Source organism: Callithrix jacchus, chromosome 13 (assembly GCF_049354715.1).
Source record: "Callithrix jacchus isolate 240 chromosome 13, calJac240_pri, whole genome shotgun sequence".
NCBI lineage: Eukaryota > Metazoa > Chordata > Mammalia > Primates > Cebidae > Callithrix > Callithrix jacchus.
In genome coordinates this window covers 48,441,316-48,513,404 of record NC_133514.1, presented here as the reverse complement: position 1 = coordinate 48,513,404, position 72,089 = coordinate 48,441,316, and the positions used below count along the sequence as shown (strand labels likewise).

Genomic DNA, 72,089 nt, shown 5'->3' with positions numbered 1-72,089 from the left:
ACCTAAAATGCAATAAAAAAAAAAAAACAACTAGCAACATGGTAGATTCTAATTCAACCATATTAACATTTACTTATTTTTTAAATATTTAAATGTAAATAATCTAAATAATCCAATGTCAAATTAGATAGAGAAGCTAGACTCAAATATATGATGTAAGTATCAAGACAAAGATACTCGATGAAACACTACTCAGAAATTGGAGTGGCTTTATTCATGTTAGAATGTAGACATCAAGGCCAGGCTCAGTGGCTCACTCCTGTAATCCCAGGACTTTGGGAGGCTGAGGCAGGCAGATCACCTGAGGTCAAGAGAGGCAGGTGGATCACCTGAGGTTGAGAGCTTGAGACCAGTCTAACCAAGATGGAGAAACCTTGTATCTACTAAAAATACAAAATTGGCTGGGCATGGTGGCACATGCCTGTAATCCCAGCTACTCAGGAGGCTGAGGCAGGAGGATTGCTTGAACCGGGAGGTGGAGGTTGCAGTGAGCCAAGATCACACTATTGCACACCAGCCTGGGCAATAAGAGTAAAACTTCATCTAAAAAAAAAAAAGGACATCAAAACAAGGAATATTACTAAGGATAAAGAGAAATATTACACAATGATGAAAGGGTCACAGTTATTTCTAAGTCTTTACCCACCTAATAACAGACTTTTAGTTTTTTTTAGATGGAGTCTTGCTCTGTAACCCAGGCTGGAAGGCTGAAATGTAGTGGTGAGATCTCGGCTCACTGCAACCTCTGCCTCCTGGGTCCAGGTTCAAGCAATTCTCCTGCCTCAGCCTTCGGAGTAGCTGGGATTACAGGCATGAGCCACCATGGCCAGCTAATTTTTGTGTTTTTAGTAGAGATGGGGTTTCACTATGTTGGCCAGGCTGTCTTGAACTCCTGACCTTGTGATCCACCTGCCTTGGCCTCCCAGCGTGCTGAGATTACAGGCATGAGCCAATGCTCCCAGCCCAGACTTTCAAAATCCAGAAGCAAAAGCTGACAGAACTGGAAGGATAAATAGAAAAATGCAAAATTAATTGTTGGTGGGAATGTAAATTGATACAGATGCTATAAAAAACAGTATGGAGTTTCCTCAAAAAAACCCTAAAAATAGTGCTACAATATGATCCAGCAATCCCACTGCTGGTATAGATCCAAAAGAAAGGAAATAAGCATATCCAAGAGATATCTGCAGTCTCATGTTTACTGCAGCACTCTTCACAACAGCAAAGATATGGGATCAATCTAAGTGTCCATCGGTAGATGAATGGATGAATAAAATGTGGCACATATGCACAATGGAATATTATTCAGCCATAAAAAAGAATGCTGTCCTTTGTAGCAACATAGGTGGAATGGCCACAGAAAGACAGGCACAGAAAGACAAATATTGCATGTTGTCATTCATATGTGGGAGCTTAAAAAAACTGAACTCATGGAGCTAGAGAGAAGGATGATGGTTATCAGAGGCTGAGAAGGGTAGTGGAAGGCATAACGTGGAGATGGCTAATGGGTACAAAAATGCAACGAGAAAAAACAAGATCAAGTGTTCAGTAGCATTGTAGGGCAACTATAGTTAATGATTTATTGTATATTAAAAAATAACTAAAAGAGTGGAATTGAAATGTTCCTAACACAAAGAAATGATCAATGCTTGAGGTGATGGATGTCCTAATTATCCTGATTTGATCATTACACATTAGATGTCTACATCAAAATATCACATGTACCCTATGGATATATACAAGTATTATATACCCATAAGCATTAAAAATGAGAAAAACTTAAAGAAAGAAAACGAACATGCAGAATTATACTTGGAGACATCATCATTCTTCTGAGTAATTGATACAATTAAAGCTGAGGGCTTCTGTAAAATCTCAGACTTTGGTTAAAAAAATCTGCATTTCAGTAATAGATTTGGGTGGAATACTTATTCACCAGTACTTCTGAGAGTCATCTAATCTCTGCGGTGTTGATAGTTTTCAGTAGAGGTGAAACCAGTGAGACATCCTTGGCTGCAACTCCTGAGCATTGGGGATTAGGCTTCTTTTATGCCATTATAGTGGTGATTTTTCTCAGTATTATTGTTGAAATATTAGCTAACTTCAAAGCAAAATCAAGAAAAATACGCCTTTTGCTATATGCTAGTATAATAAAAAATGTGACACAGAGAGCTTTTCAAAAATCTTTTTTTTTTTAATTTTTGTATTGCATTTTAGGTTTTGGGGTACATGTGAAGAACATGCAAGATTGTTGCATAGGTACACACGTGGCAGTGTGATTTGCTGCTTTCCTACCCTTCACCTATATCTGGCATTTCTCCCCATGGCTTTTCAAAAATCTTAATCCAATCGCAAAGAATACAATGATAGATAGTTAAAGACAAAAGAGATATTGAGAGACTCTGATCATACGTGGTTGCCTTTATAATATTTCATCTTTTAAAAAGTTATAGGGAAGAAGAAAACAATTCAGATAAACATTTCTGAGGCTTTATTTGAATAGACGGAAAACACATTTTTCTGTTTTCTCTTCTACCTACAGATACCCCAGTCCTAGCAGCTGAGCCCTCCCAAGGAGCTCTACCTGGACAGGTTAAAGCAAAACTGTTTTCAAAGCTTTTGCTGGTTCTTTGTGTAGGAAGTATTTTTTCCATCCAGGATAGAGAGCGACTTTATTTAGAAGATCATTATATTGTTCATATTATTCTTTTTGGTTTTGATTTCATTTAAAATAAAACAGAACTAGGGCTAGTCAAAAAAAATAGAGATTGAGCCAAAGAGAGCTGATATGATCTACACAAAAAATTCACAACCGTTTTGACTCTTCGCATGGCAGCTTGGGGCAGGGGTGGGTGGAGGCGTACAGGTGTTAGACCAGGGCAAAGGCAGTTAAGGGAAAGGTTCAGGCTTGGGAGGGTGAGAGTGGAATTTAGAAAATTGTAGCAAACTGTCTTCATAGAATAAAGTGGATCAGTGAGAAATATCCTTTAATGACAAAGGTAGCCAAGGAACTTTAAAAATAGAGATCCCAAATACTCAATTTTAAGTAGTTTCCTGTTCTAGACTGTGGTGTCAAACTTCTCAGTTGGCCCAAGTAATCTGGAACAGCCTTGAACACAGCTTTGGTGAATGAAATAAGAGGCAGTGACCACAGGCACAAAAGCAGGGCCGGGAAGAATACCGGGGAGGCAGGTGAGGCATACAGGAAAGCTAGGGTTCAGGGCAGCAGCTGCCATGAGAATGTCAATTCTCTGAAAACACTTAGAAAGTTTGCAATATGTTGGATTTTCCATAAGATGTGGGGTGGGAGATTAGTGCTGTCTTATTAAATACCCAAAGAAAGATGATCCCCCAAAGCTGGAGATATTAAGACTAGATTTGGCTGGGTAAGGTGGCTCACGCCTGTAATCTCAGCACTTTGGGAGGCTGAGGCGGGCAGATCACGAGGTCAAGAGATCGAGACCATTCTGGCCAACATGGTGAAACCCCATCTCTACTAAAAATACAAAAAATTAGCTGGGCATGGCTGTGCACGCTGTCGTCCCAGCTATTCAGGAGGCTGAGGCAGAAGAATCACTTGAACTAGAAGGCGGAGGTTGCAGTGAGCCGAGACTGTGCCACTGCACTCCAGTCTGGTGTCAGAGAGAGACTCCGTCTCAAAAAAAAAAAAGAAATTAAGACCAGATTTATAAGAACACGAATCTTCCTGGGAAATAATTTTCTGAAGAGTTCATTGAAACTTAATGTAATATTGTAATGGCAAAACCAAAATATTTATTTAGCTTCTTGGCTTTAAAAATATAAATACCATTTTTATGCATAGGCTCCTCCCAATTTTCCATGTGTGATATAGCTGGCCTAGAATTAGAATCAGTACAATGCCATTTTAAAATGGGAAAACTGTTTCCATTCTCCTCACAATGACTGCTAGCCATGGCTTCTGTAAACTACTAAGATTACCTTGCAAAATGCAAAGAGAGGACAAGCTGCATACTTTCTCTTATCTGTAACTGCCAGAATTGCTGGCCTTTGTTTACCAAAGTAAGCACCCCCAGATAATTCCATCCTGGCGCCAAGTAACCTAAAATTATGTGGACCCCACACCTGTCCAAATAATGTATAAACTTGACCTCTGTAAACCACTTAGGTGGCAATCGGAATGACAAAAGTCCCCTGGCCCTTGGAATGTCTGGAGCCCCCTCACACTCATCTCAGCCTAGGAGGTGATTGACAGCTTTCATTCCCATCTCCGCTCCTCACCCTCACTCCCAAGGTGGTTTTGTGGGTATAAAAAGGTCTTGTCACTCTTCTTTCTCGGCCATGGGTTGGAGAGACGTGAGTCCTCCGTGGTCGCCGGCAATAAACCCTGTAATTTGGCATTCTTTTGTTCTGGTGTTGACTTTCTGTGCTGAGTGCGATATAACACATGTAATCTGTGTGAAAAAATACTGTAAAAGCAAAAGTTTCTTTCTTTCTTTTTTTTTTTTTTGAGATGGAGTTTCACTCTTGTTACCCAGGCTGGAGTGCAATGGCGCGATCTCGGCTCACGGCAACCTCCGCCTCCTGGGTTCAGGCAATTCTCCTGCCTCAGCCTCCTGAGTAGCTGGGATTACAGGCACGCACCACCGTGCCCAGCTAATTTTTTGTATTTTTAGTAGAGACGGGGTTTCACCATGTTGACCAGGATGGTCTTGATCTCTTGACCTCGTGATTCACCCGCCTCGGCCTCCCAAAGTGCTGGGATTACAGGCTTGAGCCACTGCGCCTGGCCACAAAAGTTTATTTCTACTGAATTTTTATAATCAAAATAACACTTGCTCTCTCAACTCTGACCACTGGAATCCGGATGGCTATTGCTCAGAATATCCCAGTGGTTCTCAAACCAGTCACCAATCCCAACTTCTAACCCAGCTATATCCCTACAGATCATATTTACTTCTTGGCATGACTTAAGAAAGAATTAAATGTCTTGGAAAAATTTAACCATAGTTGCTAACTTTTTTTTTTTTTGAGATGGAGTCTTGCTCTGTAGCCCAAGCTGGAGTGCAGTGGCATGATCTTGGCTCACTGCAACCTCCGCCACCGAGATCCCAGTTCAAGCAATTCACCTATCTCAGCCTCCCAAGTAGCTGAGATTACAGGCATGAGCCACCAGACCCAGCTAATGTTTTGTATATTTTGTAGAGATGGGGTTTCACTATGTTGGCCCATCTGGTCTTGAACTCCTGACCTCGTGATCCACCCGCCTTGGCCTCCCAAAATGCTGGGATTACAGATGTGAGCCATTGCGCCAGGCCACTAACTTTTTAAAAAAGGCTAAATTCCTCATGGTAAAATGAAAGTAAGAATATATTATAAAAGCATTCTCAGTTAAGAATTTTCTGAAGAAGTATTCATGCTCTGTGGTGGGAATGATGCATCTGAGATCAAGCCTGGAACCCCAGGGAACACAGTCACCTATTTCCTAGGGAGGTCAACACTTCTAAAAGAGCCTTGGACTCTTAGGTAGATGTGCCAACTTTATACAAATACAGCATTATTTCCAAGATCTCTCATAAGAATGATGGTGTTCGTTGGCAAAAACACACTGTACCTTTTACTGTGTGGGCACTGGGTGCTAAGAAAGCACACTTTCTCTACAGATGACACAGTAGCCCATAAATGTAGTCAACCTCAACACACCTGACCTTCTGCTTCTTGGCTTTACTGCAAAAGCCTCGCCAGTCTGTGTTCCCTCTTTTCTGCCTTTCCATTTTACTTTCTGACTTCAAGCTTTCATGCTGTTCACACACCTGCCTCCAGTTTATTGAGCCTCCGGGAGATCAAGTGCGCAGGGTCATCAAGATGAATTTTCCATCCCAGTCCTTTTGGCAGTCATGGCAGCATTCGATTCTTGGAAAAGGCTGGAAACTTGCTCTTGCTCAACTTTGGTGTAAATTTGATTTATTTTCATCACCAGACTCACTTTCATTCAGCAGAGGAAAACAACCTAAAGGCTCAGAGATGTGGTAATTTTCCTTAAGTGGAGCTCCAGTCACTTATTATCAACAAATCTGAATAAATCTTAAAAATGCCTTTTGAGAATTCATTTCCTGTGGCAGGGGGTGGGGGTGGGGGTCAAAGGACAATCAGTTTTCTTTCTTTTTCTCTTTTTCGAGATGGAGTTTTTGTTCTAGTTGCACAGGCTGGAGTGCAATGGTTCGATCTCGGCTCACCGCAACCTCCGCATGCCCACATTCAAGCGATTCTCCTGCCTCAGCCTTCCAAGTAGCTGGGTGAATTACAAGCTTGCGCCACCACACCCGGTTAATTTTTTTTGTATTTTTAGTAGAGACGGGGTTTCTCCATGTTGGTCAGGCAGGTGATCCACCAGCCTCGGCCTCCCAAAGGGCTGGGATTACAGTGTGAGCCACCGCGCCCAGCCTGGAAAATCAATTTTCTAACAAATATCTAGTTTATAAGCGGAAATAAACTTATCTTGAAAACTGATGATAAAAGAATATTTTCTGAAGTTGCCTTATAGAAAGTTATAAGTTGCAGAATTTACAATTCTGTGTTCAACCTAGACATATTTATGTAGATATTCAAGGAAGAACTAGCTGAGTGGTGGATTCATATGTTATATTCTTAAGGGATACTAAAAATCATACACCATTTAGTCAATAATTGTGTATAAAGAAATTAGCAAAATTCTCTTTAATTTGGAGAAAGAGATTAAAACATTTGCACCTAATGTTTTTGTATCTGGGCTTGTGTCTAGTCCAACCTCTGGAATATGGCAGAAGCACTGCTGTGGCCATCTGAGGCTAAGTTCTCAGCCTGTCTTTCCACACTATACTGCTGTCAGCTTACATGATCTCATCAGGTCTTTGATTTCATTTCTGCCTATATCTGGAGACACCACACTACATATCTCCAACCCAAGCTTTTCCACCGGATTCATTCTTGAATATATAAGCATGGAATGGGCATTCTCCCTGAAGTCCCATAGACATAGTCAGCCTCAATGAATCCATAGACTTCCCAGGCTTTCTTTTCCTCTTCTGTTCTTTCTCTGTCCGTGAAAACATCCCTCCCTCACCATCTTTCTAATTATCCAGAACGCCTCTCTCTTCCTCACCACCCTCCCCACCTCCCTACATAACCCAGCAGGCACCAACTGCTATTGACTCTGCCCTCTCTCTCAAACCTGTCCACTTCTCTGTGTTCCACCACCACCATCTGATCCAAGACGTCACTAACTCTCAGCTAGAACACACCAAGAGCCCTCCACTTGGCATCCTCGGCTTTCCTTGAGTTTCTTCCTTCCTGAATTATCGAGAGACATCCTCAGTAAATACACATTTAATCATATCATTTTTATATTTTAAACCCTTCAAAATTCCCCATGCTTATAGACTTAACATACAGGATCCTTAACATGGCACATGGCTGGGGAGACCAGCCTCCTCTCCAGCTTCAGCTCTTGGCACTCCTGCCTTGCAGCCTACATCCTTATCACTGGACTGCTTATCCTCAGTGTGGCATGTGTCTGTGTGTTTGCTCCTGTATCACTTCTGCCTGAAAGGCACTTCCCTTCACTCTCTGTCACCTACCTTTTTTGGAAGATTTAGTTCAGGCACCTTCCTATCCAGGAAGGTTTTCCTAATCCTCAGTCCCCTCCAGTCAGGGTTATGATCCATCTCTTTAGTGCCCCCATCATCCCTATAAATAGCTCTGTCCCCCTCATTAGACTTGGAGTTCCTCAAGGACAAGTACTTATCTCTTTTGTTGGTGCTTGATAAGTGGCAGATGGTAGGTGAATGTTTGATGGCCAAATAAATGATAAGAAAAGCATATCTGGGGGAATAATGAAATATCATGTAATCTATAAGAAGATTCAAATGACAGTTTTCTGCCATTAGCACTTAATATAGATATTTTATGGTCTATAAAACTCTCAGTAGTCACAATTAATAGTGAGTCATAGTATTTCTAAATGTAACTCATACAATGATTTGCTAATGTGAATAGCCAAAATCATTTCATTTTACTTACTTGTTATTGGAAATCATTTTTGTAGTATATACCAGAGTGCTATAAACAAAAAATATAGCATGAATATTATTGATCTCTAAGCAATACTTTTTATGTTTACTTGAAGGTATCACAAATAATGATGGTGTATTGATTGGGACCATGTGCTGAGTGTTGTGCTAAGTGCTTATGCCACTATTCTGTTTAAATGTAGCACATTTGACATATTAACTCATTAGAGAAAATGAATTTGAGGCTAACAGAATGGGAATGCAAATCTATCTGACTGCTTGTCTTTAAGCTACTGAAATCTCTGAATCTTCCTGAAATTATCCTAACCTCAAATATAATGTAACTAATAAGTAATTTTAAAAACTCCAAACAGTTCTATCTAGAATAATACATGGTATATTTAAAATTCATCTTCAAAATCCTTTTTTACATGACTATAATAAAATTTAAAAATGTTGAAAAATACCAAAGCCAAAAATGAAAAGAATGAAATTATTAAACACTGTTAAGAAGGCATAATCATGAAGCTCATTGACAGCCATATGTTGCTTCTTATCTGCCTCAATTCTGAGAAATTCTGAGAAATCCCAGCACCTTCTCAAAGGACAAATATGGCAGCTCCTACACTCACATCCTAATGGTCTCCATATAGGCTTGGTGTTTTCTTTCTTTTTCTTTTTTTAAGATATATATATATATATATATATATATATATATATATATATATATATATAATATTTTAAGTTCCGGGGTACATGTGCAGATCTTGCAGGATTGTTGCATAGGTACACACATGCCATGGTGGTTTGCTGCCTCCATCCCCCTGTCAACTACATTAGGTATTTCTCCCAATGTTATCCATCCCCAATCTCCCCACCCCCTGCTATCCCTCCCCTAGCCCCCCACTCTCCAACAGACCCCAGTGTGTGATGTTCCCCTCCCTGTGTCCATGTGTTCTCATTGTTCAACACCTGCCTATGAGTGAGAACATGCAGTGTTTCATTTTCTGTTCTTGTGTCAGTTTGCTGAGAATGATGGTTTCCAGATTGGTCCATGTCCCTGCAAAGGACATGAATTCATCCTTTTTTATGGCTGCATAGTATTCCATGTGTATATATGCCACATTTTCTTTATCCAGTCTATCATTGATGAACATTTGGATTGGTTCCAGGTCTTTGCTATTGTAAACAGTGCTGCTGTGAACAGATGTTTGCATGTGTCTTTATAATAGAATGATTTATAATCCTTTGGATATATACCCAGTAATGGGATTGCTGGGTCAAATGGTATTTCTATTTCTAGATCCTTGAGGTATCACCACACTGTCTTCCACAATGGTTGAACTAATTTACACTCCCACCAACAGTGTAAAAGTGTTTCTATTTCTCCACATCCTCTCCAGCATCTGTTGTCACCAGATTTTTTAATGATTGTCATTCTAACTGGCATGAGATGGTATCTCAATGTGGTTTTGATTTGCCTTTCTCTAATGACCAGTGATGATGAGCATTTTTTCATATGTTTGTTGGCTGCATAAATGTCTCCTTTTGAAAAGTGTCAATTCATATCCTTCACCCACTTTTTGATGAAATTTTTGTTTTTTTTCTTGTAAATCTGTTTGATTTCTTTGTAGATTCTGAGTATTACCCCTTTATCAGATGGGCAGCTTGGAAAAATTTTTTCCCATTCTGTTGGTTGCTAATTCACTCTAATGATTATTTCTTTTGCTGTGCAGAAGCTCTTAAGTTTAATTAGATCCCACTTGTCTATTTATACTTTTGTTGCCATTGCTTTTGGTATTTTAGTCATGAAGTCCTTGCCTATGCCTATGTCCTGAATGGTTTTGCCTAGGTTTTCTTCTAGGATTTTTATGGTGTTAGGTCTTATGTTTAAATTGTTAATCCTCTGGAGTTAATTTTTGTATAAGATGTAAGGAAGGGGTCCAGGTCCAGCTTTTTGCATATGGCTAGCCAGTTTTTCCAACACCATTTATTAAACAGAAAATCCTTTCCCCATTGCTTGTTTTCATCAGGTTTGTCAAAGATCAGATGGTTGTAGATGTGTGGCATTACTTCTGAGGCCTCTGTTCTGTTCCATTGGTCTATATTTCAGTTTTGGTACCAGTACCATGCTGTTTTGATTATTGTAGCCTTGTAGTATAGTTTGAAGTCTGGTAGCATGATGTGTTCAGCTTTGTTCTTTTTGCTTAGGATTATCTTGGCTATGCAGTCTCTTTTTTGGTTCCATATGAAGTTGAAGGTGGTTTTTTACAGTTCTGTGAAGAAGGTCAATGGTAGCTTGATGGGAATAGCATTGAATCTATAAATTACCTTAGGTGGTATGGCCATTTTCACGATGTTGATTCTTCCTAACCATGAGCATGGAATATTTCTCCACCTGTTTATGTCCTCTCTTATTTCCTTGAGCAGTAGTTTTTAGTTCTCCTTGAAGAGGTCCTTTACATCCTTTGTTAGTTGTATTCCTAGGTATTTGATTCCCTTTGTGGGAATTGTGAATGTGAATTTACTCATGATTTGGTTCTCTGTTTTTCTGTTATTGGTGTATAGGTTGCTATATTGGTGTATTGGTATGATTTCTGCACATTGATTTTGTATCCTGAGACTTTGCCTCCTGCCTTCGGTTAGCTCTGTTGCACCCTGGGTATGAAGTTCCACTCTGGTTCCCTAGCATTGGCAGCTGAGAAGGAAACAGAGATTTTGAGAACTAAGTGTGTAGGTATTCTGACCACCTTTCCCTGGCCGTACAGGACACATGGCTGCATCCAAACACAAGGGTGCCTGGAAAATACAGTGTGCCCAGGAAGGAAAGGGAGCTGGTTAGGCAAGCACCTTGGTGGTTTCTGTGATATAAACAGATATAGACATAGATCTGAAGGTGAGTATGGGGAGAGGTGTGGGCACGAATGTGGGTACCAGTGTGGTCATGGATGCTTACAGTTTGAGGACAGGTGAAGTTTTTCATAAAAATGTATTTATATTATTTATTCTTCTTTCACTTAGGAAATTATGAATATTTTTCTGTCATTAAACGTTTAAGAAAGCAGACATTTAATAAGTGACTGTGTACAGCACATCTCTCTTATGTAGGAAAGACCCTGTTCATGCTGTCTTCAAGGCTTGGACTTACCTTGTCTGCCAATCTAGATATCGTGATGGTGTTAAAAGATAAACTTAGGCATATTTGATTTTAAAGAGATTATCTGAGCAGACAGTAATTCATGAATCACACAACACTGGGCGGCAGTAAGTGGGTTATCACTCAACTGTGGGGTGGAGAGTGAGACGTGTTTGTGGAAGCAATACAAGGATCACAGCTTTGACTAGGTAGTGACGGCCCCTAGTTAGAGGTCAGTTGGTGGTTTCCGATTGCTAAAGTCTCCAGTTTCATTTTACTTTTTATATTGGGCTTTGGTTGTTTACAGAAGAACCTAAAACCCTGGGACTGCCTTAGTCTAATGGCCGTCCAACAAATTTTTTTTTGCAAGTGTGACTGCAAATGTTTGTTGGGTCCACCTGGACCAGAGAATTAATGGATTTTTGTGATTTAGGATTATATAAAATCAAGAAGATCAGATTAAAAGAATCCATCAAAATAGAATGGATTCAGTAGAGTCCGTTAGTAGTTTTGACATATAGAGATGACTGATATACATAGTAATTAAGAAGATGGACTCTGGTCCAGTATATTAGCTCAGACCCATAATCCCAGCACTTTGGGAGACCGAGGTTGGAGGATCCCTGGAGGCCAGGAGTTCAAGACCAGCCTTTGCAACATAGTGAGACCCTGTCTCTACAAAAGGTTTTAAAAACACAAATTAAAAAAACAACATAGACTCTGCAGCTAGACTACCTAGCTCCAAATCCTTGGTCTGCCACTTGGCAGTTAAGTGACTTAGACAAGATACTTAACTTCTCCCTGCCTTCATATCCTCATCTCTAAATGGAGGCAGTGCCATGTCTAGGGTTGTTAGAATGATCAAATCAGTTTCTATATGACAGAAGCTTAGAATAGTGCCTACCATGTGGGAAGCACCCTATTAGGTCTTCCTTTACAGAATATGGCAAGAGGCAGGAGTAATTAATTGTAAATGCAGAATAAATGTTTGCACATATATAGAATAGAATCAATGCATAGATATAACTATGCTGGAATTTTGGTGTTACCCACCCAGTTCACCTCCCTGGGGTTAAATATCTCATGGCACATTTCCACAAGAGGCTAATATGCTACTGTACAAAAGAATGAGAGAGCTTTCTATTTACTAATTCAGAAAGATCTCCAAGATATAATGAGAAGTGAAAAAAACAAGGTGAAAAAATGTCATTTGTGTAAAAAGGGGTAAAAACGAATATATATATATATATCTGCCTTTTCTTATATATATGCATGCACAGAGTCTGGGAGGACATACAAGCAACATATAAATCTCATTCCCCATGGGAGGTAGGAAGGTTGGGAAGTTGGTGATAGGAATAGCAGTGAGACTTTCCACAGTGTTTTAAAAAAATGATGTAATATATTACCTATTAAAAATAAAATCAAAACAAACTTCATATAACATTTGTCTTGAAAGTAGTCTGAATACCGAGATTCCCTCTTAAACTCTGGGGCAAAAGCAACATAGCCTGGACCCCTGGCCATATTCCTCCTTGCAGGAGGAGAGTCTATAGGTGGTGAGCGGGTAGTGATACTTGGGACTTAGAGATGGAGACGAAGCTTTGAGATTGTTTGTCAACAGGATGAAAAATGTTTTCACCCATAGAGTGAAAGTTCAATTTCAGTACTTACTTGAGGATGTCAACACTTACTGAGTGTTCAATGTTTGCCAAGGGCTCTAAAAGGATTAATCCTCAGAGGATTAATCAAAACAAAACAAAAGAGGAAGGTTCTGTGGTTATCTCCATTTCATGTATCAGGAAACCAAGGGACTGAGCCTTTGCCCAGAGGTCTCAAAGCTATTAAATAGGCAGCTGGCAGCTGAACCCAGACAGCCTACTCTACTTCTTTCATCTTCTGCGAAGCAGTGCAGTGCAAGGGGTACTGGGCCTGTCTCCAAATAAGAAGAGACACATTTCTCATGCACAACTCCCTCTTCCCTTCTTAGAAGTTCAGGTGGCCACCAAGACGGGGTCCAGGAGAAAAGACTCCACTCTGACTGCTCAGCAGGGCCCAGAGCCTTAATGAAAGGGACCTTCCCGGGCCACATGTGGTCCAGGCAGACCCCCAGGGTGGGGCTGCGGAAACTGACGTCAGTGCCCTGCACTAATAAGCTGTCAACACTCAGACACCTGTCCACATTGTGCTCTCCAGCTGCCTTTTAACCTGCACTGAGAGTGACTGGTCAGCAATTTGAGAGGAAGGCCCAGGCCACATCCATGTCTTCTAAGAGAGATGGTTAACTTGAATCTTGAAGAAAGAATATTTGATCGCAGGGGTACTGTGTGATGGGAGACAGATCTAGCCATTTCTTCACTGCTCATGGTAACCCTGTGAGGCTTGGTGCTTCAGCCCAGGAGCCAGTAGACACCAGTGCTGGGCTTAGAATACTTCACCTGCTCACAAGGACTCCTCTGTGCCAGGGAACTTCCATTGCTACATAGATTTTTCTGCTTGCAGTCCTGTAACTATATAGAGCATTGTGAGGACAAGCCCTTCTCCCAGCAGAATGCTGGCCATGTGTGGCAGACCATCTTTGTCAGGCCTGAGCTGTCGGACAGTGAGGGTTTGGAGAGCTGTTACAGGTTCTCTGCTTGGAAGATCCCCCCAGTAACCCCATTTTGCATACTGATCCTGTGACCCTAATGGTACTTGACCAGGACTCTTGCATGATAATTGTGAAAAGTGCACTTCCTGACCAGGTGTGGTGGCTCACTCCTGTAATCCCAGCACTTTGGGAGCCCAGATGGGAGGATCACCTGAGGTTAGGAGCTCAAGACCAGCCTGACCAACATGGTGAAATGCCATATCTACTAAAAATACAAAATTAGCCAGGCATGTTGTCACATGCCTATAATCTCAGCTACTCTGAGGCAAGAGAATCTCTTGGGAGGTGGAGGTTGGAGTGAGCCATGATCGTACCATTGCACTCCATCCTGGGCAACAAGAACAAACCTCTGTCTCAAAAAAGAAAAGTGCACTTCATTTATTAAAATTTTCTTGCTGTTTCTGTATCCTAGAGAGAGAATGATTTGATGACATTTTTCCATGTTTTAGTATTTAGAAGGCAAGATGCTCATCAGAGAACTCATGCTTAGTGGAGCTGATACCATTGGAAATTGGGCCTCATAGAAAAACCTATGCCAGCTTAGTTTGGGAGAAGAGTCTTAACGCTGGAGCAAACTTTCTTCCACCACTTAAAATCACACAGACTGTACGCTGGCCTGTTGAAAGAAAAAGATCACAAATTGAGTGTAAGTAGTCTCTTCATAAGGTCTTTAAAAAACAGCTTTTTTTTAAATTCAGACACCATAGAATTCACCCATTTAAGGTATACATTCAACGGTTTTTAGTATATTTACAGAGATGCGCATCCATTGCCTCAGTGAATTTTAGAACATTTTTACCTCCTGAAAAAGAAATTCTCTGACCTTTAGCTATCCTTGCCTATTTCTCAATTCCCCAAACCCTAATCCTATGCAGCTACTAATCTACTTTCTGTCTCTATAGATTTGGTTATTCTAGATATTTCAAGTAAATGGAATTGTATAATACCTGGTCTTTTGTGCCTGGCTTCTTTCACTTAGCAAGATGTTTTCAAGGTTCATCCACGTTGCAGTTGCAGTGTGTGTCAGTACTTCTTTCGCTAGCCAAGTTTTTGCATAAGCTGCCAATTTACTTTTAGCCTTTTTGCTTCAGCTTTTAACTGACTGCGGGCAAATCCTTCATTTACACAGGGTGTAACCAATTGGAGACCTCTAAAGGATACTTAAAGGTGTTACCATAAACTCTTTTAGCTTAATACTAAACCCTAAGGAACATTGCAATCCGGGCTCTGGAGCCTCCTGCTCCAGCCACTCCCTCCCTGTGGAGTATACTTTCGCTTCAGTAAACCTGGGCTTTTGTTACTTCATTCTTTCATTGATTTCTTTGTGCCTTTTATTCAATTATTTGTTCAACATGACAAGAACCTGGACAACTCACCCTTAAGACTATCTACCAGGTAACATTTGGATTGTTGCCACCTTTTCTCCATTGTAGATAATGTTGCTGTAAACATTTCTGTACAAAGTTTTGTGTAGATGTATGTTTCAATTCTGAAGAGGCATTGCTGGGTCACGCAGTAGCTCTATAACCATCTCAGGGACCACCAGACAGTTTCCCAAAGAGGCTGCAACCTTTTGCATTCCCACCAGCTGTGTATGAGGGTTCTGATTTCTCCACATTTTCCCCAGCATTTGCTTGCTGTCTTCTGATGTTCTGATTCTGGCCATCCCCTTGGGGTGAAGTGGATTCTCATTGTGGTTTTGGTTGCATTTCTCTGAGTCTGATGATGTTGAGCATCTTTTCCTGTGCTCATTTGTATATCTTTCTTGGAGCATGTCATTTCAGATGCTTGATCCATTTTTTAGCGTGGTTATTTGTCTTTTTCATGCCATCATTTCTGTGTTATTGCTCCTGCACTCTCTTTCAGTTGTCCAGTTACTGTACTTTAATTTCTGGAGTTTACACTTAATTCTTTTTTCTTTCTTCTTTTGCTGCTGCATTAGAGCATTTTAGGGGATGAAATACGCTAAGTTCTATTCTACATTTCTATTTCATTCTTGATATTCTCTATTTGATGGGATCTTGTTATCATACTGGACTTCTTTACAATAGCTGTTTTAACATCTTTGTCTGTTAAATTGGACATCTGGTTGCTCTCCCAGGCAGTCTCTGTTGCAGCTCTGGCTCCCTGATCCCCATGCTGTGGGTCATTCCTGTTTTGTTTTTTTTTAAAGCATGTCTTATAGTGTTTTGCTGGAAACTAGATGTTTTAGATAATAAATGTTTTTGAACTAGATACTTTAGATAATAAATTGTAGCACCTTTGAGTACTGGCACCATGCCTCTCCCTTTCAGGGGCTTGTTATTGCTCTTTGCTTATTTGTTTAGTGTCTGTTGGAGATAGGGTCTCTGTTACCCAGGCTGGAGCCTAGTGGCCTAGAGGCCCCTGCATTTCCTAGAAGCCCCTGCAGTTCCTAGAGGCCCCTCTGCAGTTCCTAGAGGCCCCTCTGCAGTTCCTAGAGGTCTCTGCAGTTCTTAGAGGCCCTTGCAGTTCCTAGAGGACGCTCTGCAGTTCCTAGAGGTCTCAGCAGTTCCTAAAGGTCTCTGCAGTTCCTAGAGGTCACTGCAGTTCCTAGAGGCCCCTGCAGTTCCCAGAGGCCCCTACAGTTCCTAGAGGCCCCTCTGTAGTTCCTAGAGGCCCCTCTGCAGTTCTCAGAGGCCTCTCTGCAGTTCCCAGAGGCCCCTGCAGTTCCTAGAGGCCCTTCTGCAGTTCCTAGAGGTCTCTGCAGTTCTTAGAGGCCCTTGCAGTTCCTAGAGGACGCTCTGCAGTTCCTAGAGGTCTCTGCAGTTCCTAAAGGTCTCTGCAGTTCCTAGAGGTCACTGCAGTTCCTAGAGGCCCCTCTGCAGTTCCCAGAGGCCCCTGAGTTCCTAGAGGCCCCTCTGCAGTTCTTAGAGACCCTGCAGTTCCTAGAGGCCCCTGCAGTTCCTAGAGGCCCCTCTGCAGTTCTTAGAGACCCCTGCAGTTCCTAGAGGCCCCTACAGTTCCTAAGGCCCCTGCAGTTCCTCGAGGCCCCTCTCTAGTTCCTAGAGGCCCCTGCAGATCCTAGAGGCCCCAGGAGTTCCTAGAAGCCCCAGCAGTCCCTACAGGCCCCAGCAGTCCCTAGAGGCCCCAACAGTTCCTAGAGGCCACAGCAGTTCCTAGAGGCCTCAGCAGTTCCTAGAGGCCCAAGGAGTCCCTACAGGCCCCTGGAGTCCCTAGAGGCCCCAACAGTCCCTAGAGGCTCCAGGAGTCCAAAGAGGCCCCAGAAGTCCCTAGAGACCCCATCGGTTACTAGAGGCCACAGCAGTCCCTAGAGGCCCCAACAATCCCCAGAGGCCACAGCAGTTCCTACATACCCCAGCAGTCCCTAGAGGCCCCAGCAGCTCCTAGAGGCCACAGCAGTTCTTAGAGGACCCAGCAGTCTGTAGAGGCCCCAGCAGTTCTCAGAGGCCCCTCCAGTTCCCAGAGGCCCCAGCAGTTCCTAGAGGCCCAAGCAGTTTCTACAAACCCCAGCAGTCCGTAGAGGCCCCAGCAGTTCCTAGAGGCCCAAGCAGTTTTTACAAACCCCAGCAGTCCCTAGAGGCCCCAGCAGTTCCTAGAGGTGCCAGCAGTCCCTAGAGGCCTCAGCAGTCCCTAAAGGTCCTAGCAGTTTCTAGAGGCCCCAGCAGTTCCTAGAGGCCCCAGTGGTTCCTACAGATCCCAGCAGTCTCTGGAGGCCCCAGAGGTTCCTACAGACCCCAGCAGTCTCTAGAGGCCCCAGCGGTTCCTAGAGGCTCCAGCAATTATTAGAGGCCCCAGCAATCCCTGGAGGCCACAGCAGTCCCTATAGAACCCAGCAGTCTCTAGAGGCCCTAGCAGTCCCTACAGGCCCCAGCAGTCCCTAGAGGCCCCAGGAGTTCCTAGAGGCCCCAGCAGTTCCTAGAGGCCCCAGCAGTCCCTAGAGGTCCCAGCAGTTCCTAGAGGTCCCAGCAGTCCCTAGAGACCCCAGCAATTCCTAGAGGCCCCAGCAGACCCTAAAGGCCCTAGCACTTTCTAGAGGCCCCAACAGTTCCTAGAGGCCCCAGCATTTCCTACAGACCCCAGCAGTTCCTAGAGGCCCCAACAGTCCCTAGAGGCACCAGCAGTCCCTACAGGCCACAGCAGTTTCCAGAGGCCCCAGCAGTCCCTGCAGGCCCCAGCAGTCCATACAGGCTCCAGCAGTCCCTAGAGGCCACAGCAGTCCCTAGAGGCCCCAGCAGTTCCTTGCCACATAGGGTTTCCCAGCATATTCACTTATTTCATCAAGCCAGAAAGAAGAGTTTCTCTAGCAAGTCTGCTAGCAAGATGATTTTTTTTTCCTTTTAGTGACAGGGTCTTTGAGTAGTCTACAGGCACATGCTACCATACCCAGCTAATTTATTCTTTTACTTTTTGTAGGGTTTATGTCTCCCTATGTTGCCTAGTCTGGTCTTGAACTTCTAGCCTCAAGCAATTCTCCCACCTTGGCCTCCCAAAGCCCTGTGATTACAGGTATGAGCTCCCATGCCTGGCCAACACAGGGTTTTAGATAATGGACTGTAATAATGAGAATGACATCCCATCACATTTGCCGCATTCTATAGGTTAGAGCAAGTAACAGACCTATCCACACTTCAGGTGGAGGGGTTCTGAAGGCCACCTTAGAGTCTGCCCGCCACAGAGATTACTATCTCTGAACTTCAGCTTTTTCACCTAAAAACTAATACATCTGTCCTTAGGGCAGTCATGAGGATTAATGCCAGCAGAACTCTTTGAACTTATAGCACCTGCTGAGCAAGCTCTGTGCAGCAAGCTCAGTAATAGATAGGTACCATTGTTATTGCTGTTATTATTTTTATTATTATTACTAGATATCTTGCTACAGCCACAAAAACATCAGCAACTCTGACCATGTTTCAGAATTCACTGATTGGTTTGCTCGTGCTTCTCAGGGCCTCCTAACCCCGTGCTCTTCTCACCTCAACTCAACCCACATGCGGCTGCAGGGGCAGCTGCAGAGTTTGCTGAACATCTCTTATCTGTCCATAACCTGATGAGAAAATGAGGAGAGGAAGAGGAAGCATCCTTCCTTTTTTAGACCGGGCTCAGAATTGCTCTCAGCTTGAGTACATATCCTGGGCATTTTCAACTATATAGTTGAATATGGGTTATTTATCAGAAACCCAACCCAAGGCTAGGTTATTGATAAAGCTTAACACTCATGGTATCCACACAGTTTAAAAATTGGATAATCTGATAAAAGAATTAAGTCCTTATGGGAAAACTCTGAACCTTGTTGATCTTCCTTACACAAATATGTGCAGTTTGGTGCTGCTTTCATTTGGAATTCCATATGAAGTTAGAGGTAGAAAAACCTTAATTTTCTCAGTAACTATGAGCCCTGAAGCTTCTGTTCTGATTTGAACATAACAGAAGACCTTGAATTGAAAATGTCTAGAATTGAAAATTTTCTGAATTGGCACTCAGACTTCACTTTTGTTTCATACACCATTAGATTAACCATTTTCATTTTGTTTCTTAGATTAAATGCAACAAATCAAAGGCAGTGAGAGGTGAAGTTTTCGGTGATTTTCCTTTGTCAACAGTCACACTCACAGCAGAGCGCTTGGGACTGATCAGGAGACAGCAAAGCTGTTGACAAAGAATTTTATAGGAAGAGCAATTTGGGACTATTTATAATAGAAGTTAAGTGGCATTGCTTACCTTTGTGGTACCACAGAGCAGTGCAACATCAAAGAAAGGTTACATCTTATTGAGAATACTCATTTTAGTCACATAAAATATGTTATACACTACTTTTTCAATTGTAGAAATAACACTTTTAAAAATTAGTTATAGGGTTGTGCTTTAGATTTCATGAAAAATTAACTCATGAATAGTATCTTATATATTAATAAATACAGGTTAGTGTTAGAGTAACACAGTCCGTTTGGCAGAAGAACAGTCAAATAGGGAAGGATTTCTACAGAACAGAGGACAAGAAGGTGCACTCTGGCTTTCACTTCCATCTGTGGCACAGGCCATGTGGAAGACTGCCTGCCACTGTTCTCACTTGCCTCCAGCTGCCTGCTTTGCTTCTGAAGTTCCTGTCACTGCCACAACTAATATCAGACCCATCACCACATGGTTGGTCCTGTGTGTGAATGTCTTCTCCTCTCAGCAGCTCTGGGTAACTCTCCTGAGGACAAAGCATTGCCTCTTCCAGAAAACACCACCAGTCCTGCAGATCCTGAGCCTGGGCCTCTGATGACCCACTGTTCTCCTCTGGCCCTTTTGCCACTCATCCCATTCAAGTCACCCTCCAACTTAGCAGGGACTTACGATCAGAAAGTGCTTCTTTAAGTTTATTTTAGCTATTAAAAATGGATTGAAAATTATGTTGTTTTTACTCCTATTGGGGGTGCCACTCTTTGATAGTCAGAATCTTGGCTGATGAGACGATGACATTTCCCAGTGACTGGATCTGCTTTCACACTCATCTGCAGAAGGAGCTGGCATTTCCTTCCCTTGGGTCTTTGGCTTGGGTCTCTAATCATGGCACTGTTGCTTGAAGTCTTCTTTTGGTTTTCCCCATAGTCCAAAGGCACAGAGGACACACACACACACACACACACACACACACACACACACACACACATGCTCTCTCTCTCTCTCTCTCTGTTCCTTAAAATATGTATTGGGGACATAGATTCAAGATGGTGTGGTAAGAACAACTCAGGATCGCAGCTCTCAGTGAACGTGCAGAGGGTGAGTCAAAGCCACATTTCCAGATGGATCTTTGTTGCACACAGAACAGGGAAATTCCCAGGTGTAGGAGAGACACAGGACGCCAGAGCAGCCATTTTGGCTGGTGCGGCTGCTTCGGACAGCGCTGCAGCGCAGCGGCACTCCGCAACACTCTGCACAAAACACACTGGTCCGGGTGCCCAGTTAAACTGGCAATCTGAGATTTGGGAGGGCAGATTAGTATATCCATCTGATTAAATGGGACTTGGACAGTGAGCCAGACCAGGAGATTCCTGGGAAGCGGCGTTGGAGCCAGCACAGTGGCTTGCTGCATGGGAAATCACACATATCCTGGTGCCCTAATAGTGGGTGACTGAAACACCTGGGAGAGAGCCAACTATTCAACTTAAAAAAAAAAAAGGCATGGCGCTCTGTGGCAGGGAGCCAGGCTCGGTGGGTTTCACCCCCACAGGGACAAACAAAATGGCAATTCGAAACGCTCCAGGTGGAGAGATTCACTGCGGGCACAGCTGAACCCAGGACAGCGCAGCTCAGTGGGGGAGGGGTGTCCGCCATTACTGAGGCAATCCGCCCCTACTGAGGTACACTCCCATTGCTGACGCAGACTGCTGTTGCCGAGGCAACCCGCCATAACAGAGAGACTCTGCCACAGGGCGGAGCCCGTGGCAGCAGGGCGGAGACTGTGGCTGCAGGGCAGAGCCTGCAGCAACAAGGCAGACCCCACATCAGGAGGGCGGAGCCTTGGCAGGCAAATGGTGACTAGACTGCCTCCTAGCTGGGCAGGATAGTGCCATGGACACTCATAAAGAAAGCCCCAAATCCCCAAGACAGAGCATCTGAGGAAAAGAAGGGATTTGGTGAGTTCTGCTGCAGCAGACTTAAAGGTAGCAGCCTAACAGCCCTGAATGAACAACGGAGCTCACAGCTCAGCAATTGAGCTCCTATAAAGTACAGACCATCTCCTCAAGCAGCTCCCTGACCCCTATATATCCAAAGAGTCACCTCAAAAAGGACTGATCAGACTGATAATTGGCGGGCATCATTCTGGGACAAAGATAGCAGAAGAAGAAACTGGTAGCATCCCTCACTGTTCTGCAGCTGCTACAGGTGTACTCCAGAGAAGCAGGGCCTGGAGTGGACCTCAGCAGCCATACATTGGAGGGGCTAGACTGGTAGAAAGAAAACCAAGTAACAGAAATACCTCATCATCAACAATCTGGGCGTCCACTCAGAGACCCAATCGAAAAGTCAGCAACTACTCAGATGACAGGTGGATAAATCCACAAAGATGGGAAGAAACCAGCGCAAAAAGGAGGAAAACACCCGAAACCAGAAGACCTTGCCTCCTAGAAATAACCAAAACTCCTCACCAGCAAGGGAACAAAGCTGGACAGAGAATGACTGTGATGAAATGATGGAACCAGACTTCAGAAGGTGCGTAATGAGAAACTTCTGTGAGCTAAAAGAACATGTTCTTAATCAATGTAAAGAAACTAAGAACCTTGAAAAAAAATTTGAAAAAGATTCGAGGAAATGATAACAAGAATGGATAACTTAGAGAGGAATATGAATTGAAGGAGCTGAAAAACACAATATGAGAACTTCGTGAAGCATGCACAAGTCTCAACAGCCAAATTGACCAAGCAGAAGAAAGAATATCAGAAGTCGAAGATCAACTCAATGAAATAAAACGAGAAACCAAGATTAGACAAAAAAATGCAAAAAGGAATGAACAAAGTCTCCAAGAAATGTAAGACTATGTGAAGAGACCTAACCTACATTTGATAGGTGTATCTGAATGTGACGAAGAGAAGAATCCATGCTGGAAAATACTTTTCAGGATATTATCCAGGAAAATTTCCCCAACCTAGCAAGGCAGGCCAACACCCAAATCCAGGAAATACAAAGAAGACCACAAAGATATTCCACAAGAAGAGCAACCCCAAGGCACATAATCGTCAGATTCACCAGGGTTGAAATGCAGGAGAAAATACTAAGGGCAGCCAGAGAGAGAAAGGTTGGGGCAGCCAGAGAGAGAAAGGTTGGGTCACCCACAAAAGGAAGCCCATCAGACTCACAGCAGATCTCTCGGCAGAAACTCTGCAAGCCAGGAGAGAGTGGGAGCCAATATTCAACATCCTTAAAGAAAAGAACTTTCAACCCAAAATACATATCCAGCCAAACTAAGCTTCATAAGTGAAGGAAAAATAAAATCCTTTGCGAACAAGCAAGTACTAAGAGAGTTTGTCATCACCAGGCCTGCTTTACAAAAGCTTCTGAAAGAGGCACTACACATAGAAAGAAACAACCAGTACCAGCCATTCCAAAAGCATACCAAATGCTAAAGAGCACCAACAAAATGAAGAATCTACATCAACTAACGGGCAAAACAGCCAGCTAGCATCAAAATGGCAGTATCAAATTCACACATAACAATATTAACCCTAAATGTAAATGGGCTAAATGCACCAATCAAAAGACACAGACTGGCAAATTGGATAAAAAAACAAAACCCATCAGTGTGCTGTATCCAAGAAACCCATCTCACATGCAAGGATACACAAAGGCTCAAAATAAAGGGATTGAGGAAGATTTACCAAGCAAATGGAGAGCAGAAAAAAAAAAAAGCAGGAGTTGCAATTCTCATCTCTGATAAAACAGAATTTAAAGGAACAAAGATCAAAAGAGACAAAGAAGGTCATTACATAATGGTAAAAGGATCGATAGAACAAGAAGAGCTAACAATCCTAAATATATATGGACCCAATACAGGAACACCCAGATATATATATAACTTGCCTTATAAGGCAAGTTCTTAATGACTTACAAAGAGACTTAGACTCCCACACAATAATAGTGGGAGACTTTAACACTTCACTGTCAATATTAGACAGATCAATCAGACAGAAAATTAACAAGGATATCCAGGGCTTGAACTCAGACCTGGAACGAGCAAACCAGATACAAGCAAACATGTAAAGAACTCTCCACCCCAAATCCACAGAATATACATTTTTCTCAGCACCACATCACACCTACTCTAAAACTGACCACATAATTGGAAGTAAAGCACTCCTCACCAAATGCAAAACAACGGAAATCATAACAAACAATCTCTCAGACCATAGTGCAATCAGGTTAGAACTCAGAATTCAGAAACTAACCCAGAACCACACAGCTTCATGGAAACTGAACAACGGCTCTTGAATGTTGACTGAATAAACAATGAAATGAAGGCAGAAATAAAGAAGTCCTTTGAAACCAACGAGAATAAAGACACAACATACCAGAATCTCTGGGACACATTTAAAGCAGTCTCTAGAGGAAAATATATCACAATAAGTACCCATATGAGAACAGTGGAGAGATCCAAAATTGACACCTTATCGTCAAAATTGAAAGAGCTAGAGGAGCAAGATCAAAAAAACTCAAAACCTAGCAGAAGACAAGAAATAACTAAGATCAGAGCAGAACTGAAGGAGATAGAGACATGAAAAATTCTTCAGAAAATCAATAAATTCAAAGCTGGTTTTTTGAAAATATCAACAAAATAGACAGACCACTAGCCAGATTGATAAAAAAGAAAAGAGAGAACAACCGAATAGATGCAATGAAAAAGGATAAAGGGGAAATCACCACAGATTCCACAGAAATTCAGACCATCATCAGAGAATATTACAAACAACTCTATGCACATAAACTAGTAAACCTGAAAGAAATGGTTAAATTCCTGGACACCTGTGTCCTCCGAAGCCTAAACCAGGAGGAAGCCGAAACTATGAATAGACCAATAACAAGGTCTGAAGTCGAGGCAGCAATTAAGAGCCTACCACACAAAAAAAGTCCAGGTCCAGATGGGTTCACAGCCGAATTCTACCAGACACACAAAGAGGAGCTGGTACCATTTTTTCTGAAACTATTCCAAATAATCCAAAAAGAAGGAATCCTTCCCAAATCATTTTACGAGACCAACATCATCCTGATACCAAAACCCGGCAGAGACCCAACAAGAAAAGAAAACTTCAGGCCAATATCCATGATGAACATAGATGCAAAAATCTTCAATAAAATACAGGCAAGCCAATTGCAACAGCACATCAAAAAACGTATCCATCATGATCAAGTAGGATTCATCCCGGGGATGCCAGGCTGGTTCAACATACACAAGTCTATAAACGTAATTCACATAAACAGAACCAAAAACAAAAACCACATGATTATCTCAATTGACACAGAGAAGGCCTGTGACGAAATTCAACAGTGCTTTATGCTAAAAACCCTCAATAAACTCAGTATCAGTGGAACGTATCGCAAAGTAATAAAAGCTATTTATGACAAACCAACAGCCAGTATCATACTGGATGGGCAAAAACTGGAAGCATTCCCTTTGAAATCCGACACTAGACAAGGATGCCCTCTCTGACTCCTATTCAATATAGTACTGGAAGTTCTAGCAAGAGCAATCAGGCAAGAAAAAGAAATAAAGCGTATTCAAATAGGAAAGGTGGAAGCCAAATTGTCTCTATTTGCAGACGACATGATAGTATACCTAGAAGACCCCATCGTCTCAGCCCAAAAACTCCTGAAACTGATAAGCAACTTCAGCAAAGTCTCGGGATATAAAATCAATGTGCAAAAATCACAAGCATTCGTCTACACCAATAACAGACTTAAAGAAAGCCAAATCAAGAACGAACTGCCATTCACAATTGCTAGAAAAAGAATAAAATACCTAGGAATACAACTCACAAGGAACGTAAGGGACCTCTTCAAGGAAAACTACAAACCACTGCTCAACGAAATAAGAGAGGACATAAACAGATGGAAAAACATTTCATGTTCATGGTTAGGAAGTATTAATATCGTGAAAATGGCTATACTGCCCAAAGTAATTTAGAGAATCAACGCTATCGCCATCAAGCTACCATTGACTTTCTTCACAGAACTGGAGAAAACCACCATGAACTTCATATGGAACCAAAAGAGAGCCCGCATAGCCAAGTCAATTCTAAGCAAAAAGAACACAGCGGGGGGCATCACACTACCAGATTTCAAGTTATACTACAAGGCTACAGTAATCAAAACAGCATGGTACTGGTACCAAAACAGAGATATAGACCAATGGAACAAAACAGAGGCATTGGAGGAACACAACATGTCTACAACCATACAATCTTTGACAAACCTGACAAAAACAAGCAATGGGGAAAGGATTCCCTGTTTAATACATGGTGTTGGGAAAACTAGCTAGCCATTTGCAGAAAGCAGAAACTGGACCCCTTTCTGACACCTTATACTAAAATTAACTCCAGATGGATTAAAGACTTAAACATAAGACCTGGCACCATAAAAACCCTAGAAGAAAATCTAGGCAACACCATTCAGGACATAGGAGTAGGCAAGGACTTCATGAACAAAACACCAAAAGCATTGGCAACAAAAGCCAAAATAGACAAATGGGACCTAATGAAACTCCACAGCCTCTGCGCGGCAAAAGAAACAGTCACTAGAGTGAATCAGCAACCAACAGAATGGGAAAAAATTTTTGCAGTCTACCCATCTGACAAAGGGCTGATATCCAGAATTTACAAAGAACTCAAACAGATTTACAGGAAAAAAACAAACAAGCCCATTCAAAAATGGGCAAAGGATATGAACAGACACTTTACAAAAGAAGATATACATGAGGCCAACAAACATATAAAAAAATGCTCATTATCACTGGTCATTAGAGAGATGCAAATCAAAACCACTTGAGATACCATCTCATGCCAGTTAGAATGGCGATCATTAAAAAATCTGGAGACAACAGATGCTGGAGAGGATGTGGAGAAATAGGAACACGTTTACACTGTTGATGGGAGTGTAAATTAGTTCAACCATTGTGGAAGACAGTGTGGCGATTCCTCAAGGCCTTAGAAATAGAAATTCCATTTGACCCAGCAATCCCATTACTGGGTATATATCCAAAGGACTATAAATCGTTCTACTATAAGGACACATGTACACGAATGTTCATTGCAGCACTGTTTACAATAGCAAAGACCTGGAACCAACCCAAATGCCCAATGATGATAGACTGGACTGGGAAAATGTGGCACATATACACCATGGAATATTATGCAGCAATCAAAAATGATGAGTTCATGTCATTTTAGGGACATGGATAAATCTGGAGAACATCATTCTCAGCAAACTGACACAAGAACAGAAAATGAAATACCGCATATTCTCCCTCGTAGGTGGGTGATGAAAAATGAGAACACATGGACACAGGGAAGGGAGTACTGAACACTGGGGTTTATTGGGGGGAATAGGGGAGGGACAGCGGCGGGGGGAGATGGGGAGGGATAGCCTGGGGAGAAATGCCAAATGTGGGTGAAGGGGAGGAAGGCAGCAAAACACAGTGCCATATGTGTACCTATGCAACTGTCTTGCATGTTCTGCACATGTACCCCAAAACCTAAAATGCAATAAAAAAATAAAAAAATATGTATTGGGGCTCTTTTCTTGTACTTCTATATTTGAACAAACACACATAGTTTGGTTACAGCTTCTTCAAATAATCAATTTTCCTCTGGCCTTTATGTATTTCCACATAGGAACTAAATGGATTAAATTTTCATTTCTTCCTTTGCTCTTAAAGCCTGAGGATATGTAACAGGAAAGGGCTATAAGGCCAATGGGATACTGAGCGAGCAAAGAATACTAATGGAGAAGGTCCATTTATTATAGGAAACTCAAAGCTGGTTATTTGACATTTATAGTTTATACTCGGCCTACTTCCAGGAATTGAGGTGGCCTCAGTACATCAGGCTGATAGGGAGAAGGAGGAGGGTGGAGATTTGCCATGGCTGTGGGACACAGGCAAATCCAGCTGAAGCAATGTATTCCTCCCAATTTATTACTGGCTTACAAAGACCCTACAGTTTCTTCCTGGAGTTTTGTGCACAAGTACTTTAACTTCTGGAAATCGGTTGCAATGGCCTACAGCCTGGAAAGGCCTTTCCAGGACTGACTTGCTAGAGTCCACAGGAAAACAAGTCTTTGCCTACGCCAAAGGCCTTGAGTTTTTATTGCTGTTTGTATTAGGCTGGTGCAAAGGTAATCACAATTTTTGGTCATTGAAAGTAATGGCAAAAACCGCAATTACATTTGAATGAACCTAATACTTTGTATTCTACCCTTCTTTTACTACATGGTTTTATCTCTCCAGTTGTAAAGTTTAAAACTTGTCCCTACAATAAGACTGTTCACACAGAACCTAGCTATTAGAAACACTAGCTGGTGGGATCACCCTTGCATCCATTAGGGAAGGAAGGTCTGTCAGGAGCACTGGCATTTGTTGGAATGTTACATTATTCTGTCACTTGGCAACATTATTCCCACAGATTCCAAAATCAGGAATCAGTCGCTCTAGCGGTACCGGCTACAGAAGATCATCTTTTTGAATGCGTCCCTGAGCTCTGGGCTCCGGAAGGCGTATATAAAGGGGTCAATGATAGCATTGCACATGATCAACATGCCATTCACCTGGAAGAGAGACATGTAGCAGGCACAGTAGGGGTTACTTGGGCAGAACGTCATTAAGAGGACATGAAGGACAAAGGGGGCCCAGCAGACAATGAAGACCCCAAGCAGGATGGTCAGTGTGATGGCCCCTTTCATGTTGGCTCTGGGAAGGGTGGGGATCTTCCTGGCGTGGGATCGAGCCAGCAGGAACATGTGCACATAAAGGCACAGGATGAAGACCAGCATCAGTGGGAACAGCGACGTGAAGGTGATCACCGTGGGCACTTGATGGGAGAAGATCACCATGGCGATGCCACTCCCTGTGCAGAACGTCCAGATAACTGCAAGAACCACCAGGGTGCGGCGCATAGTCACGATGCTGTGGTACTGCAGTGCATGGAAGATGGTGATGTAGCGGTCGGCGGCGATCACAGACAGGCTGAAGATGGAGCCAAGCAGGGAGAGGATGAACAGGGAGTCAATGATGTCATCAGCTGTGGTTTCGAAACTGCCACGCAGCTTGAGATAGCCCACGTTTCTCAATATGATAAGGATATTTTCCAAGATCTTATATAGGCTGCCCAGCATATCAGAAATGGCCAAGCTACAGATGAAAAAGTACATGGGCGCCTGGAGATTCTTATTCTTGAACACAGCCAGCAGGACGATCAGATTCTCTAAAACTCCAACAATGGAAATTGTGAAAAATATTTCTTCCGGCAAAACCACACGAGGACAGTCAGAATCATTTCTTGCTGTGTTGTTGATGTTTTCATATGGGTTGAAAATGTGCTTCATTTCTCCTGCTTGTGGTTGGGCAGGGATGTTACTTGGACTTGACTTCACAGAAAACTTGGTTGATTGTTCAGGATCTTTTCTTTCTTGTAGCACTTGCTAGAGATCTAAGTTAAAATCTCCCAATCACCTGAAAGAGAGTATGCCGAAATATTAGTTGAAAGTACACTAGAAAATACAAACCAGCTACACTTGCATAAGGAAACTCCATTAGCTTCATAAAAATACAAATAAATCAGTATATTAGAAAGAGCCTGCATACGTATGTTTATTGTAGCACTAGTGACAATAACAAAGATATGGAACCAACCAGTGTTCATCAATGGGTGAAGAGATAAGGAAACTGTGGTACATATACACAATGAAGTACTCTTCAGCTATAAAAAAGAATAAGGTCATGTCTTTTGTAGCAACATGGGTAGAAGTGGAGACCATTATCTAAGTAAAATAACTCAGAAACAGAAAGTCAGATACTACATGTTCTCACTTACATGTGGGAGCTAAATAATGCATACATGTGGACCTAGAGTGTGGAATGGACATTGGAGACTCGGAAGGGTGGGAGGGGGTGGCTGATAAGAAATTTCCTCGTGGGTAACATGTATGTTATTTGGGTGATGGATACACTAGAAGTCCAGGCTTCATCACTACACAATGTATCTATATAACAAAACGGCACTTATACCCCTTACATTTATAAAAATATTTATAAAGTGTTGTAATTTAAGTAAAATAATTTACTGGGCCCTCGCCTTAAGCACTTTGTGAGAAACAGCTTTAGTGGAATTTTGAGCTGAGAGATGATAGCAAAGATTATTCTTTGCGGCCCTACTCTCCCTACCATTTTTCTCATGAACACACGTGAGTGTGGGATGACAGGATGGACAGCAGTTGTGTCCTTGATGAGAAAACAGGTAAAGCAAGGAAAGGTCCATGTGTGAACAGGAGAGCCCACAGCTGCCTTCTCCGACTAGGAGGTGGTGTCTGGGCTCAGCGAACTCAGGAGAGGTTTAGGTCTCTTCCTTCTCACTGCTCGTCTCCCTGGGCCACTGCCTGACCACCCTCAGCCTGTGGGATAATGGCAAGGGTGTGGATGCATCATTCCAAAAGATGACTATGCAATGCACGTTACTGCTTCTGTTTCAAATGTCCAACTCCCGGGACTGATATTTCTGAAGAGTTCTTATCTTCAGTGTGTCTGGGGTGAAGTTGACTGTGGCAGTCGACAGTGGGGGATGCCAGCACCACTCGGTGAGGAAAAGACACTTCCCAGGGAGGACAAATCTGGGAGCACAGCCTGTGATCTGAAGTCCACGGGGAGCCCATCATGGCCTCACTCTAGGGAATCGTCTGGAAAGGAACAAATTCCCTTGTAAAGGACTGGGGCAGAGGTCAACTGCTCAGAGGGAGGTTTGTGAGTTCTGTGGGTGTGGAAGGAGGGGATTGACAGGGAGTAGCTACTGCTAGGGTTCTGCCTGGAATGGCCAATTTACCCTGTTTGCCTGAAACATGGGCAGAGTTTAAAAGCCAGAAGTCCTGCATCCCAGGAACCACCTCAGTCCTGGACAGATGGGAATGAGGCACCTTTGTGCCTCCTTCCCAGGCTTGGGGAAGCCTGTGTGCTGTGTCTCACCTGCTGGGAAGCCTTGGGGTTGGGAGGGGACCTGTGGTGGTCAGTGTTAATGTATCAGCCTCACTGAGCTTCAGGGTACCAGGTATGTGGTGAGACAGTGTTCTGGGTGTGTCTGAGGGTGTTTCTGGATGAGACGCACATTTGAACAGGTTTCTGGGTAAAGCAGAGGCCCTCCAGGATGTGGGTGAGCCTCATTTGATCAGCAGAAGGCCTGAGGAGAACAGAATGGCTCTTCAAGGACTAGGGGGATCCTCCTGCCTGACTGCCTGACGGGGACGATGGCCTCTTCCTGCCTTCCGACTAGCTTGGAAGCGTGAGCTCTTCTTAGGTCTCACACCCGCTGGCTTTCAGACCAGAACACACCATCTACTTTCCTGGGTCTCCAGCTTGCTGGGTGCAGAGCTTGGGACTGCCCAGCCCCATAACTGTGTGTGCCAATTCCCTATAATAAATCTCTTCATGTCTCTACACATCTTCTGTTGGTTCTTTTCCTCTGCAGCATCCTGATTAACATAGGCCCATCCTGGTTAATATAGGGTCCATGCGACAGGGATGGACCATGTATGGAGGCTCTGCTGGGACAGAGATGCCCCATATCTTATGAGTTCATTAAGTGTAATCAGAATTAGTACATATTTCCAATCTCAGATGCATTTGATGGTAAAATTGATGAAAAAAAAGGAAATGTTGAAAGTGGTTGTAACATTTCTTAGAAACAGGGGGTTTGGAAACCCAGCTTCAGTTGCTGTGCATTGCTGACCTGCACCTGCCAATCCTATAAATCCACGAGGAGCCCTGAATTTGGACAGAAATGCAGTGTGCCCATGGGGCCCCTTCAACAGGCCACAATCGACCATTGCTACTGCACATTTGTGGATGCTGCCAAGCTGGTGGTCAGGGCTGCAGGTGGTGTGTGGCCCCATTCTTGGTTAAATGTACAGTGATACGAATTGGTGGACTTTATGAGTGCTCAGCATGACCTGGGCACCATCTAATACTCCACACGCATTCACTCACTCAACCCCCAGGGGAAACCACAGCAGAGAGATTGGGCAACTGCCCAAAGCCACAGTCTGGAGAGGATATGGCAGAGCCTGCCTGTGACCACCGTATCACACTCCTTTCACATGTGGCAAGAGTAACTCCTTGCAAGAGCCAGACACAGCACCCCTACTCCATCACAAACTGCAATAAAATTGACACCAGTCATTTTCCTCTCCACTTGGCCTTTCTCAATGCCAAGTAGAATTTGTAAATTATGCTGCGTTGCTATGCTTCTGTTGTGCCTGCTTAGGGATTGCCTGTAGAACACACTAAATGACAATTAGAAGATGCAAAACTCACTCCATATAAACTTCACAAGAACCTGCTGTGAGGTGGCGCCAATGATCCAAATATTTCAACAATGTCTTTGGCTTAAAGAACTTGGATAGGGGTCTGCACCTGCTGTGTGTCTGGCTCTCACTCCTTCAAAGCCTTCTGCTGTCCCCTCCTGTTTGCTTTTTTGTGTCTTGATTGTTTTTCTTTCTTTTGAGATGGAGTCTTGCTCTGTCACCAGGCTGGAATATAGTGGTGCAATCTCGGCTCACTGTAACCTCTGCCTTCTGGGTTCAAGCGATTCTCCTACCTCAGCCTCCCAAATAGCTGGGACTGCAGGCACACACCACCATGCCCAGCTAATTTTTGTATTTTTAGTAGAGATGGAGTTTCACCATGTTGGCCAGGATGATCTCAATCTCTTGACCTTGTGATCTGCCCGCCTTGGCCTCCCAAAGTCCTGGGGTTACAGGCAAGAGCCACTGTGTCTGGCCAATGTTTTTATTTCTTTACTGCAAACAACACAGTCTAGAGCCCTTCCACCTTCTTCCAGGATTTGTGGTTTTCTGGGCAACAAATGTCCACCCTTCAAGTCCACACTACTTCCCTCTGTCCATACCCTATTGAAACCTGTCTCAAGCTCCTGGGCTCAAGGCATCCTCCCACCTTAGCTTCCAGGGATTACAGATATCCGCCACCCCATCTGGCAGAGTGATCATAAAATCTCAGTCTTTCTTATGTTATTTGAACCTCTGGAGTTAATGTCTGGCCTGAAGACCAAGCTTCATCACCTTGAGCTCGCAGTAAACAAGATCTTAGAAGGCTCTAACTCGGCGGTGCTCCCCGAGAGGCAGAGATGGGAGAGTGGATGAGAAAGGAGAAAAGAGGCAAGTCTTTCACACCTTTAAAATCTGTACCCAGAAGAAACCTGGTTGATTCATTTGCCTGAAGGCATAGGTCTTGGCAGGCAGAGCAGACAATTGAGGCAGTTATAATTTTTCAGGGGACTGCAAGGAAAAGTGAAATCAACTTTTGTTTTTTGGCTGTGAGGGGCAAACAAACCATCAGAGTTAATGGGATCACAGGGCAAAAGAATGTGGTCCCAGATACTCAAATGCATCCCCAAATGTGGCTCACCCTGTTAGATGCTCTTAGCAAAAGTCCAGGGAGCATGGATAACTCTAAAATGAGATTTTTATATAGATTACCATCTTTGACTAAAAAAAAATAAAAATATAATTTTTATATATTTTAAAGGCACTAAGGTTAAGGAGAAGGCTCTGTTATGTGTTAAATTCTTGTTATGTGCCAACTGGTCCTGTGTCCTGTGCTGTGCATGGTGGGTCTCATTTTAAGCCTCTTGACAATGATATAAGGGAGTCCTATTCTCTCTGACTCACCCCTGAGGAGTTGAGGCCGAGAGACCAAGAGACTGGTCTAAAGTCTCATAGGCTTTACGTTGCACAGTTGGGATTTATATCAAGATCTGTTTGGTTCCAAAAATGATTATTCTTAGGGCTTCCATGAATATTCATTTGATAAGGAAGTTTTAATGGCTTTAGTAAAAAATGATTACAAGGTAACTTACAAATCCTAAACCTCTGTATCTGACCAAATCAGGATTTTTTTTTTTTTGACTCTCTCAGATTTTTAATGAAATTCAGAGAAGAGAAAGACTTGTAGTCCTCTCTTGTGGCTTAGGAAGGATGTTAATGCTGCCGAAAGGCTTTGAGCAGCAGGGCTGCAGGTGTTCTGGGGCCCCTGGGCTGTGTTTTCCAGTTCTGTGGATCTTCCTGAAGGTAAATGAGCAGCACTGTGCCACTTCCCTCTGTGCTGCTGGACATTTTCTTGGATTGCTCTTCTGGAGAAGAGCTGGGGAAGGAGGACTGAGTGATGTTTACCAGAAGCTTTCAAGCCTTTCTAGAGGGCAGTCCTGTAATCCAGGCTTTAGAGAGAGCCAGCCGAGCACTGTGCTCCTGGGCTCTGGGTGCTGGTGGCGGGGCTGTCATGCTGCTGGGGCTGATCTGCAGGCATCGGATGAGGTTCTGGAATCTGCTCTGAGTGAATCAGGAGCACCTCTCAGTGTTCCAGCTTCTGTGCTGCCTTCCTTCCTTGTTTTCACTAGATGCATTTAAGATTTTTCTGTCACTCTTTGAATAGGTTCTACAGCCCAATATACTTATATGGCTATGTGTCTGTATGTGTGGATACATATGAACAGTACAAAGCCTCCCTCCCCACACTCTAGCCATCGGTCTCTTTCTTCTGGAATTTCTTGTGTGTGTGTGTGTGTACGTGCGTATTTGTGTGTGTGTGTGTTTTATTATTATACTTTAAGTTCTGGAGTACATGTGCAGATGGTGCAGGATTGTTACATAGGCATACAAATGCCACGGTGGTTGGTGGTTTGCTGCATCCTTCCCCACCCCCCACTGCCCCTCACCTACATTAGGTATTTATTCTAATGTTATCCCTCCCTATCCCCCCACCCCCTGCTAAGCTTCTGGAATATCTTTATGCATATACCAGCAAACATGAATATGTACATATTCTCTTAGTTGTTAGGGTTTCTGGGAAGCAGAGGCTGAGATGGGATTAGCAATGCCTGTCAAGAACACAGAGGAGTCTGCAGACTGAGAGGCAGGCATGGCCCCTGGGCACACAGGGAAGGGATTGAGTAGGGTGAGTCCCAGCAGCACAGCTCTGAGAACGTTTTCATTTGGCCATGGAAAGGCTGCAAGTCAAAGCTGCCCATGAATATTGGTGGGGAGAGATTTGGAAAACTGAGCTTTCAACTCTTTTCCAATGGCAGGAGATCTGAGTGGCTCACGCCCATGACCAGCATGCCCCACTTCCTGTGCATTGGAAGAGAGCATGTTGTACATTATTTGGTACCTTGCTCTTACCTTGGAAGCTTTCCAAAGGAGGATCACTTCCTCCTCTCACTCCTTTCCTTCCTTCTTCCACACATTCCATTGTATGGATGTATCCCAAGTTATTTAATCTATTCTGTGTTGATAATTATTTGGTTTCCAATATTTTGCTGGGTAAAAATGCTATAATGCATAATCATCTAAGTATTGTTTTACGTGAATCTACATGAGGAACATAATTTTACAGAAATGGAATTGTTGAGTGCAAGTGTGTATACATGGGTGGTTGTGACAGGTGTTCTCGGGCTGCCTTCCATGGGGGCTATCCCAGTTGACATCCTCGCCAGCAATGCATGAGTGCCTGCCCCTTCCCTAGCCTCTTCAATACCGAGTGCTGTCAAGCTTTTGGATTACTGCCAATGACACATCTGGTGGGTGTTTTAGCATCTTGCTTTGATCTATATTCTTGCTGTGGAGTCTGTGACTCCCATTTTGGTGGCTTTGACATCCCAGTTGGGACAAGCACTCACTACTATTCCTGCACTGTCACAGCGTTTTGGCCCTTTGGGTCTTGGGTTCCTACTTCTGCACAAACACATCGATCCATCCCACCTCAACATTCAACTGAGGGAAGCACCGGCATTTGTGCACGACCTGTTCTTATTACTGATTAGTGCTTTTATTTCTTGGTCCTGAACTTGATGAGAGAAGAAAAAGAGTGGAAAAATGAGGAACAAAATAAGCTAAAGATGATCTAATAAAGAGGAGATGAAAATGGGAAATAGGATGCACTAGTCAAATACAAACCAACACACAGGGCCAGGCAGGGTTTTGCATAATTTAAAGGGGCCAGTGGTGGCCTGCGTCCTGAGAGGCCCAGAGTCTGGGGTCAATTCAGGGGACTTTGCCCTCATGCAGGGTCATGGTCGGGGCACTGGGCTAGGGTATGGCTGAGCCCTCCTTGCTGGTGGTTCAGAGCCTCTATGGCAGCTTTTAAGGATGTTGAATATTCCTCTGGTTGCAGGTCAGGATGAAGGTGGTCTGAATGTTGAAAGCCACCCTCTAAAAGGGGAAGAGTTATTGTGACTTTCACTAGAGATTACTAGCTTTGACTCAAACTTAGAAAACAGAGAGTGAAGTGTGGGGAGGGGCAGGTTGGAAAATGTGGGTCTGCTACAAGCATGCAGGACGGGCTGCCCCCACCTCCTTGAAAGCCTACCACTCCCTCCCCACTGGCATCCATCCCTGCTTAGCACAGGTCTCTGGGCAGGGTCTGGTGGTGGTTGGAGCATGGTGACCCATAAGCCCAGCTCACCTTGGCTCATATGCCATCCTCCTCTGCCCGGGCACTCCTTCACTCCTAGATACCTGGCTTGAACAGGGTAGAACACTTTGAAGGACTTGTAATAAAAGTGACAAAAGTGAAAACAAATGAACATTTTTTTTTGAGACGGTCAGAATAACGTTTTTCCAGATGTCTGGGATGTCTCAGTCAAGTGGACATAAAATTAACCATGACAGCAAGGAAGAAAAGAGAGCTATCAACTTTATTTTGAAAGAGAGATATAGAAAGAAATGGAGATGGAGATAGACACAATCTATCTCTCACACACACACACACACACACACACACACACACACACACATCCCTGTCATCCTAGCTGGAGTACAGTGGTGTGGTCATGGCTCACTGCAGCCTCAACCTCCTGGGCTCAAGTGGTTGTCTGACCCCAGCCTCCCAACATGCTAGGATTGCAGGTGTGAGTCACCTGCCTGGCCCCAAATGACCGATTTGCAAAGATTTATGTGCTTGTTTTGAGGCCTTTTCATAACAGATCTCAGTCTTCAGTTCACGTAGAGAGAACTATATTCCCCTCCAGGAGCCCCCACTGAACGTCCTCTTTTTAGACATAAATACTATTGATTGTTGTGAAATGCTTTGTGACAGCTTCCACATGATTTCTTATTTATTTGAATTCTGAACAACATCCTGGAGTTTATGTTTATATGATTCACGGGTGGTCCTGATCAAGCATTTGTCTTGTTATTCACTGTGGCGTGGGGTGGTGAGATGGCTAATTGGAAGAATATGAGTACCGATAGTACAAATCAGAGAGTAATTTTCTACTCCTGTGCCGTTTGGTTTCTTAGACTCATTTGAAGTGCAGAGCTCCTGCTTTGAAGCTGGTTGATGTGTTTGCTTTGTGTGCTTATGAATATTTATCTGAGCTGTGAAGTAGAAGGGCCTTGAAAGGTGCCCAAGCTCATCAGGTGTGCTGCTAAGAATTCTTTCACTAATGGATTTAGTTTTTGCTCATCTTTCCCTCCATACACAAAAAAGTCTTTAAATTAATCACCGAGCTTTCACTTCCCTCTCCAGGTAATGGAGATCTCAGCTGGCCCAGCTGCCTACTGTGCCTCCCCGATTACTGTCAGTCACTTTGGGGTTTGTGTTGCTTATTGGCTAGAGGGGAGCTTGATTAAAATCAATAACAAAAGAGAAGATTTTAAATGTTATACACAGCTTATGGGTTTTTCTCAAATTATATAGTACAATGCGGAGGGTGAAGATCACTGATGTGGAGAGGCTGAATCTGCAGATATTCGGGCCTGTGATCATGTTTAACTGTATTGCACAGAAGTGATACTGTTCTGGGAAGGGAGATGAATCTGTTTTAAGAATAGATTTGAGGGTGTTCACCAGAGGGATGGCCTAAACAGTATTACATTCGATCCCAACACCTCTTCATGAGGAGGCACTGGCTTCTCGGAGTGTATATTTGAGTGATAGTAAATCTCTGTGTCTCACCTCTGCTCATTCATCTTTCTCTTTAAAAAGATTCCAACATTCAGCTGGGTGTGGTGGCTCATGCCTGTAATCCCAGCACTTTGGGAGGCCAAGGTGGGTGGATCATGAGGTCAGGAGTTCGAGACCAGCCTGATCAACATGGTGAAATCACATCTCTACTAAAAAAAAAAATACAAAAATTAGCTGGGCATGGTGGCACACTCCTGTAACCCCAGCTACTCAGGAGGCTGAGGCGGGAGAATTACCTGAACCTGGGAGGCAGAGGTTGCAGTGAGTCAAGATCATGCCACTGCACTCCAGCTTGGGTGACAGAGGGAGACTCCATCTCAAAAAAAAAGGATTACATATTCTTGGAAACTTTTCAATAATCTTGGAAGAGAAATCTAAGAACCAGAAGTGTGTGTGTGTGTGTGTGTGTGTGTGTGTGTGTGTGTGTGTGTGTGTGAGAGAGAGAGAGACAGACAGAGAGAGAAGATATATCATCATCAAACTAAAATTGATTAGTGACAGGTGACCTTTTGTTCTTTATTTTCTTTTCTATTTTTTCCTACAATATAGCTGTGAGACAGATCACCTTTTGGGTATTACTAGAGAATCTCATATCTAATTTATCCCAAATTTATGAGAGGTTTTCATGGAAGTTAATTTTTGCTTTGGTCTAAAAGAAATAATCGTTGAAATCCAGAAAGAGCATCATGAAGGTAATAACACTCAGTGCATAGAGTCTGTAGGCTGTGCTCTGGATTCTATGTGATAATGTATGTAAATTACCAGCCCAGATTCTGGAATGCAGTGTGGACTTAATAAAGAAGATTATTCTTCAATTTATTCTCATTGCCTAAAGTATAAAATTCTATTAAAACAAAACAAAACAAAACTTGGCACTTATGTCTCTGTACAGTTTGTTTCCATGCTGTTTTCTCACTGTATTTTCTAGTGTTCTCCTAGGTCGAACATGTGTTCCAGCTGGCCCAGGCCTCTTACTGTCTCTAAGATGGCTTGATCATTTTTGCCCGCCACATTTTTAGTGCTGCTCTCCCACTGAAATTTACGAATCTTTCCTTTGTCTAAATCATATATTTGTTTAAGCCCAAACAAGATCAAACGTCTTGAAGGTCTCTGTCTCCATCTCAATCCATGTGACCTGTCTGTGCCATCACACCACAGCGTGTCTTGTTCTCGGCTTGCATGTGCAGGTGACACTCTCTGCTCTTGGGAAAAGTCTACTTTAAGTGTAGATGTCTTGTCTCCTGGGCAGCTCAGCAGTGCCCTGCAAGGCTGGCAAATTTGACACCCTCTTCTTCACATCTTCCTGGGTAACTGAGGTGTGCAGCAGCAACTTGAATAATCCACAGTAATCTGAATAATTCACAGCCTGTGTTTCTAAATGAATACTTTTTGGGGAGATCTAAAGTGTACAAGAAACAGAGTTACTGTCTTCATTTTATCATATGTCAGAGCTTACGTTTTAGTAGATAATATTTGAGTTAAATTTTATGGGAAAATGAAATCAAAATGTTGCCTTCCTCTTCTTTCAAAGTAGTAGCAAAAAAAAAAAAATGTTGCCTTCCTAGAGATCAAAATGTTGCCTTCCCCTTCTTTTGAAGTAGTAGCAGAAAAATGGAAAGCCTTCACTATTCTCCTAGACAGGGGTAAGTGTCAGGTTCTGCAGAACCCGTGAAAATAGCTTTATTTACAAGAGCAGTACTTGCAGGGTCAGAGGTCTCTTGGTGGTAAAGAAGGAAGTGCTGGGACCTTGGTGCAAGAGTCTGGAGAGGTTTTTATTCAGCAGGAAGGGGCAGAAAAGGACCCTCTGCCTGTAGAAAGGAGCTGAAATCAGACCTCTTATATCTTGAATGCTGAAAAGGAAAAAAAAGCTTAACGTTTAGGAATGTTTATTCTCAGGCAGGGAGTGGATACAGTCTACCTCCAGGAAGAGTGGGGAGGTGATGTCAGACCTGGTTTTGGCCCGGAGTCCCAGGCTTGGATAGCCTGGGAAGGCTGTGTGTGGGACTGAAAGTGCAGGGGACTAGGAGCTGACTACCTGCACTAGCAAATTCTGTGAGGGGGGTCTACTGGGGGGAATAGGGGAGGGACAGCAGGTGGGGGGGAGCTGGGAAGGGATAGCCAGGGGAGAAATGCCAAATGTGGGTGAAGGGGAGGAAGGCAGCAAAACACACTGCCATGTGTGTACCTATGCAACTATCTTGCATGTTCTGCACATGTACCACAAAACCTAAAATGCAATTAAAAAAAAAGAAAGTTAGCTATTGGGTACAATGTACACTATGCAAGTGATGCACATGCTAAACGCACAGACTTCATTACTATGCAATATATCCATGTAACAACACCTGTACCCCTAAATCTATTTAAAATAAAAATTAAAAAAAAAAAAAAAAAGAAGGTGGAGGAGCTGCCTCCAACAGCAACACAGTGAGGCAGTGGGAAGTAAGGACAGTAGCAGATCAAATACCAGACTGGTCTTGCTTAGATTTGGACTCCATAAGTCTCTAGGTTTTAGAAGATTCAGGGGTACAGAGGCAGCCTAGAGGAAGATCCTGACTTTTTTTCTCATGTACTAGATTGGTATTTGAACATTTAATTTGAATATTAAGAGATATGACTATTTTACCACAACTTTGTGGAGCAATTCATATTGGTTATGTAAGTTCTATGCCAAAATGTGAAATCTATGAGGCACACAGGATAAAAAGCACTATGTTGTTCTAATAAATAGGAGTTAGACAGTATATATCATGACTAAAAAATGTAAGGCCAAGATTCTCAATGTAGAGGGATTAATATTTGTACTAATCTCAGATTTCTGGGGTTCCATTTGGTACAAATCAAAAAAGTGGCATAGGGAGTTAAGAAAGGTGATGTGTCACCTGGAAGCAGTCATTCCCTCCTTGACCCTGGCACAAAGCTTTCTTAACCAGGAAAAAAATATGAGACCTGGCTGAAAAGTGTAAGAAGTAACTCTTGTCTGCTTTGGGTAAAAGATGGAGGAAGAAAATAGAAATACAATGATTAAGCAAATAGTTTTTTTTTTGACTTGGAGCCTAACATCAACAATGACAGTTCAGAGAAATGAAAATTGAAAAAAAGATGATAGAAAACAGTTATAAATATAAGCTTCTGTGATTTATTTAAATTTAAATAAATATAAATTACTCAAAATCCAGGTACCAATTTTTATTAAATATAGGTTTAATATTACTTTAGACCCTGTAGTTACGAAATGTGTTCTTACTAAAGACCTGGAGCAAGAAACACACTCTCTGCCTTTAGGACCTAAAAACCTGACTGATTTGTGACTCAGTGGCCTTAAATAATCAGTGATGTTTACAAAGATGCGATATTCACTGACTTGTTATTTATAGTAGTGAAAAACTAAAAACGACATAGATAACTGGTGACTAAGGATTGGTTAAATACGCTCTGGCAAGTCCATATGATGGAATGCTATATGACAATTAAAATCGTAGTTCAATATACCCTGAAATAATAAAGGCAGAGGTAGAACAGAATGGCAGAATAGAAGGCTTCACTGATTGTCCCCCCTGCAAGGACACCAACAACATAGAAAAAAACACAGTCATAAAAGCCAAAATTCAGGGGATCCCTCATGGTACCTGGTTTTAACTTCATATTGCTGAAAGAAGCACTGAAGAGGTAGGAAAAATGGGTAGAAAAAAGTCTTGAATTGCTCCCCTCCCCCACCCCTCAGTGGTAGCTTGGTGCAGACAGCGGACAGCGTCTCTGCATGTAGGGGAGGGAGAGCACAGCAATTGTGAGCACTAAACTCAGTGGTGTCTTGTTAGAACAGAAAGATAACTAGACTACACTCAGCTGAGGCCTGCTCACGGAGGAAGCCTTTAGACCAGCCGAAGCCAGGCTAATTGCTAACCCAAGAGGTTGGAACTTGAGTTCCTGCAAACCTTGCTGCAGAAAGCTACAGTGCTCCGAGTCTCCAAATAAACTTGAAAAGGCGTCTAGGCCACAAGGACTGCAACTCTTAGGCGAGTCCTAATGCTGAACTAGGCCCATAGACAGTGGACTTGGGGCAGGGGCACACAACCTACTGAGATACCAGCTGTGGTGGCTAAGGGAGTGCAGGCATCACCTCTCCCCTAACCCCAGGCTGCACAGCTCATGGCTCCAAAAGAGGAGAGAGGGAAGCATGGGGAGAACTTTGCTTTGCATATTGGATACCAGCTCAGCCACAGCAGGATAGGGCAGTGCTCAGATCTGTGAGGCTTCCATTCCAGGCCCTAACTTCTGGATATTTCTGGACACACCCTGGGCCAGAAAGGAACCTGCTGCTTTTAGGGGAAGGAATCAGTTCTGGCAGCATTCATCACCTGCTGGCTGAAGAGCCTTTAGGCCCTGAGTAACCAACAGCAGTACCCAGGTACTACATTGAGGGCCTTGGGTGAGCCTCTGAGACTTGCTGGTTTCAGGTGAGACTCAGCACATTCCCAGCTGTGGTGGCTATGGGGTAAGATTCCTTCTGCTTGAGAAAAGCAGAGGGAAAAGTAAAGGGGACTTTGTCTTGCACCTTAGGTACCAGCACAGCCACAGTGAGAGAGAGCACCAAGCAGGCCCTTAGGGTCCCTGATTCCAGGAGTTGACTCATCGACAGCATTTCTGGACCAGTCCTGGGCCAGCAGTGATCTCACTGCCCTGAAGCATGATTCCCAGACCAGGCAGCATCCACCACAAGCTGACTGAAGAGCCCTTGCAAACAAGGAAACATCGGTGGTAGTCTGGCAGTGCTCCCCTCCCTGTGGCCTGTGGTGGTGGTGGCTACAGGGTAAGGCTTCTCTGCCTTTGGGAAAGAGAGGGGTGAGTGGGAAGGACTGTGTCCTGTAGTTTGAGTGTCAGCTCAGCCACAGTGCAACGGAACACTAGGTAGACTTCCAAGGTTTTTCACTCTAGTCCCTGACTCCTGGATAGCACTCTGGACCTACCCAGGACCTGGGGGGGGGACTTCCTGTCCTGAAAGGGAGGACACAGGCCTGGCTGGCTTTTCTACCTGCTTACTGTAGAGCCCCAGGGCCTTGAGTGTATACTGGCAGTAGCCGGGGAGTGGTTACAGCAGGCCTGGGGTGAGACTGAGTACTGTGTGGGCTTTAGGTCTGACTCAGAACAGTCACAGTGGTGGTGACCACAGAGGTGCTTGTGTTGCTCCACCCCAGATGGGTGGCTCAGAAGAGAGAGAGAGAGAGAGAGAGAGAGAGAGAGAGAGAGAGAGAGAGAGAGAGAGAGAGAGAGAGGAGAGAGAGAGAGAGAGAGAGAGAGAGAGAGAGACTGACTCTGTATGTTTGGGAGAAAGTAAGGGAAGAGAACAAGAGTCTCTGCTTGGTAATCCAGATAATTCTCCTGGATCTTGTCCAAGACCATCAAAGTCTGCAAGAACCACAGTATTACTGGGCTTGGAGTGCCCCCTAAAGCAGATACACCTTAGATCACAACTCCCAAGTCCTTCCAAATATCTGGAGAGCCTTCCCAATGACTGGTACAAATAAGCCTACCCAGTGAAGACTACAATAAATACCTAACTCTTCAGCATCTAGACACTGATGAACATCTACTAGCATTGACATCATCCAGGAAAATATGACCTTGCCAAATAATTAAATAAGTCACCAAGGACCAGTTTGGAGAAACAGAGATATGTGACCTTTTGGACAGGGAATTCAAAATAGTTGGGTTGAGGAAACTCAAACAAATTCAAGATAACAGAGAAGGAATTCAAAATCCTATCAGATAAATTTAATAAAGAGATTGAAATAAAAAGAATCACACAGAAATTCTAGAGCTGAAAAAATGCAACTGGCATACTGAAGAATGCATCACAGTCTTTCAATAGGAGAATTGATCAAGCAGAAGAAAGAATTAGTGAGTGTGAATACAGGCTATTTGAAAATATGCAGCCAGAAGAGACAAAAGAAAAAAGAATAAATACAATAAAGCATGCCTATAGGATCTATTAAATAGCCTCAAAAGGGCAAATCTAAGAGTTATTGGACTTAAAGAAGAGGTAGAGAAAGAGATGGGGTAGAAAATTTATTCAAAGGGATAATGAAAGAGAATTTCCAACACCTAGAGAAAGATATCAATGTGGAAGTAAAAGGTTATAGAACATCAAGCATATTTAACCCAAAGAAGGCTGCCTTAAGGCATTTAATAATCATACTCCCAAAGATCAAGGATAAAGAGAGGATCATAAAAGCAGCAAGAGAAAAGAAACAACAATGGAGTTTCAATACACCTGGCAGCAAACTTTTCAGTGGAAATCTACAGGCCAGGAGAGAGTGGCATGGCATATTTAAAGTGCAGAAGGAATAAACATATATCTTAGAAGAGTATATCAAGTGAATATATCCTTCAAACATAAAGGAAAAATAACAACCTTCCCAGACAAACAAAAGCTGAAATAGTTCATCAACACTTGATCTGCCCTACAAGAAATGCTAAAAGGAGTACCTCAATCAGAAAGAAAATGATGTCAATGAACCATAAGCAATCACGTGAAGGTACAAAACTCACTGGTAACAGTGAGTACACAGAAAAGCACAGAATATTATAACACTGTAACTGTGTTGTATAAATTACTTTTATCCTAAGTACAGAGACTAACTAATGAACCAATAAAATGTAATAACTACAACAAATTTTTAAGATATAGACAGTACAAAAATATGAATAGAAGCAACAGAAAGTTAAAAATGGGAGATGAAGTTAAGGAATAGAGTTTTTGTTTTGCTTGTTTGTTTATGCAAACAATGTTAAGTTGTTATTAGGTTAAAATCATGGGTTATAAGACAGTATCTGCAAGACTCATGGTAACCGCAAACTGAAAAACATACAATGGATACACAAAAAACCGAAAGCAGGAAACTAAATCATATCAGCAGAAAACATCACCTTTATTAAAAGAAGGCAGGAGGGAAAAAAAGAAGGAAGAGAACACCATAAAACAACAAGAAAATAAATAACAAAATGGCAGGAGTACCTCCTTACTTATCAATAACAATATTGAATGTAAATGAACTAAACTCTCCAATCAGAAGACAGAGTGGCTGAATAGATGAAAAACAAGACCCATTGATCTGCTGCCTACAAGAAACACACTTCACTTATAAAGACACACACAGACTGAAAATAAAAGAATGGGAAAAGATATTCTATGCTAATGGAACCCAAAAAAGAGCAGAAGTAGCTATACTTACATCAGACAAAATAGATTTCAAAACAAACCTGTAAGATACAAAGAAGGTCACTATATAATGACCAAGGGGTCAATTAAGCAAGAGGATATAACAATTTTAAATATATATTCACCTAATACTGGATCACCCAGATACATAAAGCAAATTTATTAGAGCTAAAGAGAGAGACAGACCCCAAAACAATAATAGCTGGAGACTTCAACATCCCACTTTCAGCATTGGACAGATCTTCAAGACAGAAAATCAATGAAGAAACATCAGACTTAATCTGCACTATAAAGCAAATGAACCTAATAGATATTTATTGAACATTTCATCCAATAGCTACAGAATACACATTGTTTTTCTTTTTTTTTTAAATTTTTTATTGGATTATAGGTTTTGGGGTACATGAGCAGAGCATGCAAGACAGTTGCGTAGGTACACACATGGCAGTGTGCTTTGCTTTTCTTCTCCCCTTCACCCACATTTGGCATTTCTCCCCAGGCTATCCCTCCCCACCTCCCCCTCCCACTGGCCCTCCACTTTTCCCCCCAATAGACCCCAGTGTTTAGTACTCCCCTTTCTGTGTCCATGTGTTCTCATTTTTCATCACCCACCTATGAGTGAGAATATGCGGTGTTTCATTTTCTGTTCTTGTGTCAGTTTGCTGAGGATGATGTTTTCCAGATTCATCCATGTCCCTACAAACGACACGAACTCATCATTTCTGATCGCTGCATAATATTCCATGGTGTATATGTGCCACATTTTTCCAATCCAGTCTATTATCAATGGGCATTTGGGTTGATTCCAGGTCTTTGCTATTGTAAACAGTGCTGCAATGAACATTCGTGTACATGTGTCCTTATAGTAGAACGATTTATAGTCTTTTGGATATATACCCAGTAATGGGATTGCTGGGTCAAATGGAATTTCTATTTCTAAGGCCTTGAGGAATCGCCACACTGTCTTCCACAATGGTTGAACTAATTTACACTCCCACCAACAGTGTAAAAGTGTTCCTTTTTCTCCACATCCTCTCCAGCATCTGTTGTCTCCAGATTTTTTAATGATCGCCATTCTAACTGGCGTGAGATGGTATCTCAATGTGGTTTTGATTTGCATCTCTCTGATGACCACTGACGATGAGCATTTTTTCATATGATTGTTGGCCTCATATATGTCTTCTTTCGTAAAGTATCTGTTCATATCCTTTGCCCACTTTTGAATGGGCTTGTTTGTTTTTTTCCTGTAAATCTGCTTGAGTTGTTTGTAAATTCTGGATATCAGCCCTTTGTCAGATGGGTAGACTGCGAAAATTTTTTCCCATTCTGTTGGTTGCCGATCCACTCTAGTGACTGTTTCTTTTGCCGTGCAGAAGCTGTGGAGTTTCATTAGGTCCCATTTGTCTATTTTGGCTTTTGTTGCCAATGCTCTTGGTGTTTTGTTCATGAAGTCCTTGCCTACTCCTATGTCCTGGATGGTTTTGCCTAGATTTCCTTCTAGGGTTTTTATGGTGCCAGGTCTTATGTTTAAGTCTTTAATCCATCTGGAGTTAATTTTAGTGTAAGGTGTCAGGAAGGGGTCCAGTTTCTGCTTTCTGCACATGGCTAGCCAGTTTTCCCAACACCATTTGTTAAACATGGAATCCTTGCCCCATTGCTTGTTTTTGTCAGGTTTATCAAAGATTGTATAGTTGTATGTATGTTGTGTTGCCTCCGGTGCCTCTGTTTTGTTCCATTGGTCTATATCTCTGTTTGGGTACCAGTACCATGCTGTTTTGATTACTGTAGCCTTGTAGTATAGCTTGAAATCTGGTAGTGTGATGCCCCCCGCTGTGTTCTTTTTGCTTAGAATTGACTTGGCTATGCGGGCTCTCTTTTGGTTCCATATGAAGTTCATGGTGGTTTTCTCCAGTTCTGTGAAGAAAGTCAATGGTAGCTTGATGGCGATAGCGTTGATTCTCTAAATTACTTTGGGCAGTATAGCCATTTTCACGATATTAATACTTCCTAACCATGAACATGGAATGTTTCTCCATCTGTTTGTGTCCTCTCTGATTTCGTTGAGCAGTGGTTTGTAGTTCTCCTTGAAGAGGTCCCTTACGTTCCTTGTGAGTTGTATTCCAAGGTATTTTATTCTTTTTGTAGCAATTGCGAATGGCAGTTCGCTCTTGATTTGGCTTTCTTTAAGTCTGTTATTGGTGCAGACGAATGCTTGTGATTTTTGCACATTGATTTTATATCCTGAGACTTTGCTGAAGTTGTTTATCAGTTTCAGGAGTTTTTGGGCTGAGGCGATGGGGTCTTCTAGGTATACTATCATGTCGTCTGCAAATAGAGACAATTTGGCTTCCACCTTTCCTATTTGAATACCCTTTATTTCTTTTTCTTGCCTGATTGCTCTGGCTAGAACTTCCAGTACTATATTGAATAGGAGTGGTGAGAGAGGGCATCCTTGTCTAGTACCAGATTTCAAAGGGAATGCTTCCAGTTTTTTCCCATTCAGTATGATATTGGCTGTTGGTTTGTTGTAAATAGCTTTTATTACTTTGAGATACGTTCCATCGATACCGAGTTTATTGAGGGTTTTTAGCATAAAGGGCTGTTGAATTTTGTCAAATGCCTTCTCTGCGTCAATTGAGATAATCATGTGGTTTTTGTTTTTGGTTCTGTTTATGTGGTGAATTACGTTGATAGACTTGCGTATGTTGAACCAGCCTTGCATCCCTGGGATGAATCCTACTTGATCATGATGAATAAGTTTTTTGAATTGCTGTTGCAATCGGCTTGCCAATATTTTATTGAAGATTTTTGCATCTATGTTCATCATGGATATTGGCCTGAAGTTTTCTTTTCTCGTTGGGTCTCTGCCGGGTTTTGGTATCAGGATGATGTTGGTCTCGTAAAATGATTTGTGAAGGATTCCCTCTTTTTGGATTGTTTGAAATAGTTTTAGAAGGAATGGTACCAGCTCCTCCTTGTGTGTCTGGTAGAATTCGGCTGTGAACCCATCTGGACCTGGGCTTTTTTTGTGAGGTAGGCTCTTAATTGCTGCCTCAACTTCAGACCTTGTTATTGGTCTATTCATAGTTTCAGCTTCCTCCTGGTTTAGGCTTGGGAGGACACAGGAGTCCAGGAATTTATCCATTTCTTTCAGGTTTACTAGTTTATGTGCATAGAGTTGTTTGTAATATTCTCTGATGATGGTTTGAATTTCTGTGGAATCTGTGGTGATTTCCCCTTGATCATTTTTTATTGCATCTATTTGGTTGTTCTCTCTTTTATTTTTAATCAATCTGGCTAGTGGTCTGTCTATTTTGTTGATCTTTTCAAAAAACCAGCTCTTGGATTTATTGATTTTTTGAAGGGTTTTTCGTGTCTCAATCTCCTTCAGTTCAGCTCTGATCTTAGTAATTTCTTGTCTTCTGCTGGGTTTTGAGTTTTTTTGATCTTGCTCCTCTAGCTCTTTCAATTTTGACGATAGGGTGTCAATTTTGGATCTCTCCATTCTCCTCATATGGGCACTTATTGCTATATACTTTCCTCTAGAGACTGCTTTAAATGTGTCCCAGAGGTTCTGGCACGTTGTGTCTTCATTCTCGTTGGTTTCAAAGAACTTCTTTATTTCTGCCTTCATTTCGTTGTTTACCCAGTCAACATTCAAGAGCCAGTTGTTCAGTTTCCATGAAGCTGTGCGGTTCTGGGTTGGTTTCTGAATTCTGAGTTCTAACTTGATTGCACTATGGTCTGAGAGGCTGTTTGTTATGATTTCAGTTGTTTTGCATTTGCTGAGCAGTGCTTTACTTCCAATTATGTGGTCAATTTTAGAGTAGGTGTGATGTGGTGCTGAGAAGAATGTGTATTCTGTGGATTTGGGGTGGAGAGTTCTGTAAATGTCCACCAGGTTTGCTTGCTCCAGGTCTGAGTTCAAGCCCTGGGTATCCTTGTTCATTTTCTGTCTGGTTGATCTGTCTAGTATTGACAGTGGAGTGTTAAAGTCTCCCACTATTATTGTGTGGGAGTCTAAGTCCTTCTGTAAGTCATTAAGAACTTGCCTTATGTATCTGGGTGCTCCTGTGTTGGGTCCATATATGTTTAGGATCGTTAGCTGTTCTTGTTGTATCGATCCTTTTACCATTATGTAATGGCCTTCTTTGTCTCTTTTGATCTTTGTTGCTTTAAAGTCAGAGATGAGAATTGCAACTCCTGCTTTTTTTTGCTTTCCATTAGCTTGGTAAATCTTCCTCCATCCCTTTATTTTGAGCCTTTGTGTATCCTTGCATGTGAGATGGGTTTCCTGGATACAGCACACTGATGGGTTTTGGATTTTTATCCAATTTGCCAGTCTACACATTGTTTTTCTTAGCACATGGATCATTCTCCAGGATAAACCATAGGTTAAGTCACAAAACAAGTCTTAAAACATTCAAAAAAATTGAAATAATGTCAAGTATCTTTTCTTACTGCAATGAAATAAAACTAGAAATTACGAACAAGAGGAATTGTGGAAACTATACAGATACATGGAAATTAAACAATATGCTCCTGAATGACCAGTGAATGTAGAAATTAAGAAGAAAATTGAAAAGTTTATTGAAATAAATAATAATGCAAACACAACATATGCCAACCTATGGGATACAGCAAAAGCAGTACTAAGAGGGAAAGTTAGAGCTATAAGTGCCTACATCAAAAAAGAGAGAAAGTTCCAAATAAGCAATTTAATGATGCATTTCAAAAAACTAGAAAAGCAAGAGCAATCCAAACCAAAAAGTAGTAAGGGGGGGAAAAAAATAAAGGTTGGAGCAGAAATAAATGAAATGGAAATGAATAAAACAATACTAAAGATTAAGAAAAAGTTGATTTTTTTGAAAAGTTAAATCAATGCATCTTTAGTCAGACTAAGAAAAAAAGAAGATATGAATAAATAAGAAATGAGAAAGGAGACATTACAACTGACACTGCACAAAAAAATCATTAGTGGCTGCTGTGAGCAACTATATGCCAAAAATTGGAACATATAGAAGAAATTGACAAATTCCTAGACACATACAACCTAACAAGATTGAACCAGGAAGAAATCCAAAACCTGAACAGACCAATAACCGGCAGCAACATTGAAGCTGTAATAAAAAGTCTCCCTGTAAAGAAAAGCCTGGGACCCAATGGCTTCACTGCTGAATTCTACCGCATATTTCAAGAATCCTACTCAAACTATTTTGAAAAATAGAGGATGAAGGAACACTTCCAAAGTTGTTCTACAATGCCAGTATGACCCTGACACCAAAAACAGATGAAGACACATCAAAAAAAGAAAACTACAGGTCAATATCTCTGATGAATGTTGATGGAGAAATCTGCCTTTCCCACACTGCCAAATACTGGCAAAGCAAATTCAACAATATATTAGAAAGATCATTCATCATGACCAAGTAGGATTTTTTCCCTAGGATGAAAGGATAGTTCAACATATGCAAACCAATCAATGTGATACATCATATCAATAAATGAAGGATAAAAACCATATGATAATTTCAATTGGTGCTGAAATAGTGATACAATCCAACATCTCTTCATAATAAAAGGATAAAAAACTGGGTTGAGAAGGAACATAGCTCAATATAATAAAAGCTATACACGACATACCCATAGCCATGCAATCCTTACCAAAATGTTAATGGCAATCTTCACACAAATAGAAAAGAAAATCCTAAAATTTATATGGAACCTCAAAAGACCCAGAATAGTCAACGCTATCCTAAGCAAAATAATAAAACTGGAGGAGTCACACTACCTGACTTCACATTATACTAGTGAGCTATAATAAGCAAAATAGCATGGAACTGGCACAAAAACAGACACATAGACCAATGGAACAGACTCTAGAATCCAAAAATAAATCCAGACAACTAGGGTGAATTCATTTTTGACAAAAATGTCAAGAACATACATTGGTGGGGGAAAGACAATCTCTTCAATACATGGTGCTCACAAAACTCGATATTCATATGCAGAAGAATGAAACTAGACCTCTATCTCTACACACACACACACACACACACACACACACACACACACACACATACTGGATTAAAGACTTAAATCTAATACCTCAAACTATGAAGCTAATATCATAAACTATTAGGAAAAATCTCCAGGACATTGGTCTGGGCAAAAATTTCTAGAGTAGTACCCCATAAACACAGGTATCCAAAGCAATAATGGGCAAATGAAATCACATCAAGTTAAAAAGCTTCTGCATAGCAAAGGAAACAACTAACGAGGTAAAGAGACAACCCACAGAGTGAGAGAAAATATTTGCAAACTACCCATCTGACAAGGGATTAATAATAGAATATATGAGGAGCTCAAATAACTCTATAGGATAAAGTCTAATAATCTGATTTTAAAACTGGGCAGAAGATTTGAATAGATATTCTCAAAGGAAGACATACAAATGGCAAACAGGCATAGGAAAAGGTGCTCAACATTATTGACCATCAGAGTAATGCAAAGCAAAACTTACCCCAGTTAAAATGGCTCATATGCAAAGGACAGGCAATTCTCAAAAAAGTATTTCTTTATTAAATAAAGAAACTCCATCAAATCCTTGTAGTTCACCTTAAAAACGAGTACTAGATTCTTCCTTGCATGGTCCCATTTTTGTTCTCCTCTCTGAAATGGCTCCAAATTTCACCTTTTGAAAAAGCATGAACTAGTTAAAAACTGGTTTAGCTAGCCAAACAAATGCCATTAAATAAAAGGATATCAGTAAAGAGCTGTTTTTTCCTCCCAGATAAGAGATTTAAAATGTACTGGGTATCTTTGGACAAGTGCCTGAAATACTTCTCCACCTTACCTAGCTCCTATTAGCCCCACCTTTAAAAAGTGGCCGAGTCCATCCCGACTGGACCCCAGAGAAGCCTATGAGCACAGAGGGCAGCTTTGGCTTCTGGACCTTGCTCTGGAGTCACTGGCTTGTACCATCCATGGCAGGGTCTCCATCCTAGGGTCTGGGGGGTGTTAACTGGGAAAAGGGGGGATGGGCCATATGGGGAGGAAAGGAAGAAGGAGGAGTTAAGATCTTTTGGAGGCTTTAATCCTAGTAATCAGTTGAAGAATTGGCAGTTTTTAGCATGTCTAGAATCCAATTTTAGGTTATGTGTCACTGGAAATCCAAAAAATACAGAAAACACCTTACTGCCCATGAACATCTAGCTGAGGAGGTAAGACATGCACAGCTGAGAGAGAGGACAGGTGAGGCTTTGGCCACTTGCGATTTGGGGTCAGAACTGCTCCATGGTGTGGATGGCATTGGAAAGAATTGGCTCACTTAAGAGTGTTTTAGGTAATGCATTCTCTGCTGTGTCGGGTCTGCAGTGTGTGTTCAGCAATTTTACTTAACACTCTACTAGGTAAAATAGCAGACTCCTGGATAGATCAGCACAGCCTTACAATTCTGTACTTTTTTTTTGAGACGGAGTTTCGCTCTTGTTAGGCTGGAGTGCAATGGCGTGATCTCGGCTCACCGCAACCTCCGCCTCCTGGGTTCAAGCAATTCTCCTGCCTCAGCCTCCCGAGTAGCTGGGACCACAGGCGAGTGCCACCGTGCCCAGCTAATTTTTGTATTTTTAGTAGAGATGGGGTTTCACCATGTTGACCAGGATGGTCTCGATCTCTTGACCTTGTGATCCACCCGCCTCGGCCTCCCAAAGTGCTGGGATTATAGGGGTGAGCCACAGCGCCCGGCCCTACAATTCTGTACTTTAAGGGCAATTTGATTTTGCCATGGCTTCTCTCACACTTGTCTCTATGTTAAAGGTTGGAGAAAGGACAGAGTGAAAGGTATTCTCCTTCAATGCTCCAATTACACATAAGGGGTAGTGTTTCTATTTCCTGCTCCCCTGCCTATATCATAGATAAGAAAAGTGAACCTCAGAGAGGTTTTGTTAGTTGCTCGAGGTCACCCAGCCACTGACTCTGCCTCGTCCCAAGGTCTGTGCTTGCTTGGTTATTACAAAGAGCCTGAGAGGCTTGAGTGTTTGGAAGCAGAAGCAGCGGGACAAGCCCAGCTCTGAGGCAGATATGGGTAGGGAGGTGGGGTCAGTTTAGGCCAAGACCTGTGGGAGGAGCCGGGAACTGAGGGGCTCAGGACTCTGTAGATTATTACTAATCAAATAATCAATATTCTGGTGAAATAAATAGGAGAAATCCAAGGACAGGTGAATTTCTATTTTGTTTACTGCTCCCTGACGGTCCAACAGCTTTGCTAGGGCTCAGTCACTGTCTCCAGCTGAAGTCAGTTTCCCTTGATCTTACTAATGTTGATCTTGCAGAGTTGTAAGTTACCCTTATCACTATGAAGAGGGGCTGCAGCCAGCAGAGCTCATTATGGTAGGCAGTGGCTCACTGAATCCAGCACACATCCTGTTTTGAATTCCACATAGACTCAATTATGGGAGGCGTTCAAGGGAGCCTTATTTTGGGGGTGGCCTTATTCTTTTTCCTTATGCTGGGCATAAGCAGAAGCATCTCTTAGTGTGAGCATCCTGCAGGCCACTGGGAAGGTTTACAGCTTTTCCCACACTTCACAGAGCACTGCTGCTTACAGTATAATTTCTTTTTTAATATCCATAACAAGACTGCAAATTAGGCATGAATTAGGCATGAATGACAATGTTGCCACATCTTAGGATGAGCAAAGGAAGGTCCCAAGAATGGAAGCTTTCTCCGGAGTTCACAGCTAGGGAGGCATGAAGCCAGGGCTGGAGTGTTGTGGTTGGAAATGAGTGTGATGCCCGCCTCCCTGCATAGCCTCACCCCGGCTGCCACCTTCCATCCACTCACATCTCCTGTCCTCTGAGCTCCACTGCTCATGGCAGCCTTCCTCCACGGCACCTTCCCACCTGTGTGACCCACCTGGACCTTTCCCTGCCATGCTATGCCACTCACACAAATACTTGCTGCCCCCAGGTTTTGGTGCTGGGATGCCCAGTAGGTTGATAGTCTCCATGGTTTGCGCGTGTTGTTTTCCCACCAAGCCAGGCTCTGCGTCTTACCCATGCTGCTAGCATGGTGCTTGGCACGCACATATTTCGAGTTGAGAACTTGCTTTAAAACCACCTTCCAAATTTTTGTGCCCTGGCAACTCATAGTCAGAGAACAGAGAAGTTAAGACTTTAAGACTCCACCACACTTTAAGGCCCACTAGGTGGGGTCTGCACCAGCACTGGCCTGTCTGCTCACATGTCTCCCTGGGCCTGCCCATGTCCCTCCTCACTTCTCACACTCAGCACTGTGTCCTTGCCCAAGTGCAGATTCTCCTCCACTGCCCCTGCCCCCATCCCAAAGCAGCCCGGGATTGCTGCCTGTCTATGTGCCTGTAGCTCTTCATTCTTATTTCTACGATGGCATTATTCACATGAAAACCCTGCAGATGGATCTGAGTTCCTTAGGATAAGACCTGCCCTGGTCATGTCCATAAACCTGGCCCCTGCAGACAACCTGGCCCACAGCAAATATATTTGTACAATGAAGGCAAGGAATGCAGCTTACACTGACAAGAAAGCTCTCATTGAAATTTATTAGACACTAAGGATTCTGTGGGAAACACACATGGAATCATTACCAAGGTAAAGAATAGGATGGGTTTTTGTTTTGTTTTGTTTTTAAACAGATGTCTTAAGTTGCTCTGAGGCAGCGAGAGGGCAATTTGCTGTTGGAGCAAAAACTTCCTCTGCCAGAGATTCACGATCCACTGAGGTCAAGATGGCTTTGCAGCCATCTACCCCATTGCCCATGTTCATGCCCTCCTCCTCCCCTGCTGTGGCCTAAGCAGGATCCAAAGGCAGGGTGAGGGCTCCTTTCTCCCTGCTCCCACAGCTCTTTGTAGGTGTGTGTCCTGTCTGGAAGCCAGTGTGAACTGCTGTCTCAGCGTGCTGTGTCCTCAGCACTGGGGCTCCAGGAGGCTCCACTCTGACTTAGGCTTGCAACAGTGCCCAGCACGTGAGGGTTCAGTACAGTTTGATCCAGGTGTGAATGTGTGAGCAGAGCCTGTGGCCATGGCCTCACTCCCACTCTAGGGATGGGGTGTGGAGGGGATATGAGGGACGCTTCTCCTTCCAGTCTGCTCAAGGCTGTCTGCTCAGCACCCCTTTGAACCCCCTTCCCATTCCTATCCCTTTTGGGCTTTTTGCATGGGTGTGTATATGTGTGTTTACAAGTGTGTGCACATGTATGTGTGTGTGTATGAGACAGTGTGTGTGTAAGTGAAGAATGGGGACAGTTATCTGAAAGCAGCATAGGCAAACTGAAATATGAAAAAAAAGTGTTTTATCGAAAGCCTGGGGCCTCCTTTCTAGGTAACATGTGCCCCCCTGACAGAGCCAGCCAAGAAAAGGTGTGAGCCCCTCATGACGGCAATGACTGCATGCTTTTCAGGAGTAAGTGATAATCAGCATGCTTTCAGTTCTTGTTTACTCTGCACCCCATGTTGCTGCCTAGGAAGCTGGAGGACGACTGAGCTAGTGATTGAGAAAGACACAGAAAGTGTGCGCGCATCACCCAGAAATGTAACATCACACATGTTGATGGTGGAGTTGCTTAGAAACCAATGCTTGAGGTGCAGGAAGCCATTGCATGCCCACGTCTTTGTGACACTAAACGCCCTGCACTCTTTTGCCTAGAAAAGCTGGTCAGATGAAGGGGCAAGCTCCAGAAGCAATAATAGAAGCACGATTTGTTTCACCCCTAATTCCATTACGAAAAACTGGCTTTATTCCTTGAATAGAGTTCAATGACAATTTGAAGAGTACTAGAGAAGCTAATAAATTAGTTAATAGGAAAGATGTTTAAGCTAGACAAAAAGGTAGCAGACTTCATTGTAATAGTTTAATTAGAAAAATAATAAACTTCCTTAGGAAGGATGAAAGCCCATAATTAAAAAGATGAGCTAGTAGGTGGAATTCTGAACGTTACCTCTTCGCAGATTTGTTCCTAGCTGCTCTGTTCATGGTCCAAAAGCACTTAACAAGCTGAGGAATTAGTGGAAAATGTACTTACCTTCAGCTCCGAAGCGGGAACTTTCTGGCCAAAATGACTGAGAAGGAATGAGCTCTGAGAGAAAAGCAAGCAAATGGACCTTGGGCCAGGAAGGGCCGGAACACATGCATCACAGGGGGAGACAGCTAGATTGTTATCATTACCTTGAATAAATGTCATCCCACGTGAGCTGCATATTTCTGGTAATGTGAAGTTAGAGCAAAGGAAAGACACAGGCAGATGAAGACACAATTTCCATGAGCTCAGCTAGTCAAGGTTGCTTGCAGTGTTCATGGCAATGTTTACAGCAGATTACGGAATTGTAATCTTGCTCTTTTTAAATGCCACTTAAGAGATGTATTTAGTTCTAAAAATAACTAAGGAATTAAACAAATCGGGTTTTTGAAAACATGGTTTTGGAAGAGTTTGTTTTAAAACTTGCAGAAAACTTCTCAAGACGTCTTGCAAACCTTTGGCTCGTTAGTCTCATTGAGAAGGGAATAGATCCGTTATCCACATTTCACAAGACTGAACAATAAGCCTGAGGGAACTGTGTGCTCAAGTGCACATGTGACGCATGGGCCCAGACCGGAAAAACCCTGTGTTCTGCCAATGCTTCTCTGTCCAAAAACTTCATAGAAATTGCCATAGATAAGAGCCATCATTCAAAGCAAAATTCTTCCATTTTAGGGTGCAATACTGAGTGTTTTCTGCTTGCCGGGGCCTACAGGAAAGGGCCACTGCTAGTGTCAGTCACAGCCACGGGAATGTTGAAGTGTGGAGTTGGCCCAAGTTTTGGGATGGTCCTGGGTTTTGGGGCTGGGGACAAACCAGTGGCTGTTTCTGAAATGTGAGCTTCAGCCCAAGCTAAAATATGTTCACATGTGGGTGGTCTGGAAAGGACTGAGGAGAGAGGCCTGAGTTGAATTTGCCAGGCGGTTAAACACAGTTTTATAAAGTGGTTTTCCCTGGCCTGTCACTGAGGCGAAGTGTGTTGTTCTCAGGAACTCACGGACCCAGGGTCATGCCAGGCTTCGACTGTTTCTGAGTAGGTGTGTGCCCTGCAACATGCCCTGCAGCTCAGACCAGCGTGTTCCACACGCCTCTTTCCCCTTCCCAGAGTCATGTAGTTTAGGTAACACAGAAAAGCAAGGCATTGCCTCCAGAAAGCTACTGTATTATCTGGAAAAGTAGAGACAACTTGCCCTTAGCCCTTGAACTTACAGAAGCAGAGGCCCTTTGTGGGAGATCTGTGGATCTCATTAGCTGGTCGGGAAAACTGGTGGGCAGCCCCGGGGAGTGGGACATCAGGTAGGCTGCAGATGGTGGGAACACTGCCTGGAGAAGGTGAGCCTCAACCAGTCCTCTGTGTGGGACCTGGGACACTCTGGGAGGGACAGAGAGAGACTTCCAGCAGGTGGAAGGTTGCCTAGGGGTTTGGCTAAGCCCTGCAAAGAGAATAGCTATTGCTATTTTATTCTTCCATTTTGGGGGCTCATCTCTCTCCAATTTTTAGAGAAAAGAGGGCAAAAATCTCTTGGGAGAAGCAGAGTAGGAATGACAAAGGATTCAGAGCCAGAAGACTTGGGGTCAGAGTTCTGATGCCAGGCCTCTAGGACTCCACTGCCTTGTGTAAAGTGGGCTGTTGTGAAGATTGAGATCAGGTTTGTAAGAGTGCTCAGGGAAATGTCAAATCATATACCAATACCTGTGGTTTTATTATAACCTGGTCCAAACACTTTTGAAATAATGGTCTTTTAAAAGAAATATCTTTGCTATAGGGAAACCCATTCAGCTGGTGAACATTGAAAAGGAAACTTGTAAGCAGAGATGCTGGCAGATGAACTCTGATGACCATGTTACAGCTGTGCTACCATTCCATCACCAGCCCAGTCTCTCTCTCACCCCAAGAGACAAGATGGAAAAGGGGAATTTTAGGGAGCATTCAAAGGGCTCCTGTATGAACCCTTTTTTCTCTTCTCATAGAATTGTATGCAACTTGGTCACTTTCACAACTATCACTTCCTCCTCAGTGCTGTCTCTCTCTCAGAAAAGCTAAAGAGGCAGAGACAGGATGAGAGGGTGGAGGAGGCTTGGGAGGCAGAGGAAATGGGAGGGAATTGGAATGGGGCAGCAGAAAGGGACAGGAAGAAGAGACAGGGCCAGGGATCTGTCTTTTGTGTTTGCAGGACTACACCATTCTGACACAGAAAATGCTGGGGTTGGAAGGTAACTCACAAATATCTTTGCTGAAATCTGCAGTTGAAGCAATGGTAATAATCCACACTGGGTTTCCTGCATGCTAGCCATGGTGAATGTTCTCAGTGCCGTACATATGTCAGCATTTACTCGTCACAGCACATGTGTGAAGTCACCTTACAGACCCCATTTACAGATGGGGATCTGAGCTGTTCAGTAGCTCTGCAGAGGCTATGTTAGCACTTAAGATTTCCCAGTAAGAACGATGAGGAGTCAAGACTAGAATGACATGACCTGATTCAGGCTTTAAAGGATCCTCTCCACAAAGAATGGGTTATAGGGGCCAGAGGGTAGACGGGACAGCGGTAGAGCTGGGTGCCTGGTGGGAGCTGCTTGAGGAGGGAATGGGAAGTGAGAAGACAGCAAGCATGGACAAGCTTTTATAAAATATTTATATTTAATTTTTTTTTTTTTTTTGAGATGGAGTTTTGCTGTTGTTACCCAGACTGGAGTGCAATGGCACGATCTCGGCTCACTGCAACCTCTGCCTTATGGGTTCAAGCAATTCTCCTGCCTCAGCCTCCCGAGTAGTTGGGACTACAGGGGCGTACCACCATGCCCAGCTAATTTTTGTATTTTTAATAGAGACGGGGTTTCACCTTGTTGACCAGGATGGTCTTGATCTCTTGACCTCGTGATCCACCCGCCTTGGCCTCCTGAAGGGCTGGGATTATAGGCGTGAGCCACTGTGCCCGCCCCTATATTTAATTTTTAAATTAATTTTGTGTATATTTAGGGTATACATGATATTTTGTGTGTACACTCACAATGAACAGATGACTATAGCCAATCTACCAAACATACCCATCTGCTCACAGTTGCCTGTCTGTGTGTGCAGTGAGAACACTTAAGATCTGCTCTCTTCACACATTTCAAATATAGGATTAGCCAGTCACCATGCTGTACCTCCGGCCTCCAGAACTTACTCCTTCTGCATCACTGAAACCTCATGCCCTTTGACCAGCATTGCCCCAGGTCCCCACCCCAGGCCGTAGCAGCCACCCTTCTCCTCTCTTCCTAATGGTTTGACTTTTTAATTATTCTACATAGAAGTGAGATCAAGACATGGTGAGAGCTTTCAGTTTTGATGTGAGAAAATGCAGAGTGGGAGTGCATAAGGAATATTTTGATGTGAGAAGGTGCAGATGGGGAGTGGATAGGGAGTAAGTGGGGCCTGCCTTTTAGGAAAAGACCTCCTGAGTAGGTAACTTGTGTGGGGATGGGACTATCTAGCAGAAAGCATGGGCTTGGTCAGCAGGTCACAGTACAATGTGATGCACACATGTTCCTGAGTAGGCAGGGGGTGGATCCTGAGGGCTAGAGGAAGGGGTGACCTTGGCCAGAATTGTGAGACAGCGGGCACAGTTGTAGGGAGCCCATGGCCTGGTGGTGGGGAGATGAGGGCCTGCCTCTTGATTGCATATTTTGTCACAGAAGTACAAGGCAATCTTATTTTGGTCTGATATATGAACAATTTGGTAATTGCTCCAATATCTGAGCTACCCAAATAAAATAGGAAGTGTATTTGACATATGAGCATGACCAACAGGGCTCACTAAAGCCATGCCACCCAGCCTAAAGAGGACCAGCCACAGACACAAATGTAGCCCCCATCCATAAAGCCAAAGGAAGCACATTTCTAGCAGTTTTAAATTTCCCATCTGGACCCACTTTTCAGTCTTCAAGGAAATATTTTGAAATCCATTTGCAGAACACCTTCACTTGCACAGAAAGCTCCACAATAATAACTGGCACAGAGCTCAGGCTCAGTAAGATTCTCCTTCTGTTCTTGACTTCCTTTGCTTTTTGAGACACAGTCTGACTGTGTCACCCAGGCTGGAGTGCAGCAGTGTGATCTTGGCTTACTGCAGTGTCAACCCCCCAGCCTCCAGAAATCCTCACACCTTAGCCTCCCGAGTAGCTGGGACTACATGCATGTGCCACCATGCCCAGCTAATTTTTGTATTTTTTGCAATAATGGGTTTTGCCATGTTGCCAAGGCTGGTCTTGAACTACTGAACTCAAGTGATCTGCCCGCCTCGGCCTCTCAAAGTGCTGAGATTACAGGTGTGAGCCACTGCACTTGGCCCTGTTCCTGACTTCCTGTTAACCCTCTGTTAATTAGATTTCCAAATGCATTGGCCTCTTCACCCTCACACCAATCTCATGCATTGCACAAAGGATAATGAAGACTTATCAGTTCATTTCCTCATTTATTCCGCTCCCATTTGATGAGTCTGTAGCATGCAGCTGGCACTGTGTGGATGCTGGGGATGCAGATTTATGACATAGCCTCTGACCTAGAAGAGTTCAGTATCTAGCTGGAAAGAAGGACCACATAGGTATAAGTGTGCCACACAAGTGATAAGGGCTAGATCCGAAGTATATCTAAAATATTTGGGGAGCTCTGATGTTAAAGTACCTATTCCTCCTTTAGGTGGGCATAAGGACGTCTTCCTATGTTGTTTAAGTTGCATTGTGAGGGGTAAATAGGATTTTGCTAAGCAGATGCGGTCTTAGAAGAGGATCACAGGAGATGCAGAAAGCAATCATGAAAGTGTGTGTGAGAGGGTCTAGGAGGAGTGGAGAGTGAGGGGGGAAGGGTGATGGGAAGGAAGTGCCTGTCGTGGTGGTTCACAATATGCACTGTGGAGCCAGACTGCCCACGTATGGATCTGCAGCTGATTTTGAACCAGTTATCTCACCTTTCCAGGCCTTTGTTTTTAAGTTTCCTTCTCTTTAAAATAATATTAACATTTCCTAGCTGTGGCAGAGACACTCTGCTTACCAAATGTGCTCTTCCAGATTTCTTAGTTTTTCTTATAGTTGGGTTAGGAAGGACCATGTGACTCGTTCTGGCCTTAATGGACTGTGTGTGGAGTGTCAACTCCAAGCTGAGCTGGTGAAGTGCCCACGTGACTCACCTGTCACTTTTGTTTTTCCTTGTGCAGGCACCTTGGAGGTCATGTGTTTCATGTGATAAAACTATGGGAGCCTCTCTCAGCCTGGGTCCCTGAGATAATGTGGAGCAGAGCCCTCTCAGTTCCACATTGCCCACATCATGAAAAATAAACCTTTGTGTGGTAAGCTATTGATACTTTGGGGTCAGTTTGTTTTCGCAACTTGGTTTGTGTCCTAACCAGCACATCACCAGTTAGTGCTGTGATAAGAATGCGAACTTGTAAAGCATTTAGAACAACACCTGGCATACAGTGAGTGCTACACAAGAGCTTTTTAAACTAAATACAAGAACAGAGGGTGGGGAATGCTGAGGACATGGCGGGAGGTAAGCCAGCACAATTCGGGTCATAAAAACTCTTGCATACCATCTAAAGGAGCTTAATTTTTAACTAGAGGAGTATGTTAAAAGTAGGTAAATACTTTGTCAATGCGGACAGAGACAGTAAAGGCAGTGCCTAGCACATATAAATTCTTGGTGAACACTGCCCTTGTTGTTTCATTGCTGTCTTGTAATTGCAGGTGCTCCCTGACTGCTGGGTAGGGGCAGAGCAGGGAGTGACTTTGAGAGAGCAAGTTTCTCATCGAAGGACAGGTGGGAACACCAGCCATAACCTAAAGCTGAAGGCTGTTAAAAGAATTGTGTTTATTAGTTTATTAATTTGGGGAGGCAGGTGGTGGCTGTTTATGAAATATGGTTTGTGCCTTAGCCCCTCTGTGTACAGATCACTGCCACTGGGGCTGGAGAAACTAGAAAACAAAGACTGTGTGAGACCAGGTCAGGGAGTCATTGTCAGAGCCTGGAGAGAGCTGAAAGCTACACTAGAAACCCTCTGTCTCTGTATAGTCCTTATTGCCTTGCTGAAGAAGAAACTGTTCCCAGAAAGGCTGGCTTGCCTTCCTGCAGGCTTGGCTGCTCTGCAGGGATGGAGGGCTGAGGTTGCCTCTCCTTGCCTGTGCCTACTGTCTGCATGATAACAAGCACTTTCTCTCTGCCTTCTCTGCTTCAAGTAACCCTTAGTTCTTCTGGCTTCTATATTTTCATCCCAAGAATCACCTATTGTTTTCTCTTCCTGAACTTTTTCTAGTATTCCTACATCCCTCCCAGATTACAGCTTCGTTTAGACACAGAGACAGTCAATGTCCTGCAATGGATGGTTCACTCAGACTGGACTATTTGAGACAAGTTTAATAAAAGGGCCATTTCTGGCCCTACATGGTGGTTCACGCCTATAATCCCAGCACTTTGGGAGGCTGAGGTGGGTGGATCATTAGGTCAGGAGATCGAGACCATCCTGACTATCATGGTGAGACCCCGTGTCTACTAAAAATACAAAAAATTAACTGGGCATGGTAGCATGTGCCTGTAATCTCAGCTACTTGGGAGGCTGAGGTAGGAGAATTGCTTGAACCCAGGAGGTGGAGGTTTCAGTAAGCCAAGATCCCACCACTGCACTCCAACCTGGTGACAGAGTGAGACTCCAACTCAAAATAAATAAATGAATAAAAGGGTCATTTACAAAGATGTAGGCAGTGTAGAGCAAGCCATACTGCAGAGCACAGAATCTGGGCAAGCCATGCCTCTCAGCTGCCCTGCGTTTGAGGTACGTACCCAGGTTGTGGTGACCTGCAGGGGAGAGCTGGGAGAATACCCTGTCACCCCACTCTCCTGTCCAACTCATGGGTTTAATCCAATCAGAAGCCAGAGGGCAAGGAAGTTGATTCCAAGTTAGTTTTGCTCAGCCTCTCAGGCTACGAAGCTGGGGGAGAGGGTGGACAGGGGATCCAGAGAGGCACATGGAAAATTTCTGCACTGTTAAATACAATGTGTGGAGGCCATTGTTTGGACTGAGCTTCTGTACCTGGCCACAACAGATCAGACCAAACCAGAATGGAGTCACTTGTGCTAGATGCCACATAACCAAACTGAGCCTAGAAATGGGCCTGTTTTCCAAAAAAGTGGGAGATTCAGAGCAGCCAGTCCTAAGGGGCCCGGTCAACCTAAGTCAGTGGCTCTATAAGGAACGTAACTTTGAACTAACCCATCTGCTTTTTGTTCCCTCTTTCTGCTTCTTCAGCTTCCCTCTTCTGCCTATAAAACCTACCTCCTCTGCCCAGCTATTAATACCCTCTTCATAGATGGGGTGCTACTCAACTCATGAATCATTACTAAAAGCCAATTAGGTCTTGAAACACAATTTGTTGAAATGTTTTCTTTGATAGCACAGATGAACATGGTCCATAAAACCTGGCTCAGAAAGGAGTTTGCAGAGATGGCAGTGTGTTTGCCACCTGGCAGGTGCCATCAGCCTGGGCCTCCCAGCACTGTGCTTAGAGTCTCAGTTGTGGTCCCAGGTTCCGACTACTGCTTATGCAGAGCCCAGTGTCCCAGGGACTGGGCCCCTGCGTCACTGAGCAGTGTCTCGTGTTCTAGCCTCAGCTCTGGTTACACAGGGTTAGAATGGTTCTGCGACAGATGCCCTTGCAATCCTCCAAGTTTAAACTCATGGCAGCACTGCAGTGGTTTATAGCTGGGGAGAGGGTGCTTTACACTCTTGGAAGATATGTGTAGAGTAGGGTTTTCAAACTTCAATTGTACAGAATCCTAGAATGCTCCTTCCTCACTTGGCCAAGTCACCTAAGATGCGTCCCTTGAACTGCCTGTCTCTATCGGGGAGAGACTATGGTTATCAGAAAGCACAGCCAATCTGTGGTAATTTAAACGGAAAAAGAATATATTTCCAAAACCTTTAGAAACAAAAAGAACTGAGAGTAAATTCTCCAGTTTAAAGCTGACAGTTCCATCAATTCCTTTGGTTTTAGAGCCTCCCTGGAAAAGGAAAACGAAAGCATTTTGCTTTGTTTCTGTCCATACGCATGGGGCGATTGCGATTTCTTTAAATGAAACACGTCTAGCAAATCCTAGGCCCTTAGAACTGAGCCGGGCGCCGTGGCTCAAGCCTGTAATCCCAGCACTTTGGGAGGCCGAGGCAGGTGGATCACGAGGTCAAGAGATCGAGACCATCCTGGTCAACATGGTGAAACCCTGTCTCTACTAAAAATACAAAAAATTAGCTGGGCATGGTGGCACGTGCCTGTAATCCCAGCTACTCAGGAGGCTGAGGCAGGAGAATTGCCTGAACCCAGGAGGCAGAGGTTGTGGTGAGCCAAGATGGCGCCATTGCCCTCCAGCCTGGGTAACAAGAGTGAAACTCTGTCTCAAAAAAAAAAAAAAAAAAAAAAAAGAACGGAAAGGCACCTAGGTGTCCATGGGTTTAAACACTGTGATGTGCAGAGAAGGAAACTGAGACCTCCAGAGGTGAAAGGACACTTTCAGTGTCACCCCGAGAGGCTGTTTCATACTGGACACAGTTTGTTCGGGTCCCATGTTTCCCTGTGCTCCCTTTGACATAGAAATGAAGTAACTTGAGCTTCCTTTCTGTGATGCTGTGGGAGTTTAGCTCCTTTCCCCAGTTGCTGCTGTGATTTCATAACCAGCGTCTGGTGGCTGCTGCCAGCCTCTGCTTGTGGGAGCTGCTGCCCCTGGCGTCTCGCCTTTGCCTTGGACCATGCCTAGTCCTGGAGGCTGGAGGCAGTTCCCATGCTGCTTTTCTGGAGCACACGTGAGCCTCCCCTTTAGACTCCTAGCACAAAGAACTCAAGGAGGTGATGACAGTCTCCAGATACAGAGATCGGCTTATGACCAGACTGCACTGCAGGTTCACTCAACATCCACTAAAAGTTTGGGTGCTGGCAATTTAATAATACACAGAACAGAGTCACCGAGTCACTGCCCGAAGACCTTCCACTTTAGGGCCAGTCCTCTTTATCCACAAGGTGCTTTCTCTTTCCTTCTCCTGCCTGATCCCACCTTGAGAGACACCTGGGTCCTCAGAGCAGAGCCTTTTCTATCACATCCTCTGTAGCTGAGATCTGTGTTGTCTCCCTTTTATTCTCAGTGGGCCAGAAAAAAAATTTATTCTAAATAAAAAATTTATTTTAAAAATAAAATTTATTTATTTTTAACTGTGGGTCAGTTAAAAATTCTTTTAAACAAAGAAATCTGAAGAAAAATACCTCTTTATTTGATTTTCTTGAGCAGTGATTTTCACAGTGGTCAGCTGACAAGCAGCTGGAGGATCGCCTGCACATGCGTAGGACAGCAGCAGACCTGAGGTCAGAACTGGGGTGTGGGTGGGGTATTGCACTCTAGGGGCTTCTGATGTCTGGGAGTCTGAGAATCTCTGTTGCGGAGCAATTAAACTCCCGCCTGTCTCAATTTTCCATCTCTTCTAGGCCTGCACATCTCTGCATGAGCAAGAGGCTCAATAAAGTGCTTTCCCAAACAAAATAAAGTTATTCCCAGTAAGTTTGAGGAAAAAACAAAAATAACCTAAGATCTATGACTTTTGGAAGACATTGTATTTCAAAAAGTGGATCATGGTGTAGATATCAAATTGTGTAGTATTTTAGACTCCATTGAATGTGCTAAGTGATAATAGCTTTAAATGAACATTTACAGTCAGCTGAGAATGACATCCTTTGCAGTTATTTAAGCCTATCATGAAAAGTGTTGGAAGTCACCTGAGAAGTGTACTCAAGTTGAGAAGGGAGGTTTCCTAAATCCTTTTAGTGGGGACCTGAGCACAAATGTTTGAAGACTGTTGGTCTATCACATCCAAGCTATACTTCTTGATGTAAACACTGTTTGTGGTATGGCTCCTGTTACATCTCCAGGTTCTGGGGGAGCCAGGCTGGCATCTTCCCCCACCTCTCCACACCCTGAAAAACCTGCAGGACCTGAATGCATGTGGGATGCTGGCTCATCTGCCAGTCTGTGCCCTATGGCTGGCCTGAAACACCCTCTTCCAAGCTGTGTGGCATCTCCCACTCATCCGCAGCCTCCGTCAGCTCCCATGACTCTACTTGGCTCCCTTCCAGAGGGAGGGGAGTGCTCTGCTGCTCTCTCATGGGACTCCCCTTGCACCCACCTCATGGTAGTGTGATGGCTCCTTGCAGCGTTTTCTCTGCTAGCACGTGAGCTCCTCGGGGCAGGCACCTGGGCCTCCCTTTTTGCCCTATCTCCCTTGCAGTTGTTTTTGTTTAAGTTATCCAGTAACTGCTTTCATTTCTCCTTAGGTAGCAGCTTTGACATTTTTTCTTGTTCCTTAAAACATTAGTATATGTCACACTGTCACTCTTCTATGTGTCTGCGCAAAGCATGTGCTGCACATTTGTCAAAATAGTCTACTTTGCTGAATGCCCATAGAGAGTTGGTATGTGAATTTTCCCCTTTAGGACAACACTTACCTCAGGTTTGAGCTGCACTGTCCCTTCCCATCTCTGAGCACGTGCTTCTCCTTGGATCGTCTAGTGAGCCCCCCACGTGACAAAGGAGCCAAAAGGACTCCAGAGACTTATACCAGAAATGCAGAGTTGCTCAGCTACCCACAGACGGAGTTTCACTCTTGGATAGAAACTCAGAGGAATCCACACACAGCTGTTTGCTGAATTTTTATTTGACATTATTAAGCAAATAAAAAATTATGATTCAATGTCTTGTATAGTGACTTCAGGTAAGAAAATATGCTGGTGGGATACCCCCATTTGTTATGGGGCTCTGCACCCCAGTTGTTCCTGAGTTCCAGCTTCTGCCACTTCTGTGGTTGGTTCACTGATGCTCACATCTTTCCTGCTTGTGTACATTTCTTTTTAAATATATGTATACAATTACTGAACATATCTCAGATCACTGTGGATAATAAGATGGTGCCTAAGATCTTAAATAAATGGCATGCTTCTTCCAAGATATGATGGATATGGTGGCATGCCCCATCAGGATGCTTGGGATTTGATGTCATTACTTGTGTCCTAAAAAAGCTGGATTTTCAGTGATGTAATAAGGTTATTCATAGGAAGTGCCCAGACAATAAGCTCTATGGGGGTGCAGAGAGCAAATTCTGAACTGAGGACCATTGGTAGCTGGCAGCTGGTAGTTCTGAAGTAGGTAGGTTTTACAGTCTGGGGACATTAAACTACAACAGAACTTACATTGGGAGCTCGGATCCAAATCTTTGAATGAGATCCAAAATCAGGCATGGAGAACCAAACTGTGATGTATGGATGCATGTACATGTGGTGTGCAGTTAGAGCCTCTGTGAGTTCTGTGGATGTGTTGCTTCCTTGGTAGCTTTCTATGGACTGAGCTAGACCAGGGTGGATAAGCCAGGGTATAAAACGGTAGTCACCAGCGTGGCAAAACTTAAGAATAGTCTGGAACTGAAAAGAGTAAACTGTATCAGCCAAACCCAAAGGTTTAGGGAATAAGATGAGTAATAAAGGCATTTAAATGCTCTTACTGAGAAAATGGAAAACCATGGGCAACAGACAATCTTTAAAGGGGAGCTCTTTGGATCTTTTTTTTTTCAGGTGCCTTATGACTATATTTTTTGTTTATATTCTTTCTATTCTTTTTCTTTTTTAAAAATATATATTTTATTGCACTTTAGGTTTTGGGGTACATATGAAGAACATGCAGGATTGTTGCATAGGTACATACATGGCAATGTGGTTTGCTGCCTCCAACCCCATCACCTATATCTGCATATCTCTTCATGTTATCCCTCCCTAACTCCCTAACCCCTGCTTTCCCTTCCCTAGTGCCTCCCAACAGATCTGGTGTGTGATGCTCCCCTCCCTGTGTCCATGTGTTCTCATTGTTCAACACCTGCCTATGAGTGAGAACATGCAGTGTTTGATTTCCTGTTCTTGTGTCAGTTTGCTGAGAATTATGGTTTCCAGATTCATCCACGTTTCTACAAAGGACACGAACTCATCCTTTTTCATGGCTACATAGTATTCCTTGATGTATATGTGCCACACTTTCCCTGTCCAGTCTATCGTCGATGGGAATTAGGATTGGTTCCAGGTCTTTGCTATTGTAAACAGTGTCACAATGAACATACACGTGCATGTGTCTTTATAATAGAATGATTTATAATCCTTTGGATATATATCCAGTAATGGGATTGCTGGGTCAAATGGAATTTCTATTTCTAGGTTCTTGAGGAATTGCCACACTATCTTCCACAATGGTTGAACTAATTTACACTCCCATCAACAGTGTAAAAGTGTTCTTATTTCTCCACATCCTCTCCAGCATCTATTTTCTCCAGGTTTTTTACAGATCGCCATTTTAACTGGCATGAGATGGTATCTCAATGTGGTTTTGATTTGCATCTCTCTAATGACCAGCGATGATGAGCAGTTTTTCATATGTTTGTTGGCCTCATATATGACTTCTTTTGAAAAGTGTCTGTTCATATCCTTCACCCACTTTTGAAGGTTTGTTTTTTTCTTCTAAATCCATTTTAATTATTTGTAGATTCTGGATATTAGCTGTTTGTCAGACAGGTAGATTGCAAAACTTTTCCCCCATTCTGTTGGTTTCCAGTTCACTCTAATGGTTGTTTCTTTTGCTGTGCAGAAGCTCTGGAGTTTAATTAGATCCCATTTGTCTATTTTGGGTTTTGTTGCCATTGTTTTTGGTGCTTTCGTCATGAAGTCCTTGTCTATGCCTATTTCCTGAATGGGTGCCTAGGTTTTCTTCTAGGGTTTTTATGGTGTTAGGTCTTATGTTTAAGTCTTTAATCCATCTGGTGTTAATTTGTGTCTTTGTTCTCATGGGTCTCAAAGAACATCTTTATTTCTGCCTTCATTTCATTGTTTATCCAGTCAACATTCAAGAGCCAGTTTTTCAGTTTCCATGAAATTGTGTGGTTCTGAGTTAGTTTCTGAATCCTGAGTTCTAATTTGATTGCACTGTGGTCTGAGAGACTGTTAATGATTTCTGTTCTTTTGCATTTGCTGAGGAATGATTTACTTCCAATTATGTGGTCAATTTTAGAGTAGGTGTGATGTGGTGCTGAGAAAAATGTATGTTCTGTGAATTTCAGATGGAGAGTTCTGTAAATGTCTATTAGGTTTGCTTGATCCAGATCTGAGTTCAAGTCCTGGATATCTTCGTTAATTTTCTGGCTCATTGATCTGTCTAATATTGATAGTGGAGTGTTAAAGTCTCCCACCATAATTGTGTGGTAGTCTAAATCTCTTTGTAGGTCATTAATAACTTGCTTTATGTATCTGGGTGCTCCTGTATTGGGTGTGTATATATTTAGGATCATTATCTCTTCCTGTTGCAATGATCTTTTTACCATTATGTAATGTCTTTCTTTGTCTCTTTTGATATCTGTTTGTTTAAAGTCTATTTTATCAAAGACTAGGATTGCAACTCTTGCTTTTGTTTTGCTCCCTATTTGCTTGGTAGATCTTCCTCCATCCCTTTAGTTTGAGCCTATGTGTATATGTGAGATGGGTTCCTGGATATAGCACACCAGTGGGTTTTGACTTTTTATCCAATTTGCCAGTCTGTGTCTTTTGACTGGGGCATTTAGCCCATTTACATTTAAGGCTAATATTGTTATGTGTGCATTTGATCCTGCCATTTTGATCCTAGCTGGTTGTTTTGCCCATTAGCTGATGCAGTTTCTTCATTGTGTCAATGCTCTTTACCATTTGCTACATTTTTGGAGTGGCTGGTACTGGTTGTTCCCTTCTATGTTTAGTGCTTTTTTCATGATCTCTTGTAAGGCAGGCCTGGTGGGGACAAAATCTCTGAGCAATTGCTTGTTCATAACGGATTTTATTTCTCCTTCACTTATGAAGCTTAATTTGGCTGGATATGAAATTCTAGGTTGAAAGTTTTTTCTTTAATGGTGCTGAATATTGGCCCCCACTGTCTTCTGGCTTGTAAGGTTTCTGCTGAGAGATCCTCTGTGAGTCTGATGGACTTCCCTTTGTGGGTAACCCAACCTTTCTCTCTGGCTGCCCTTAGCATTTTTTCCTTCGTTTCAACCCTGGTGAATCTGATGATTGTGTGCCTTGGAGTTGCTCCTCTTGAGGAATATCTTTGTGGTGTTCTCTGTATTTCCTGGACTTGAATATTGGCCTGCCTTGTTAGGTTGGGGAAGTTCTCCTGGATGATATCCTGAAGAGTGTTTTCCAGTTTGGATTCATTCTCTCCATCACATTCAGGTACACCTATCAAATGTAGTAGGCCTTTTCACATAATTCCACATTTCTTAGAGGCTTTGTTCATTTCTTTTCACTCTTTTTTCTCTAATCTTTCCTTATTGTTTTATTTCATTGAGTTGATCTTCAATCTCTGATATCCTTTCTTCTGCTTGGTCGATTTGGCTATTGAAACTTGTGTATACTTCATCAAGTTCTTGTGTTGTGTTTTTCAGCTCCATCAATTCATTTATATTCTTTTCTAAGCTGTTTATTCTCCCTAGCATTTCATCAAAGCTTTCTTCAAGGTTCTTAGTTTCTTTGCATTGGGTTAGGACATGTTCTTTTAGCTCAGAGAAGTTTGTTATTACCTACTTTCTGAAGCCTGTTTCTGTCAATTCATCAGACTCATTCTCCATCCAGCTTTGTTCCCTTGCAGGTGAGGAGTTGTTATCCCTTGAAGGAGGAGAGGCGTTCCAGTTTTGGGTGTTTTCATCCTTTTTGTGCTGGTTTCTTCCCATCCTTGTGGATTTATCTACCTGTGGTCTTTGTAGTTGGTGACTTTCGGATGGGGTCTCTGAGTGGATGTCTTTTTGTTGATGATGAAGTTATTTCTTTCTGTTTTTTAGTTTTCCTTCTAACAGTCAGGTCCCTCTGCTGTAGAACTGCTGGAGGTCCACTCCAGACCCTGCTTGCCTGGGGATCATCTGCAGCAGCTGCAGAACAGTAAGGGTTGCTGCCTGTTTCTTCTGTTATCTCTGTTCCAGAAGGAGACCTGCCAGATGTCAGCCTGAGCTCTCCTTTATGAGGTGTCTCTTTGGATATACAGGGGTCGGGGAGCTGCTTGACGAGACAATCTGTCCCTTATAGGAGCGTAAGTGCTGAGTTGTGAGCTCTGTTGTTCTGTTCAGAGCTGTTGGGCAGGCACATTTAAGTCTGCTGCAGCAGAAGTCATAACCCCCTTTTTTTCTATGTGTTCTGTCCTGGGAAGGTGGGGCTTTATTTATAAGTTCCTGACATGCTGATGCCTTTTTTCAGAGCTGCCGTGCCCAGCAAGGAGATAGCCTAGTCACACTCTGCCAGCAGAGGTGTTGCTGAGCTGCTGCGGGCTCTGTCCAGCTGCTGTGTGAACTTCCTTGTGGTTTTGTTTATAGAGGTATAGTTAGAACTGCCTCAGTAATGGTTGTGTGCCTCAGTAATGGCAGCCTGTCTCTGTAATGTCGGGCTATCTCTGTAATGGCAGACTGCCTCAATAGTGGTGGACTGCTTCCTTAATGGTGGTTGCCCTTCCCCCGATAGAACTGGACCATCCCGGGCCCAGCTGTGCTTGCGGTGAAACTCTCAATCCAGAGCATTTCAGATTGCTGGTCTTTGTGGAAGTGAGACCCGCTGAGCCAGATTACCTGGCTTCCTGTTTCAGCCCCCTTTTTTTCAGTTGAATGGGTGACTCTGTCTCCCAGGTGTGCCAGGTGCCAGTTGAAATGGCGCCCAGATCTGTGTGAGTTTTTGTGTGGAGACCTGCTGTGAAGGCTGAAACAGCTCTGCTGGAGGCTCAAGGCACTTTTCCACCCAGGAATCTCCTTGAATCATCTCTGGATCTTCTTTACAGAAGAATAAATGTTGACAAAGAGAAGGAATCATGAGTAGAGTTAAGAATTACAGAAGGATTTCCAAATTAAGATGAGGTTAAAAATGAGAAGGACAGATGACTTGATCAAATTAACAAATGGAAGAAAACAGAAAAAGAGACAACAACAACTTAAAGTGAATAGTACATCTAAACAGGAAGGCAGTCAAATAAGTGCCATAATCAGTATGCTCCATGGGACACTCTGAAGTCTTCTGGCAGAAGCAGGGACAAGCAATTTGGGTTAAAAAAACAAACCTCATCTAAAAGAAATGCTATCTTTTCACTTATAAGTGGGAGTTGAACAATGAGAACACATGGACACAGGGAGGGGAATGACACACACTGGGGCCTGTTGAGGGGGTGCAGGTGGGGAGAGCACTAGGGAAAAGAGCGAATGCATGCTGGGCCTAAT

General features: G+C 43.1%; 1 protein-coding gene across 3 annotated transcripts; it reads right to left on the bottom strand.

The window, feature by feature from the left end:
- Positions 1–26,837: 26,837 nt before the first annotated feature.
- MC2R (melanocortin 2 receptor) lies at positions 26,838–55,831 on the bottom strand. Of its 3 annotated transcripts, XM_035270473.3 has the most exons (4): positions 55,783–55,831; positions 51,248–51,418; positions 36,003–36,055; positions 26,838–28,994 (listed from the first exon to the last, which is right to left on the bottom strand). In XM_035270473.3, the coding sequence occupies exon 4, from the start codon at positions 28,865–28,867 to the stop codon at positions 27,974–27,976; it is 894 nt and encodes a 297-aa protein (XP_035126364.1). In that variant the 5' UTR covers positions 28,868–28,994; positions 36,003–36,055; positions 51,248–51,418; positions 55,783–55,831; the 3' UTR covers positions 26,838–27,973. The 3 variants fall into 3 exon arrangements, with proteins under 3 accessions (XP_035126364.1, XP_035126363.1, XP_017819328.1); XM_035270472.3 differs by lacking the exon at positions 36,003–36,055; XM_017963839.4 differs by lacking the exons at positions 36,003–36,055; positions 51,248–51,418.
- Positions 55,832–72,089: the final 16,258 nt, after the last annotated feature.

Bases quoted from the DNA above. Each gene is read 5' to 3' on its own strand.
- MC2R (XM_035270473.3), bottom strand. From the start codon at position 28,867: ATGAAGCACATTTTCAACCCATATGAAAACATCAACAACACAGCAAGA.